Source organism: Myotis myotis, unplaced genomic scaffold (assembly GCF_014108235.1).
Source record: "Myotis myotis isolate mMyoMyo1 unplaced genomic scaffold, mMyoMyo1.p scaffold_m19_p_4, whole genome shotgun sequence".
Taxonomy (NCBI): Eukaryota; Metazoa; Chordata; class Mammalia; order Chiroptera; family Vespertilionidae; genus Myotis; species Myotis myotis.
Window position 1 is genome coordinate 101,222,213 of NW_023416346.1, and position 72,089 is coordinate 101,294,301.

Here is a 72,089-nt window from a genome sequence, read left to right on the forward strand (position 1 = left end):
ATGAAATTTTCATTTTGATTTTAATAATATTTAGATTTATAACCTTTATTATACAATTGCAGCACACTATGTTGTTCTATAGCCCATCAAGCCAGCCAACATTTGCTAGTATTTTCATAAAAATATTTACCTTAGCATTTACCAACATGTTAAGTGCTCTCGTAATTTTGAGGCAACCTGCATATCTCCAGTTTTTCAGCTATCAAAGGCTTTGGACAAATAACAATATAATATGTTACTGAGCATCATTCATAATATAATAATATGGAGAATGCTAGTAAACTTTTCCAGGTTTTTATAGGGAATTACCAGAGATAATAAATCACAAGAATTTATTGTTGCAACATTGTTTATGGTTATATTATTTTGGGCTTCCCTTTTGCTGAGTATCCTTGAAATTTTCATAATAAATCTCTGTCAGCACAAGAGTTTTAACTTAAGTACTTGTCAGTGTTTACTGACAATAATAGTGGTTCCAAAGATAATGATAACAATTTTTTTCCTGAAATATCTTCAAAATAAAAAGATTCGGTAATAGCCCTTTAGCTGCTGTTTTCCAAGAAAAATAGTTATAGTGTCAAAGATAAACAAATCAGGGCACCTGTTAAATGTGGTAAAGACAGTTTTTATTCAGTAATAATTATTGTGATAGGAGATAGACTTTAATATACCCTGAGCTCAACCCCACCAAAATAAAAGACAAGAGATTTTTTTTTTTTTTTAATGTTGAGTGTATGCTAAAGTAAAGGCACTGAAGGACATTAAATGGGCTTTGGTCCATGTGACTAGACCATCTAGATTTGCTAATTTCCACTTATCTCAAGTAGAAACAAACTTCTCATCTCTTTTATTTTTAACTTTTCATTATTCAACAATTATATATTGTGTGCTTATTGTGTGATGGGCAGTTTGCATTGTTTTTTAAGAAAAATAGCAAAAAAAATGCTTTTGCTTTCATGAACTTCACATTCTCACATTGCAATGAGACACTGAGTAACATCACACAGATAAACCTAAAATTGAATCAATATTAAGCCCTATGGAAGAAAAGACAAGGGTCTATGAATACATATAGTGCAACATCTAACCTAAATTTGAGGTCAGAGTAGGCTTTCTTGGGTTAGTGACTTTTTTTTTTTTGCCATTAGGAATCTTTTTTTTTTTTTTATTGCTTAAAGTATTACAAAGGGTATTACATATGTGTCCTTTTTCTTTTTCCCACCCTTGACAATCCCCTGGCCTCCCCTACCCCCCAGTGTCTTCTGTCCATTGGTTATGCTTATATGCATGCATGACTTTTGAAGGTGAAATAGAAATTGAGGGAGAGGAAGATGGAGGGGGCGGGGAAAGGAGATAAAGAGTCAGAGAGAAAGAGAGAGAGAACGTGCAGATGTGTAATAAATGAGAAAGTCTTAAATTTAAATTTCATACTGGGATTTTCATCTTGAGAAATTGGAGGATTCCTTAACATCAATATGAAAATCATGCTAAATAAAAGGTATTAATGAATGGAAATGAATTCAATTTTTAACAAATTGAGTTTGAAGAGATCATTTGATATCCAGACAGATGGAAATAAGATAAAAGATTCTGGGTGAAGGAACTGGATAAAAATTTTGAGAAGCACTTAGCTTGAAAATCAAAATGAGATTCTTGCTGAATCTACTCTTAACTTCCTTTACACTATATGTGTCCTTAATACTTATAACTTTCCTTTAAGGGTAATTCACAAACCTGATAACAATTTGAATCATCATGCACCTTTAAAGAAACATTGACATTCAGACTATTCTCCACAAATTTTAATTTAATTTTGGGTTTCAGTATTTTTTTTATTTTATTTTTTATTGAATTCATTGGAGTGAAATTGGTTAAAAAATTATGTAGATTTCAGTTATGCAATTCTATAAAACATAATCTGTATATTATATTGTACGTTCAAGTCAAGTCTCCTTCCATCACCATTTATCCCCTTTATACTCCTTTTTTTCTTTTCTTTTATTTTTTTGTTAATCCTCATCTGAGCATATTTTTCCATTGATTTTTAGAGAGAGTGTAAGAGAGAGGAAAACACAGAAACATCAATGTGAGAGAAACAAATCAATTGGTTGCCTCCTGCAGGAGGCCTGACCAAGGCCAGGGCCTGGGAGGAGCCTGCAACCAAGATACATGCCCTTGACTGGAATCAAACCGGGGCCATATCATCTGCAGGCTGATGCTCTATCCACTGAGACAAATGGGCTAGGGCCCCCTTATACCCTTTTGTACCTCTCCCCACCCCACTTTCCCTCTGGTAATCACTATACTGTCTTCTCTGCATATGAGTTGTTGAGTTTGTTGGTTTGTTTTATTGTTGTTTTCCTTAATCCCTTCACCTTTTTCACCCAGCCCCACAACCCCTCTTCCCTCTGACAGCTGTATTTTTTAAAAGCACTTAATTGATTCTAATATACAGCCAGGGTTGAGAGCCACAGACTTTAAACATTTCTTAGCTAACATTTGAATAATGTATCTGCTACAGAATTTTAATATAATTTAAATTTGGAATTTCTTAGAGCAGCTATTTAGAATATAATAAATTATTGCCCTGGAAATCATATAATTCAATTCCTACATTTTATAAATGAGTCTGAAAGCTCGTTTTGTCTAAATGACTTATCTATAGTGAAAGACTAGATTTGTTTCTTTTCAGTAAAACCTATTTTGAACATAGTCCACATATGAAATTCTGTATTGAGCAATTAAAACTCATTTTCAAACAATATGTCAGTGTCCACTCTGAGTCAGATAGTGCTAAGGCAATTTTTAATAACTAATCCTCCTATAAGGGAATTATTATCACTTCCATTTTACAGGTTCAAAGACATTAAGTAAATTCCCTAAATCATGGAGATAATAAGTGGTGGAATCAGGATTGAAACCCAATTCCACTGCATTTGAAAGCCATGATGACTGCTCCTATTAGTTTATCAAATATCTCCTCAAATGCTTATACTTACCTATTGGTTAAGTTAGCTGATTCCTTCAGTCTTTCCTGAAAGCCTTATTTTGTAATATTTTTATTTTAATTGCCTCAAACCCCAATATCTTTGTACAAAATTCTCATATCTTTATGACAGCAGGTAGTGATGCAAGTTGGACCAAGGCTCCCACTGAAGTTAGGCTCTTTCCCTAACAACAGGGCCTGGAAGTGAGAACTATCTCCTTGAATATTTGCATTTCAAGGAGTTGGCTCCAGGGCCTTTGAGATGAGAGTGTTAACTGGTAGAAGATTTACATTTCAAAGGACAGAGGAAGGATTTATAATTACAAATTTTTAAAAGTAACTGCTCTAACAGTGGGTTCAGGTTCAGGTTCAGGAGCCTAACAGCCTATCATTGGATTTTAGCTAGAACAAACCACAACTTTTCCTGGAAGTGTTGAGCTTTTTCTGGCAGGCATTTTAAAAGAGGTGGGATCATCCTAGGTAATAGATTTAAGCTGCTTGACATCATGATAGAAATTGTGTAAGTTCCAGTGCGGGGGGGGGGGGGGGGGGGGGGTTGGTAGATTAAGCTATTTTGTGCCCAGTTTTTTGCATTTCTATTTGTGCTACAATGTAGAGTTCTAATGATATAATTTTTCTATTTTTATTAAGTACCATTCACTTATGCAAAATAAGTGAATATGAAATCTACTATTAATAAATTAAAATTACTAGAATATTTTGTTTGACAACTTAAAAATACAGATTAATCTTCTTATAATAGAGATCCATAATCAACAGGATTTACATACATATTGTCCATTACTGATTAGTAGATTATGAAGGTGGAGAATAGCAACAAAGATTTAAGCTGTGTTTATGTGGCACTAAATACTATTTTGGCAGAGTTTGGGTCAAAATTGATAGGGTGGTCTGCTATTATTTAAGGCCAATAGCTCAATTATAATATTTCAGGAGATGAATTTCATGTAATTCACATGTTTGTGTGACCCTGATGTGGGAAAAATGTTATGTGATGGAAAAGTAAGAAAATTGATCAAGAGTTTTTGATATTCCAGCAGAAAACTGTATTTCAGATTTTTACTCTTGACCTTGTTGAGCCTGAGTGAACCTCTGAGCAACTTATTCATAAATTTTTCTGATTCCTTTTTAAATATTACAGTAATCTCCAAGGTTGATCAGTGTCCTAAATGGGAATACTCAGTTCTGAAATGTCAGATTAAATAAGTTGCATATGTATAGTTCAAATTTGGAATTTTTACAACTTTGATGAGAGAGTTATCGGGGGTATTTAAACTTCATTCTTTATTACAATTTAACCTCAGAATCTAATTAAATTACATAAATGGTCATTCATTCTGACAACGGATTTCTAAAAAGAGACCAAATTTGTGTTTTTCTTTGGGATCAAACATTGCTTTTTGCTATAGAAGAAAGATATATTAGAATATTATTGTGTTTTTTATTATTTTTATTATTTTTATATTTATTGATTTCAGAGAGGAAGGGAGAGAGATAGAGAGATAGAAACATCAATGATGAGAGAGAATCATTGATTGGCTGCCTCCTGTACGCCCACTACTGAGGGTGATCGAGCCCAGAACCTGGGCATGTGCCCTTGGCCGGAATTGAACCTGGGACCCTCTATTTGGCAGGCCAACACTCTATCCATTGAGCCAAACCTGCCAGGGCTCTTGTATTTTTGGATATATTCCCAGAAGTGGGATTGATGGGTCAAAAGGCAGTTCCATTTTTTTTTTAATTTTTTGAGGAAACTCCATAATTTTTTCCACAGTGGTCTGCATTCCTACAAACAGTACACAAGGGTTCCCTTTTCTCCACACCCTCCCCAGCACTTGTTGATTAATCACTGATAGCCATTCTTATAGGCATGAGGTGATATTTCATTGTGGTTTTGATTTGTATCTCTCTGATAATTAGTGACGTTGAACATTTTTCATATGTCTATTAGCCATCTGTATGTCCTCTTTGCAAAGTGTCTATTCTGATCATTTGCCATTTTTAAAAATTTGGGTTGTTTGTATTCTTGGTGTTGAGTAGTATAAGTTGTTTGTATATTTTGGAAATTCACCCCTTATCAGATATGACAGGAAATATGTTCACCCATTTAGTTGGTTTCCCTTTTATTTTGCTGATTTTTTGTTGTTGTTGTTGTTGTTGTTGTACAAAAGCTTTTTATTTTTTTGTAGTCCCACAATCTTACTCAACATAGTACTGCAAATACTAGCCATAGAAATAAAAAAAGGAGATGTGAAAGACATCCGAATTGGGAAGGAAGAAATAAAACTGTCATTATTCACAGATGACATGCTATTGTATATAGAAAACCCTAAAGACTCCACTAGATCTAATAAATGAATTTGGCAGAGCAGGAAACAAAATTAATATTCAGAAATCAGTGGCATTTTATACACCAATACTGAACTATCAAATAAAGAAATAAAGAAAACAAGCCTATTTACTATTGCAACAAAAGTAAGGTACCTAGGAATAAATTTAACCAAGGGGGTAAGAGACCTATACGCAGAAAATTATAAGATACTGAAGAAAGAAATCGAGGAAGATACAAATAAGTAGAAGCATATACTGTGTTCATGGATAGGAAAAATTAGCATAATTAAAATGTCCATACTACCCAAACATGTTCTTTAGTCACTCTAATTAATTTACATATTATAATGCAACTACACTGGAAATGAAATTTTCCTCCCTCCTTATGGTTCATTATTTTTGCTATTTGTTATTATTGCTTAGTGACTTTTCTATAACAATTCTTTAAATGTATATCTCTGTCATGTCTAATAAGTAAATTCCTTGCTCAGTTAGTTTAATAGTCAGCTTATGATTGCACAGAAACTTTGTTAAAGGCTTGGAAACACTTCATCTCCCAGTCTTTGCTGAGAGACTTTCTGTTTGTTAATAACTCTGCCTTAGCAGTGATTACATGCTTTTCCAGAGCCTCATTCTCAGCCAGAAGTGAAAGTTTGGAGCCTTGTTATTTTAAGTTTTAAATTAATTTATTTTTAAAATATTTTTATTTATTTCAGAGAGAGAGAGAGAGAGAGAGAGAGAGAGAGAGAGAGAGAGAGAGAGAGAGATGGAAGCATCAATAATGAGAACAAATCGTTGATTGGCTGCCTTCTGCATGCCCCACACTAGGGATCAACCCTGCAACCTGGGCATGTGCCCTTGACCAGAATCAAACCCAGAACCCTTCAGTCTGCAGGTCAACACTCTATCCACTGAGCCAAACCAGCTAGGGCACATTTTTTTTAAATTAAATTTATTGGAATGACATTGGTTAATAAGATCATACAGATTTCAACTACACAATTCTTTGATACACCATTTGTATATTGAATTGTGTGCCTATCACCCAACATAAAATCTGTTTCCATATTGTTGACCTTCTTTACCCTTTATCTATCCCCTCCTCACCACCTTCCTTCTCTCTAGTAACCATCATGCTGTTGTCTGTGTCTATGAGTTTTTATTTGCTTTTTTTATTTGTTCATTTGTTGCTTTCAGTTTTATATTCTAATCCTACATTAGAGGGCCAGTGCACAAAATTCATGCACTCAGTGGGGGGGGGGGGTTGTTCGTCAGCCTGGATTGCGAGAGGGCCCAGGCCAGGCTGAGGGACTGGTGCATGATCAGGGCCAGGGAGGGACGCAGTAGGTTAGCCAGCCAGGGTGGGATCGCAGGAGGGCTTCAGGGCATGTCCAGTCTGTCTCACTCAGTCCTGACTGGCTGGACCCCAGCAGCAAACTAATCTACCAGTCGGAGCATCTGCCCCCTCGTGGTCAGTGCATGTCATAGCAAGGAGTTGAACAGCCTTAGCATATTATTAGCATATTACTCTTTGATTGGTTGAATGGCCAACCAGATGACCAGACACTTAGCATATTAGGCTTTTATTACATAGGATATTATATAGGATGTGAGCTAAATCATATGGTTCTTAACTTTTTCTGTCTGACTTATTTTGCTTAGCATGATATTCTCAAGATTCATCCATGTTCTCACAAATGGCACTATTTTATCTTTTCTTACAACTAGTTTAGGATCTTCTAAGGTTCTTTTCAAACATATTGACAATCATTGGCATATGCATAACTCTATGTCTACCATGGCTTTTTAGGTTTCTCATAAATATGTTGTAACTTATTAAAGTTTCTAGGAACATTTCATTCCCAAGTGTTTTTTCTTAAAACATTTTGATTAGTTTATCATACCATCTCAGATAGATAATGCTAAATATGGCTTGTAATTGTTTTCAACAAATACTCCTGGGAAAAGGTTTCACTCACTTCACACAGAGTGTATTTTAATCCAGTAAGATAAAATAAAGATTGCCTTGCCAGTGGGGTCTTCCATGCAACCATTAGATAGGTCAAATAGTGAACGTTCTCTGCGAATGGGGCATTGAAGGAGCTCCATCCCTGTTCTGCCTCATCTGGAGACTACTATTATATTGGTTTCACCATGATTTCAGGCTGTTGGTTTACCACACACAGGGGAATGAGAATAGGACACATGAAAATGACAGAGACTTTGCTGTTCTTAGTCAGATTCCACCATTTTTCTTGAATAAATTTTTCCTACTTGCTGCAAATCTTTGGTTACTTTAAAGAATCCTGAAAACAATATTGATTCTGATCATTTTTTTCCAGTTTTCTAATTGCTTTTAAGGAAGCAATAATTTTTTAATATATTTTTTATTGATTAAGATATTACATATGTGTCCTTATCCCCGCATTATCCCCTACCCCCCGCTCATGCCCTCACCCCCCCCCCCCCCGTTGTCCGTGTCCATTGGTTAGGCCTATATGCTTGCATATAAGTCCTTTGGTTGATCTCTCCCCCTTACCCCCACCCTCCCCTACCTTCCCTCCAAGGCCCATCTCTTCTTGGCCAGTTTTGCTTATATTACTCCCATTCATACTCACTGAATGAGTACAGCATTCCAGCTCAAAGTTATCAACTGAGTAACTTAGAAAAAGTTCAGACACAAATCAACCTGTGAAGCCAAGTTTGATAAATTTTTTAAACAATGAATTGCCTATTTTGAGATTTGGAAATAACAGTAAACCCATCAAATCTAATATCATACCCATTTAAATTAAAAACTTTCTTTAAGTGTGTAGTTTTGGACAAAGTAGGGTACTGATATTTAAAGCTTTTTTAAAATGACATCAAATTTATTAGCATAAATATTGTCAACCAGATGCCTTCTTTTTATTATACATGAATGCTTTTGGTTATAGTTGTAAAGCTCTTAGAAATGTTAAATTTTAAAATGAGATTAAAATTATGGGAAAAGGAGTCAGTTTTTGTTTTTCTTTTCAGTATGATAGGCATCAGACCATTCCGTTAACAGGTTTGATGTGGGATTTAAATAACTTAGAAGGGAAGGAGATAGGCACATATGGCTCAAGGATTTTCATGTTTCATTACAAGATAGATCTATTAGCTTTTGACTTAATCTTTGGATAATGTAATAATCAAAGTAGACTTCCCCATTTGTATTCTTATCCAACATGGTCATTAAACAGAATATGGATGTTTACTCATTCATATTATTGTACAGTAAAATATATTGTTGAATCAGCAAATATTATGTCAGTATATCTTCATAAAGCATGGCCATGTTCTGAGAGTAAGGGCAACATAGTGGTTTGGATGGTTTGAAAAGGTAAGTAAAGGTTTGGAATGGCTTTTGAGGGAATGGGAATTAGGTTTTAAAAAGATGGATTGGTAGCACTGAAGATTCAATTGAAATTCAAAAGGGAAAGTCAGCAATTAAAAGTTGAATAAGGAGCTAGAAAGCTTGTGGGTATGTAGTGGAGCAGGAAAATAATGGTATTTAAATTTTTCTGTGACTAGGATTAGAGGGGATAGAACTTTATTGATTTGTTTTTGGGTGTTTTTTTTTTTACACTTTTCATTCAAGTTCATTTTATGCATTTAAATAACCTATATCTCTGTGTTTGGATCCCACTTAATTTGTATATTTTAGATTTAGGTAAATTGGGAAAATTTTAATGACTTACAAATTTTCAAAAGTACTTGAAACAAATAGTTCATTTTCATTGTGAAAATCGTGAAGTCACTGAAATACTTGATATGTCAAAAAAAATGGTATCAGTGTTAACAGAATAGTAATTTTACCTGGGTCTAGAATAGACCAATAAACACCTTGAAAAAAAACAAAAAACAAGTCAAATGGTTAATCTTTCTTCAGGGACTAAAATAAGGTTTATTGTTTGCCACCATACACTTGGGGATTGACCCACATTTCTAAAATCATTTTCCATAATTATGTGCCCCACCAAGGAAATACAATAAACTCATCATCCTTATTATACTACTTCCTTTTCCATCTATGTAACTTTTCAGGTTGTTTTCTCCTCTTAAAACCATTCTCAGCAATTTTAAATTCTTTAATTTCTGACCACTCTTTTAGCCCAGTTGTTAATATGCTTCATTTAGCCTTTGCTACTTATCCATGTCAAAAATAATGATTACTAATGTTTATTGGATAACTGTATTATTGCTATAATACCATGTAGGTGTTGATTAAAAAAAAAACTTTTTAAAAAACAAATTTTCTAAATAAATGCTAACAGAAATAGTAAAAAACATAGGCAACATAAGGTTGGGACAGACCATTCAAAACCTATAGAATTTTGTAGCCAGAATCTCAACAATAAGAAAAACAATCCTAATAAAAATATCAGTATATTTAAGTTCCATTAGCTTATACAATTTAAAATAATCTATCATTCACATCCTTATACCTTGGGACTCATACTATCTCTTTCAAGATATTGGGCCTTTCAGAAATTTGCTTTAAATAGGTATTGATTTTGTCTATGTTAAAAATATGATCCAAGGGGTACCTGTTACCCCCCCTCCCCTAAAAAAAGCAGTTAACTTCCAGATCCCTAGATACCTTAACATAGTGTAAAATATATTGGTTTTTGAAGACCCTATTGGCGGGAAAGGAAGGTATTTCTATGAGATATTTAGCTCTTTCTTAATGTCTTTATATAATACTAAAGCTTTATCTTTAATTCCAATAAAGCTTGTTCCTGTCAGCTTCAAAAAACTAAAATGCTGAATAAAATTGTGTAACACAATTTCAAATTTATTCTGACAGCATTACATTTTTACCAATTTTATGTGAGCTAATTTGCAGTAAATAAACATACCTTGTAGCAGAACAGGGTATATTCAACATAGGCCAAATTACTATCCCTATTTTATAGATGAGAAACTTGATACACAGATATTGATTAACTTGCTCAAGATTACACAGCAAAAAGTAGCTGACCGAGATTTGGACTTCTGTGTTATGGTTCTAGGTTCCTTATTCTTAATTGCTATACAATATCACTACTCTGAAAAAGAACTTGCTTTTGATTTGACTCCTGTAATGCTGATTTGTACCTTTCTGGTACTTACCACATTCTGTCTTATATTCATTTATCCTTTGTCAAACCACATAACATATTAAATTTGGTTCAGAAAATACAGTAACTAAAGTTTTGAACTCTTGCCCTGGCTGGGTAGCTCAGTTGTTTAGAACATCATCCCAATGCACCAAGATTGCAGGTTCAATCTCTGGTCAGGGCACATACAAGAAGCAACCAATGATTGCATAAATAAGTGGAACAACAAATTTATTTTCTCTCTCTCTCCTTTCCTTCCTCTCCCTTCCTCTTTCCCTCCCTTCTTTCCTCTCTCCCTCCCTTCTTTTCTCTCTAAAAAAATAAATAAAATATTTTAAAAATAAAGTTTTGATCTCTGTAATATCATTTGCTGTGTGACCTTTAGTGATTTGCTTACAATTTCTGTGTCTTAAATGCTCTTTCTGTAAAGAGACACATTTAGGTTGTCATTTCCTGGTTCTCTCAGCTCTTAAAATTTGTTTGGATTTCATACTCATATTCACATACATTAACATTTGGCACTTTTTGTGGGCTTATACGGCATTAGTGTCCTGTTCCAAATTCCACTGCAAGGTCATATATATATATATATATAATTGATTTTTTTACAGAGAGGAAGGGAGAGGGATAGAGAGTTAGAAACATCGATGAGAGAGAAACATCGATCAGCCACCTCCTGCACACCTCCTACTGGGGATGTGCCCGCAACCAAGGTACATGCCCTTGACCGGAATTGAACCTGGGACTTTTCAGTCCGCAGGCCGACACTCTATCCATTGAGCCAAACTGGTCAGGGCACAAGGTTATTTCTTGCTATGTTTACATGATTAAAAGCTCCTACAGTGTTTCCAAATCTTATGATGTATTTCTTTTTATATCAGTGTATTTTCAGTTCTTTGCCTTTATTACTGAGTTTAGTTCAACAAACATTTATTGAACCCCTACTATGTATTGGGAATACGGAGCAAAAATAAAAACCATATAGTTTCTCCCCATGAGATGCTGACAATTAAATTAGTGGTTGATTTGTAAAAACGTGGCTAGTGCTTAGTAACAAGAAATATATTTTTCTTTTAAAAATGTTCTCTGTGTCTCTTCACCTATTATAAATATTAGATACAAATTAATTTCCAAGTGTCTCTTTTAAGTATGTTTTTGGTTACTGATTATATTACATGTCTCTTAAGATTCAAAAACTAACCTTGTAACATTTTAAGAAAAAATCATTTTCCTCTTTTGTATTTTTAGTTAACATAATACATTTAAAGCAAACAGGAAACTAAGGGGGTGATTGGATAAAGAAGGTGAAGGGATTAGCTGAAAAACATGTATGCATATCCCATGGATGCAGACAATAGGTGGAGGCCAAAAGAGGGGGAAGAGGGTGTAGGTGGAGTTGGGCAAATGGAGGGAGGGATGGAGGAAGTCTGCAATAATGTCAACATTAAAACTTTTTAATAAAGAATAAAATAAAGCAAAAAGGAAAAAAGAGCTTTCTTTAAAATTCTTACCCATTTCTAAAAGGAAAACTTTGTTACTGAAATTTTTGTTATGAATGAAAATTATAACTTGTAGTCTTCAAATTGTATTGCTAATATGAGAAAAACGTATATGCCTATATTTGTGGTTAGAAATCTATTTTATATATGATAAAGTAATATTATAAATATATAATATTCAGCTATATTATAAAATATGTGATTAATGCATAATAAATATACAATAAATATATATATATATACTGGTTATATATATATATATATATATATATATATATATATATATATTCAGTATATATTTATATATGGTACACTAAATAGGATTCACAGCACTTTATTTTTAGCCTGAATATGATTTAACTTTTTATCAAATAAAATTAGACTTCAGAGTTTGTTTTCAAATGCTTTCTTGATTATGTTGGTTTGCCACTACACTTTTTAATTGCTAAAAAAGTGAAAGACCCTCTCCCAGGGGTAGTCACTGTTAACCATTTAATACATATCTTTTCTTACTTTTTCCAATTCATGCACAGACCTAACATTTAATTTCAAACCATGCCATTTGTTTCAACGTGGGGTAACCTAGAAAAATAATGAAAGAGTAAAAAGATTCCATTGTATCAAGCTGAAATAAAATAAAATATAGCCCACTCTAACATTAAAAAGTGTTATTTCTTTCTTGTATTCACCTGCATTGTTTTAAGTATTAAACCTTAGAGTAGTAAAGACCTTGTGTTGCTATTCTCAGTTCTGCCACTATCTTTTAGTGAGTGACTTCACTTTTTTCAAAAGTGTTAAAATAATTGTTTAAATAGCCCCTTCTGAGATTTATTTGTCAAAGCTATAACCTGTCAATTTTAATTTCAGCTGATTAAAGGGTATTTTTACCTATCAAATTATCTCTAATCAATTAACACTTGGATTTTTTTTTTTAGAAACCCTGCCAAGAACATAAAATATATTATTAAATCACTATAACTATCAAAGTCAACAAATATAATTAAATTCAACTGTCATTATGCTAAATAGGTGAGGATGATTTTAACAACTGAGTTGAAAGATAGTACAGTGCTAGCTAATGTCAATAGCAGGAAAGAATCAACAGACTTATGAATTATTTTTTATAATAGTTAAGTTTGTGTAAGTCTTAATTGAAATACTCTAATGAATAGCATGGGTACTCACTCATCAAAGCAAATGGACTTGAATTCCCAAAGGTATCTTTGAATTTTACCCCTCAGTTTTCATAGTAGGGACCCTACCAACATTTTTAAGGCATTTCCTAAAGAATGAATATCCTTCACAAATAATATGTAGAATCATTGTTTGTGATAATTTTCATATTCTGAAGATAGATACTGAAAAGCATTATTTTGTGGTTCCTATATATTAAACACTTTATTCACATTATTTCAGTCAATTTGCATAACGACCATGTGAGGAAGGCATTAATAGTACCCCTATTTTACAAATGAGGAAACAGACTTAAAAAGCTTAACTTGCCAAAGGTACACAGCTTATAAATGTCAGAGTCAGGATTCAAAACCACTGGGTCCAAATATTATGCTATTACTCTTGATACTTAACTGCTGCTCAGACAGTAGAATAGTTGATCACAAAATATAACACAGAGCAACTGTTGCTCTCTGATTGACTTTATTTGTAAGTGAAGTAGGTTCACCAACAAAAGTGTCTCTGCTAATCCTATTAAGTATGTATTTGTTTACATAATCAGAACACTCTTTTAATGTTAAACCCTTCTTTTAAAATGTTCTTAGAATCCATAACACTATGATACATGTATCAGATCATGTTTTGTGACATGAAAGAAATCACAGCTGTGGTAGAATTGGCATTATGGAAGACTAAGGGAAATAGGAAGTTAATATTGGAAAAAGTGAATAAAAAAAGGAATCAGAAAGTATATAAGACAAATATTATCTACTTCATAATATTGTCCTTTACTAGTTTGAGTGCTATTAATATTGATATGAACTGACCTACTTAGACAGTGTTAAGTTTAAAACCTTTCATATAATCTTAGATACTAATATCTTAAACTCAACTTAAATTGTAGTACAAATGATCTAATCTAACTCTGTGCCTTCTAGTTGAATTTTCATACACACAAATGTCCCATTTTTGGCAAATCTTCTTTCCATTTATATCTATTTTTTAAAGTGTACTAATATTTCATTTTTCCAGGAACTGAAGAGAATTTAAGATGATACAATATATTTATACACTAGAGGCCTGGTGCATGAAATTTATGCACTGGGAGGGGGTGGGACCCTCAGCCCGGCCTGTGTACTCTCACAGTCTGGGAACCCTTAGGGGATGTCCGACTGATGGCTTAGTCCTGCTCCCCATGGGGAGTGGGCCTAAGCTGGCAGTCAGACATCCTTAGCGCTGCTGTGGAGGCAGGAGAGGCTCCCTCCACTGCCACTGCGCTCACCAGCTGTGAGCCTGGCTCAGGGCTTCTGGCTGAGTGGCGCTCCCCCTATGGGAGTGCACTGACCACCAGGGGGCAGCTCCTGCATTAAGCGTCTGCTCCCTGGTGGTCAGTGCACATCATAGCGACCGGTAGTTCTGTCGTTTGGTCGATTTGCAATTAGCCTTTTATTACTAGTATATAGGATAGTGTATTTCTCCAATTTTCCACATTAAGTGATGCAATATTAATAGAGCACTGAGCCATAAAATATGTGAGTAAATATTTCTAAAGCACTAAAAACAGAGCCTGGCATATATAAGTGCTAATAAAGGATTATTAAATACATTCATATTATAATACAAATTTAGACTTCTATATTCATTCAGCTGATTTGGTGATTAACAGTGTGGGCTACAGCACCAGACTGTTTGAGTCCAAGTCCCAATTACATTACTAACTAGCTGTGTGACTTTAGTCAAGTCAATTTAATTCTCCAGCCCTTGATTTCTTCATCTGTTAAATGTACATAGGGATAGTACCTAACTCATAAGGTTGTTGTGAGAATTATGAGTTAACATAGAATAATGAGAGACATATAGGAAGCATTCAATAGACATCAACTATTCATAATCCCATTTTACATATGTACTGTTTATAATCTGATGTTTTTCCATGAAATATTAAGAGGGTAATTAAGATGTCTGACCCTTTTATAACCAACCATGCTTTCTTTTTATAGCACATTAGGCTCACTATTTAATGGGCTTTTCACTTTTGTTTTTAGCCAATTTCCACTGAATGTAAAGCAGTGCCTTTCACATTGGAACATGGACCTGCCTTTGTGCCTCCAACTCGATATATAACACTGGTGAGTGGATTGAATTCTCAATTGTGAACAGTGAGAAGTTAACTATTGAGGAAACAGATACAAAAACTTCACCACTTATATTCCACATATATCTTGAATACAAGGACCTAGATAGTATTTTTTGTTTCATTACCATATTAGTTGAACTCAAGTATATTTATGCTATCATGGATTCGAGGTAAGATTTCCTTTCAGTAATATTACAAGAATAAAGATTCATTCACCCATTCATTCATTCAATAATTTATTGAACAAACAGCCTAAATGGCAATGATGACTATTTTAGCTCTTTACTTCTATTCCAAGGAAACATTGGCTAATAATTTCACAGTTTACCCTGGCTGACTCTGCCTTCGGTAGAACTTTATGTAACAACTAGAGGCCCGGTGCATGAAATTTGTGCACGGGGGGTGGGAGGGGGCGGGTCCCTCAGCCCAGCCTGTGCCCTCTCACAATCTGGAACCCCTTGAGGGATGTCCAGCTGCCAGCCTAGGCCCGATCCCCCCAGGCCTAAGTTGGCAGTTGGACATCCCTCTAGCAATCCAGGATCCCTCACTCCTTACTGCCTTACCTGCTTGTTCCTTACCACTTGGCTCGCTACTCCTTAGCGGCAAGCTCCTTACCTCTTGGCTCACTGCTCCTTAGCACTGCCACATAGGTGGGAGAGGCTCCTACCACTGCCACTGTGCTAGCCAGTCATAAGCCTGGCTTCTTGCTGAGTGGCGCTCCCCTTGTGGGAGTTCACTGACCACCAGGGGGCAGCTCCTGCATTGAGCATCTGCCCCCTGGTGGTCAGTGTGCATCATAGAGACTGGTCGTTCTGGTTGTTCCTGCTAATAAAAGCCATAATGGTTGCTTAGGCTTTTATTATATAGATTGTACCCTTCTATTTTTTTTCATTTCTCTGATTTTCAATTGCCTTTTATCAGCTTTTGTTCCTTAGAATGGTATACAAAGCCCTCAAAAATATGATTCCAACCAAATTTCCAACCTCATCTCCTACAATGCCCTATCCTGGACTCTACTAGCCATACTAGATAATTACATCTGCAAATACTCCATATGCTCTCACTCTAGGCACCTTTTGTTTATACTTTTCCCAGTGCTCAGATTTCCTTCCCCTTCCTTCTCTTTCTGAATAATTCTTACTCATTCTTCTACATTCAGTTCAAACATTGTGTCTTTTGTGATATCTTGTATGGCACCCTCAGGTAGAATTATTCAATTTATTTTTTGTGGCCATGTGGTACTTTGCAAATAATACTGTCAAACAAGTCATCACATTCTCTTTTACTCATTCTGTGCCACGTTTTCTTACTGACTTTTGTTATTGCTAAAAATATCATAGTATCTTGAACATAGAATGAATTTAATGTTTGGTGAATGGATGAATGGATGATTAAATGTATTAAAGGATTTATAAATGGGTTGATGGATGGATGAATGGATGACCAAGATTCCAGAATAAAGGCATGTCAGAAACACATGAATAAGTGTGAGTAAACTAAAGGTACTATTTCATCCACTAAGTTCAGAGAATAGGAAAACAAAAGTCCAAGCAAATTCTGATAAACAAAATTGGTTATGGTGCTTTTATTCAGCTATATCCATTCCATTTGCCCAATGGAAAGGAAGCTCAGAATTTAGTCCTAATGTGATGGCATCATTTATTCTTCCAGGGCACAAATGCACAGGGACATTTTAGAATGTCCCTACCCCCTCTGACAAGATTGAACCAATGTCACCCCAATAAATTCAATAAAGAAAATTAAACAATAAAGTAATTAGATTATCGAACCTCTACTCTCTCATTGATAAAGTGGGTTTCTCACATTGGCATACTTTTTCACTTACAAGGAACCTTTTATTTAATCATTTTGGAAACATGTTTATCAAATAATATATAAGTACAGGAAAAATAAAACTGTTTGGCTGCTTTAATAGAAGCAACTACTCATGAGATATTAGAAATTACTCATTTTCACTCCCACAAAACATGAATTTAAATATAACATATTTAGCACTAATAAATCATTCTGTCTAACAAATTCAATCTTTAATTAAGAGTCACTTTTTGGGCAATTTTCTCATTATATAATTTATAATATTGCTTTATAATGAAAAATGCACAGTTAACTATAGTTACATAGGAACGACATATCATCACCATTTAAATAAAATGTTTAAAAGGTAGAAATAAATCTTAAGTTCTTCTTGGAAAAGGGGGTTTATACAGTACCAAGTAGACACCTTTAAGAGGAAAATGTGGATTAAAATAGTCCTCATTTTGTTTATTAATCTTTAAAAGTTAAGTGATGGAATTAAAAAGGTTGCTAATTAACATCTAATTCGGAATGTATCACCAGGGGTCATTTTGTTTATGCCAAGTCCTCCTCAGTGTTCCACACATTGTGTAAGTGCTTTTTGCATGGAAGCTAATACTATGTGTCTAAATGATTATGAAAGTAAAAGCCCATATACATGTGATAAAGATGACTGGCTTGTCTGTCTCTTTACAATCTCTTTATAAGAGATGTAAACCTAAAGGTATATGAAGTGAAATAATTTATCTAATCACTAAGCTTGTCACTAGAACAATGAAAGAAACTTTTACTCTTAAGAAACACCCCCCCAAACACACACACACACACACACACACACACACACACACACACACACACACTTAAAGTTCCTATTCTGCATGCTTTTTCAGTGTAGTTACATGGACGGTCATCTGTTGCCAAAAAAGCACTCAATGAAGTGTAGGTCTAAGTAATAATAATAGCTATAATTTATGGAGTGTTTACTGTGTACTGAACACTATGATAGCCACTTTATAAGAGACAATTTCTTTAATCTTTGGCAAACTAATGAATAGATATTACAATTTTCCCTATTTTACAGATGAACCACATAGTCTAAATAATGTGCCCAAAGTCAATTAGCTATTAAATGACAGGCAATCTGGCTCCAGAGCTCATGCCCTTTTTTATATGTTAATACTGGTTCTACATTGCCTATCATTTTCCTACAGAATTTCTACAATGAGCTCACTCCAAAACATAATTATATTTGGTTTTCCTATTCTCCTGCTAGAAATGCTTATAGGGATTGACCTATGTTAAATCAAGGCAGGACTGTACGATTATTAGTTATGTTAGAGTTAGCCCAGTTAATGAATGGCCATAGTGCAGTGGTAAAATAATAAATACCTGCTTTTAAGAGGGCATTTACTGAGAAAGACTGTATAGTATTTTCACTGAAAAAATAATGATCTTTAAAATTCTACTTACATTCTGTGCTTCTTCCTTATAAAAACAGAATTTTTTTTTTATTTGTCATTAAGCTATATTGTAATTGGCCCCTGTGGTACTAATTGAAAAGGCTGTTTTACCTGAATCTGCCTTTTAATATGCATAAAATTGCAATTAAATAGAAAAATGCCAACCAACAATATATTACTAGTGATGAGAAACAGCTTGGGAGATGGCAGGTGTCTTTTACACTCAGTCAGTGTTTTCTTATTTAAAACATCATCCACATTTTGATATATATTTCTTCTATCCATATGTTGGTTTTATGTCTATACTAGAGGCCCAGTGCGCAGGATTCATGCACTGGTGGAGGGTGTGACCTGTGGGGATTGGCCTGCTGTGGGAGCACCGCTCACCCTGGTCAGCCAAGCAGTGGTGGACCTGCCCTCTGAGCGGCTGCTCTCTGGTCCCACATCTTACATGGAGCCAGAGCACTTGCCTCTCCAGGGGACCCAGTCTGGGCCTGTGGACGTCTGGAGGAGGCAATACAGAGCGAGGAGGAGGAGCCTGGGGCAAGGAGGTGACAATTGCAGCTCAGGTTCCTGCCTGTCGGCCTGGGGTTTGCAGCGGGAGCAGCTGCTCATCCCAGTCAGCCGAGCGGTGCTCCCACTGTGGTAGTGCACTGACCACCAGGGGGCAGCTCCTGCATTGAGCGTCTGCCACCTGGTGGTAAGTGCGCATCATAGCAACTGGTTGATCGGTCATTCTGGTCATTCCATCATTTGGTTCCTGGGCTTTTATTATACAGGATAACCTAACTATATCATACTTTTCCTCTTAAGACAGGCTTACATAATCTATTTTGGCTTATTTGAGTCTTTAAAATATACTCCCCCTTCAGCATAAATCATCCTCTATTAGCAAATCAAGTTTTGTTGTTGTGTAATTCAAAACATTGAGTCCTAGACAGTTTAGCTCAGTGGATAGAGCATCAGCCCATTGACTGAAGTGTCCTGGGTTTGATATGTGTCCTTCTATTCAGAACCTTTCATATCTCTCCATTACCTGCAAACTAATTTTAAATGACTTTGCTTATAAATTAAAAAATGTCTACTAAAATGGCAACAATTGCCCTGGCTGGTGTTGTTCAGTAGGTTGGAGCATCATCCCATACACCAAAAGGTGATAGTTCAATTCCAGGTCAGGGCACATACCCAGGTTGTGGATTCTATCCCCAGTCAGGGTGCTTGCGGGAGGCAACCCATCAATGTCTCTCTCTCTCTCTCTCTCTCTCTCTCTCTCTCTCTCTCTCTCTCAAAATTTTTATAAAAATAAAAATAAAATGGCAACACTTTTCTCTCAGTATCATTTTAGAGTCTTTTGTTTGTTTTGTTTTCTACTCCTGCCATAATGGGTTTCTTACTCTTCTTGGAATTCACCATATGCATTCCTAGATGCTTGCCTTTACTTAAACAATCTTATCCCTCTGAAAATATACAAATCTATTTTCTTTGATTATTTGAATGCTCTCTCCCAAACAGATCTCTACCTTCTCCATGAAATTATTTCTGATCATTCTATCTCCTATAGAATGTCTTAAAATTGTCTTTATATACTACTGTGTATTACTCCTCTTTTATCTGCTTTGTTAACCAGATGTAGCCTCCTTCAGAGAAAGGACTTGCTTTATCCTTCACCAACCTAATAAAATGCTGCTATGAGCATTCATGTGCACATTTTTTCATGGAAATAGTTTTTTATTTTCTCGGGTGTATACCTAGGAGTGGAAATTCTGAATAATATGGTAGCTCCATCTTTGGCCATTTGAGAAACTACCAGCTTGTTTTCCAAAGTGGCTGCACCATTTAAAATGTGTTATTTCTGGATATCAGATTGTTCTCCTTCCCTAGGGTTTGCTGTATTTTTTATTTTATTTTGAAGACTGTAGTAACCTGTTTATTTAGACTTGTTCAAACGTTATGGAAAGACTAGTCTTTGTCATTTGTGATCCCTGAAGTCTCTTTTCCTTAACTTTGTTTATGCAATAATTTCACAGAGATTTCCTTGAATATCAGAAGCTTAGGCAAAAAATAAAAAAAGTACACACACAAAAAAAAAATAAGAAAGAAATGAAAGAGTAGCAAAATAAAACACATAACCCACCTCTCCAAATTTTTGTAAATTGTCTCTATGTTGGGGCAGTCCTTTAATACTTAGTAAAGCTTTCTCTGAGCATAGAGATCAACCAAAAGTGAAGGTTAAGGTCTTCTCAGATCTTTTCTGAGAATTCCATCTTGCCTGGATGAGTGGCTTTCTAAATTTCCCTGTTATATATAACTGCTTTTGAATGCCCCAATTTCCCAAAGATTCTCACTCCAACTTCTTATCTGGACCTCAATTATCCTATTGTATATCTCTACCGGTAATCTTTGCCCCAGCATTTGTGGGTCTATACTATACCTTGCTGTTTTCATGAGCTATGCCCACTGTTTTTCCCTCCTGAAATCCAAGTTAAACACAACAGAGATGAGCACCTTATATTAGTGCTCCACATAGATATCAGGCAGATGAGAATAGACACAATAATTTGCAAATAAGGTTTTCTTGTCTTTCACTAATTTGTTGCATGGAACTGGCAACTGGGTAGTTTTCATTATGTATGTTTTTAAGAAATTTATCCACTTCATCGTATTACCAAATATTTTGACTCAAATTTATTTATAATATTCATTATTATATTATTTCTTATTGATATTGATATTCCTTATTCTAATAATTTGTATGTTTTACCTTTTTAATCCTTCTTGCAAAGGGGCAATCAATTTTATTAATCTATTCAAAGAACCAATTTTTGCCTTACTTTTTTATGTTTAAGTCTTTTTTACTTCATTTATTTATTTGTACTTTACCTCTATCATTAATTTTTCTCCTTAATTTGAGTGTAGTTTGCTTTCCTTTTCCTAGATTATTAAGATGAAAACTTAATTTATTTTAAATGTTCTTATTTTCTAATATAGGGATTTACAGCTATAAATTTCCCTCTAAACATTGATTTATATATATTGCACGCATTTTGAAATGCTGTGTTTTGTTTTGTTTTGTTTTTTTAATTTATTAAAATGATTGAGGTGACATTGCTCAACATGAACATATAGGTTTCAGCTGTGGGTTTCCATGTTACAAGATCTATACAGTGGGGCCTTGACTTATGAGTGTCCCGACTAATGAGTTTTTCGAGATATGAGCCCTCTCTCAGCCGATTTTTTGCTTTAAGTTGTGAGCTAAAATTTGGGTTACGAGCCAGCTTCAGATACTCCACGGCTAGTTGGCGCAGCGAACGTCACAGTGAACTCCACAACATCAGCCCAGCATCACGTGTCTCACTCGTTCACTGTTCACTGTTGATTTGACATACGAGTAATTTGAGTTACAAGCTCCATCACGAAACGAATTAAACTCGTAAGTCAAGGCCCCACTATATATTGCACCATGTACCTACCACCCAGTCAAATTTTCTCCTGTTTCCTTATATTAGGACCCCCTTCTCCCCAACCACCCTTTCTCTCTTGCAACCACCACACTGCTGTTTGTGTTCATAATTTTCAGTTTTATATCCCACATATGAGTGGAATCATATGATTCTTAGCATTTTCTAATTGACTTATTTTACTTAGCTAATGTTCTCAAGTTCCATCCATTTTGTGGCAAAGGTCCTATTTCATCCTTTCTTATGGCTGAGTAGTATTCCATCGTGTATATGTACCACATCTTATTTATCCAATTCTCTACCACAGGACACTTTGGTTGTCTTGACCACTGGGAATAATGCTACAATGAACATAGGGTGTATATATCTTTGTGAACACATTATTTCAGGTTTTTGGGGTATATACCTAGCAGTGGGATTGGTAGGTAGTATGGCATTCTATCCTTAATCTTTTGAGGAAGCACCAGAGTGTTTTCCATAGTGGTTTTACCAGCCTACATTCCCACCACCAGTGAATGAGGGTTCCCTTTTTTCCCACAACTTCTCTAACACTTATTATTGCTTGTCTTGTTGATAATGGCCATGCTAACATGTGTGAGGTGGTATCTCATTCTAATTTTGATTTGCATTTCCCTAATGACTAGTGAGGTTGAATATCTTTTCATTTATCTTTTGGCTATTCATATGTCTTCTTGAGAGAGGTGTGTATTCTCAGGTCTTCTCCCCACTTTTTCATTGGGTTGGTTGTTTGGCATTGATTTTTATGAATTCATTTTATATTTTAGAAATTAAACCTTTGTCAGAGCTACTGTTTGCAACTACCATCTCTTATCTAGCTGGCTGGCTCTTTATTTTGTTGTCATTTTGATTTACAGAAGCTTTTTAGTTTGATATAATCCCATTCATTTACTTTTACCTTTACTTCTCTTGCTTTTGGGGTCAAATTCATAAAATGTTCTCTACTATGAAAGTCCATGAGTTTGGTACCTATATTTTCCCCTATGTAACTTATTGTTTTGGGTCTTATATTTAGGTCTTTGATCCATTTTGAATTAATTTTGGACATGGGGACAAACTGTAGTCCATGTGTTTGCAGGTGTCTTCCCAGTTTTCCCAACACCATTTACTGAAGAGACCATCTTTACTCTATTGTGTTTTCCTGGCTCCTTTGTCTAAAATTATCTGTCCATAAACATGTGGCTTTGTAGCTGGGCTCTCTATTCTGTTCCATTGATCTGGGTGTCTGTTTCTCTGCTAATACCATGCTGTTTTGATTATCATAGCTCTGTAGTATAATTTGAAGTTAGGTAACATGGTACCTCCAGCTTCATTCATTTTTCTCAGGATTGCTTTGGTTATTTGGGGTCTTTTGTGATTCCATACAACTGATTATTTCTCATTCCATGAAATATTGCTTTAATTACAATTCACTTTAAAATATTTTATGATTTTTCTGATGATTTGTTCTTTGAAGTATGGATTATTTACATGGGTTGCTTACTTTGAAAATACTTGGTGATTTTCTAGTCACCTTGTTAATTTCTTATTTAATTCCATTGTGACCAGACATTTCAATATTTTTGAATTTGTCAAAAGATAAATATATGATGTACCATGATTGAAGTTTAATGTGCAATTGAGAAGAGTATTTTCTCTGTGGTTATTGGGCATAGTACCCTGTAAAGTCTTTCATCTTTTTAACTCATTGAACATATTTCTTATAGCTACATTGAATCCTTGTACTTAATACAGGGCCTCAATTATTTGTTTGCTGATGGCCAAACACTTCTCTCAGTTCCTTGCCATGAGAACCTTTCTATAGGACTCACAACATGGTAGCTGAATTCCATCAGAATGATCAAACAAGAAAGCAAGAAAGAGCAAACAAAATGAAGTTCAGTCTTTTTTGGAACCTAATCTCAGAACTGACATTCCATGATTTTGTCATATTCCCATTTATTAGAAATAAATCTTGGTTTTATAATTGCACAAGGACATGGCTATCAAGAGAGAAGGATCATTGGTAGACATCTTAGGGGCTGCCTACTACAGTGATTACCCTATTTAGGAATATTCTAAAGAGAGAATTCCCTTTCCATAGAAAATTGTGGTTTTCATTCATTTATTATAATTAGATAGACAATTTCATAATTGTCTAAGGGCTAGCTGTTGCTTTTATACATACTATTTATAAAGGCTGTAGGTCTCTGGACCTTTTTCACTCCCTACAACACAGCTCATTCTTTGTCTGTCTTTTCCTATTTACACTTCTGTGACACATTTTTACAATTTGCTCAAGGCTTTTTAAAATAGTTTGTATTACTTCTCAGCCCATCTACCATCTCATTTATTTACAAGCCTGCAACTTAAATCCTTAAAGATGGACAAGAAGGGAAATATAGAAGAAGAGTGAGAATACTAATTATTTTTAATGCTTCTCCATTGTTCTTTAATAGTTTTTTGGTGGTCTTTCCCTTATATGACAAAAATCATCAACAGGTACTTATTAAGTGGCTGCTATGAGAAATGAATATATTCTCCAGAGTTCCTTCTATTCTAACAGTTTATAAATCTATGAGTAGTGCGCTGTGCTAAGTGCAGTATTGTGGAAAATGCAAAGAAATGAAATTAACAGGCAATTTTAATAATTTTCTTATTTTAGAGTCCCCTGCATTGTTTATTGTTTGTGTAGAAATACAGTACAGTTTACTATTTTAATTTAGATTATACAGGGTGAGGCAAAGGTAGGTTTACAGTTGTTTTCATTGAAAAAATAATGCAATAGTTAATAAATAATAATATAAGAATAAGCTCTGTGTTTTGCATACTCATAACGTAAACCTGCTTTTGCCCCACTCTGTAGAAAAGCCCACAGCATATTTTAAACTTAAAACAAATTATGCTGCCCTAACCGGTTTGGATCAGTGGATAGAGCGTCGGCCTGCCGACTCAAGGGTCCCAGGTTCAATTCCAGTCAAGGGCATGTACCTTGGTTGCGGCACATCCCCAGTGGGGGGTGTGCAGGAGGCAGCTGGTCGATGTTTCTCTCTCATCGATGTTTCTAACTCTCTTTGCCTCTCCCTTTCTCTCTGTAAAAAATCAATAAAATATATTTTAAAAAATTATGCTCACTTCTGTGACATCAAATAATATTTCTATAGTAATTCTTACATTTTTCTTTTTTTGAAATAATCTTTCTATTTTAGTATAGTTTAAGATTTACAGAAAAGTTATGGGAACAATTCAGAGTTCCCATATACATCACACCTAATTTCTCCTATTATATTTTTGTGTTGTTTTAAATCAATATTATTGTGGTTTACGTGTCAAAAGCTGTACATATTTAAAGTATACACTAGATGACTTCGAGATAAGTTTACGATTGTAAAATCATCACCACCATCAAGACTATAGATTACCCATCACCTCTATGAGTATCCTCCTGTCTACTTTATTATCATTTGTGTGTATTAAGAACACTTATAATGTAAGATCTACCGTTTTAGAAAATCTTAAGTATACAATCCACTATTATTACCTACAGGCACTATGTTGTATAGTAGATCTCCAGAAATTATTTTCTTGCATAATTTAAACTTTGTACTCTTTGACCATCACTTCTCCATTTCTCACTCCTACCAACCTCTGGCAATCACCATTCTACTCTCTACTTTTGTGAGTTTGAATATTTATTTTTTATAAACTTATTGGGGTGACATTATAGCATTGGTCAATTAAGTTACATAGGTTTCAGGTATACAATTCTATAATATATCATCTGTATTTTGTATTGTGTGTTCACCACCCAAGTGAAGTCTCCTTCCATCACCATTTATACCTCCTTTACCCTCTTCCACTGCCCCCACCTTCTTTTCTCTCTGGTAGTCACAACAGTGTTATCTGTGTCAATGAGTTTCAGGTTTTTTTGTTTGTTTGTTTTGTTTTTGCTTAATCCCTTTACCTCTTTCACCCAGCCCTCCGAACCCCCACCCCTCTGATAGCTGTCAGTTTGTTCTTTATGTATGAGTCTGTTTCTATTTTGTTAGTTTTGTTTGTTAGATTCCACATGTAAGCAAAATCATATGACATTTTTCTTTATCTGACGTATGGCTTATTTCACTTTGCTTTATAGGGTCCAGGTCCATCCATGCTGTCACAAACGGTAAGTTTTCCTTATATTTTTATGGTAAAGTAGTATTCCATTGTGTAAATGTACCACAATTCTTTTATCCACTCATCTACAGATAGGTACTTGGGGTGCTTCCAAATCTTGCCTATTGAAAAACAGTGTTGCGATAAAAATAGGGGTGCATATATTTTTTTGAATCAGTATTTCAAGTTTCTTTGGATCTATTCCCAGAAGTGTAATGACTGGGTCATAAGGCAGTTCCATTTTCAGGTTTTGTTTTTTTGTGTGTTTTGTTTTTTTGTTTTTTGTTTTTGTTTTTAGGAAATCCATACTCTTTTCCCACCATAGCTGCACCAATCTGCATTCCCACCAACAGTGGATGAACCTTCCCTTTTCTCCACATCCTCATCAACACTTGTATGTTGATTTAGTGATGATAGCCATTCTGACAGATGTGAGGTGATATCTCATTGTAATTTTAGTTTGCACTTCTCTGATCATTAGTGACATTGAGCATCTTTCATATGTCTATTGGCCATCTATATGTCCTCTTTGGAGAAGTGTTTATTCAGTTCCTTTGCCCATTTTTAATTGGATTATTTTTTTTTTTTGATATTGAGTTGTAAAAGTTCTTTATAAATTTTGGATATTAACCCCTTATCAGATGTATCATTGGTGAATATGCCACATATAAGTGAGATCATACAGTATTTGCCTTCCTCCATCTGACTTGTCACTTGGCATTGTGTACCCCAGGGGCGTCGTCATTACAAATGGCATAATTTTATTTTTTAAAGTATATTTTTGTTGATTTCAGAGAGGAAGGGTGAGGGAGAGAGAAATAGAAACATCAATGATGAGATAAAATCATTGATTGGCTGCCTCCCGCACATACATCCCACTAGGGTTGAGCCTGCAATCCAGGCATGTGCCCTGACCAGGAATCAAACCTTGACCTCCTGGTTCATAGTTGATGCTCAACCATTGAGAAACACTAGCCGGGCAGAATTTTCTTTTGTAAGTCTGAATAATATTCAAATCTAGGCATATAACACATCTTATTTATCCTTTTATCTATCAATGGAAATTTAGATTGTTTTCATTCCTTGCCTATTTTGAATAATGTTGCAATGTATATGAAAGTGCAGATATCTCTTCAAGGTTCTGATTTCAATTCCTTTGTATAAATATTCAGAAGTGGGATTGAAGGTGTTAGGTTAGGTGGCTCAGGAAGCGGCATAGAGAACAAAGAGAACCAAATGGTTAAAGAGGAGAAAAGGAAAAGGTTTTAATCTGCGTCCCGGGCGACCCACGAACCCCAAAGACAGGGCCTGGTGGATTCGCGCCCACAGGGAGGGGGCACTTTGTTTTATACTGAGGTTGGGTGAGGGGCGGGGGCATGAACTGAGGAAGTCCCCACCACAGGGAGTCAGCAGGGTATTCAGGAAGGAGCCAGTATCTGTGTGGGGGTCGTGTGGATTCCAGGGAGGGGCCAGTATCTGTGTCTGGCATGCTGATCTGTTTGAAATTCCAGGGAGGGTCCATTATCTCCTCACACATCTGCATGTATCCATCCTGTGCTCTCTCTGACCTAACATCCCGGCCTTTTGGTGATAGGGGACGCGGACTCCTTCTGACTGCTTCCGGCTGACTAGGGGCGATGGGGGAGGGGGATGGGTTTAAAAGGCCAGGGTCAGGCAAACAGAAGGGTCATATGGTAGTTCTATTTCTAGTTTAATGATGAACCTCCATACTGTTTTATATAATGGCTGGAACAATTTATATTTTCACCAAAATTATATAAAGGTTTGTTTTTTGTTTTTTCACATCCTCACCAACACTTGTAATCTGTTGAAAATTTGATAACAGCTATTCTAACAGGTGTGAGATGATAGCTAATTGTGGCTTTGATTTGCATTTCACTAATGATTACTGATATTGAGCAGCTTCTCAAATACCTATTGGTTGTTTGTATGTCTTCTTGGGGAAAATACCTATTCATCCTTTGCCCATTTTATTATGTTAAATTTATCATTATTGTTGAAAAATTTTACAGATGTTCCCCTTTATTTCCCCATTGACCAACTCCACCTTGAACCACCCCCAGGCCTTCACCACATTATTGCATATATGCATATAAGTTCTTTGGTTAAACTCTCCCCACCCACCCACCACCCCTGCCTTCCCTCTGAGATCCATCAGTCTGTTCTATGCTTCTATGTCTCTGGATCTATTTTGTTCATGAGTTTATTTTGTTCACTAGATTCCACATATGAGTGAGATCATACTTATCTTTCTCTGACTGACTCAGTTCACTTAGCATGATACTCTCCAGGTCCCTCCATACAATCTCAAAGAGTAAGAGATTTTTCTTTTTTACCACTCCATAGTATTCCATGGTGTAAATGTACCACAGCATTTTTATCCACTCATCCACTGAAGGATACTTGGGCTGTTTCCAGATCTTAGCTATTGTAAATTGTGCTGCTATGAACATACGGCGGGGGTTGGGGGGAGGGGTGGGGAGAGGATACATTCTTTCTGATTGGTGTTTTGGTTTTCTTAGGAGATATTCCTATAAGTGGGGTAACTGGGTCAAATGGTAATTCCATATTTGATATTTTGAGGAAACACCATACTGTTTTTACAGAATGGCTGCACCAGTCTACATTCTCATCAGCAGTGTACTAGGGTTCCCTTTTCTCCTCATCCTCACCAGCATTTGACATTTGTTGACTTGTTGATGATAGCCATTCTGACAGGAGTGAGGTGAAACCTCAGTCATTTTAATTTATATCTCTCTGATGATCAGTGACTTTGAGCATTTTTTCATGTTTCTTGGCCATCTGTATATCCCCTTGAGAGAAATATCTATTTAGGTCCTTTGCCAAATTTTTAATTCAATTGTTTGTCTCCCTTTTGTTAAATTGTATGAGTTCCTTAAGTATTTTAGATAGTAACCCTTAATCAGATGTATCATTGCCAAAAATGTTCCCTCATACAGTGGGCTACCTTTTCATTTCGGTGACGGTTTCTTTTTCTGTGCAGAAGCTTTTTATTTTGATGTAGTCCCATTTGTTTATTTTGACCCAGGAGATGTAGCCACAAACATATTGCTATGAAATATTTCTGAGATTCTGCAACTTATAGCTTCATCTAGGATTTTTATGATTTCTTGACTTATATTTAAGTACTTTGAGTTTATTCTTGTGTATCATGTAAGTTGTGGTCTAGTTTCTTTTTTTTTTTTTTTTTTGCAAATATCTGTCCAAAGATATCTATCCAGGTTCTCCTGCCATGTTCTGTCTAGGTTCTCTAGCCAAGTTGTGTAACCAGGTTCTGTCCAGGATCTTTTGCCATGTTCTCTCGCTTGGTTCTGTCTCTAGGTTCTGAGTCCTGTTGTCTTGTTACATCTGTATTTATACCAGTAGATTCCAATCCTATCAATCTCTATTCCAAAGGTTAGGGCGTTTCTTATCTCCATTCCAGGGAGTAAAGATTATGTAGCTTAAGTGTGATTGTTCGTAGTTAAAGTGATTAACTACCCTCCTGGCACATAGTTAAGGGGTTTTATTCCCTCCCTAACTTCAGGGGAAAATCCCTACCTGGGGAAACAACCTCTCTCTGAGAGGTGACCTTGGTTAAAACACATACCTGTAAGAAGGGGAGCAAACATATTAAGAACAGTATGCCATATACACCAGGTCCCTTGAAACATGCTGTGCAGATGTTTCTTCCCTGCAGTGACTGTGTCAAGCAGCAAGGATGGACCAGCTTCCAGCATTAATCTATTTACATATAAGGTTATAATTGATAGATACTTATTTATTTGCCATTTTAATTCTTTATACCTATGTGTGTGTGTTTTTTCTCTCTCTCTATTTCTTCTTCTCATTACAGCAGTGCCTTTTATAATTTCTTGCAGTGCTGGTTTGGTGGTGATACACTCCTTTATCTCTTTTTTTCTGGTCTTGGAAGCTTTTTATTACACCATCTATATTGAATGATAGCCTTGGTGGATATGGTAATAATGATTTCAGATCCTTATTTTTCATTACTTTAATACTTCATGCCATTCCCTTCTGGTCTGTAGAGTTAACAAATTGCTTTCCTCTCATAGCCTTTAAGATTCTCTCTTTGCCTTTAATTTTTGGCATTTTAATTATGATATGTCTTGGCTGTTTGTATTCTTCTTGCTTGAGACTCTCTGTGCCTTCTGACCTTGTGTGATTTTTTCCTTCCCTAGGTTAAGGAAATTTTCTGCCATTACTTCTTTAAACATGTTCTCTACCTCTTGTTCACTTTCTTACCCTCTGGCACTCCTATGATGTGAATATTGTTATTTTTCATGTTGTCTCATAGATCCTTTAAGCCAGTGGTTCTCAACCTTCCTAATGCCACGACCCTTTAATACAGTTCTTCATGTTGTGGTGACCCCCAATTTCATTGTTACAAATTGAACATAATTAAAGCATAGTGATTAATCACAAAATCAATATGTAATTATATATGTGTTTTCCGATGGTCTTAGACGACCCTTGTGAAAGGGTCGTTTGACCCCCAAAGGGGTCGCGACCCACAGGTTGAGAACCGCTGCTTTAAGCTGTCCTCTGTTTTCTAATTGTTTTTTGGGTTGTTGTTATTTTGTTTGTTTTGGTTCTCTGATTTTTCTACTCTGCCTTCTAATTCACTGATCTGATCCTCTGCTTCCCATAATCTGCTGTGAATTCCTTCCACTGTGTTCTTTATTAGTGCTATGTCATTCTTCATAGTTACTATATCTTTTCTCATGTTGTTGAGCATCCTTGCCATCATTATTCTGAACTCTATGTCTGATATGTGTCTTATCTCCATTTCATTTAGCTCTTCCTCTGGAGAATTATCTTGCTCTTTCATTTGGAGCTTGTCTTTTTGTCTCCTGATTTTGGCAACCTGTGTGTGATTCTGTCTATGTATTAGGTAGGTCTGCTATGACTCCCAATCTCTAGTGCAGGAAAATGTCAGACACTGTTTCTTACCGGCCCTGGGTACCCTGTTTGAAGCTATCAGCAATCCACAGCTTATGGTACTCTCTGCTGGGGCTGGGTGCATTTGTAAAGGACCAAGATATGCACCAGGGTCTGCTTTTCCTAGCCCCTGGCCTTAATTAAATCAGGTAAAGACTTAATGCCTCCAGAGACCAGTTTCTGCCTGCCATCTGATTGTTATGCAGTCTTGAACAGCCTCTGACTATGGACCTCAGTGTGGGGCAAGAGGTTTTCCAATAAGGTGGGGCAATTGTTTCTGCCTGCAGGCTGATTATTATTCTCAGTCTCTTAATGGGTCTCAGAAACTCCACAGGGTAGGGCAAGGGTTTTCTAATTGGGTGGGGCAAAAACTTCCTGGATGATAAAGGTTCACCTGAGAAAGATGTCCTCTACAGTATCAGAGCATGACTCAGCACAGGGAACCGGGGTGCCTGCCTTCTAAGGTTAACCGCAGGACTGCCAACCGTGGCTTCTGCTCACAATGTTCCAGTCCACTCTACCCTCCCTCTTCGAAAGCCATGTTGAATGGCTGCACACAAGATTTTGTGCATTGGCTCTTTAAGAGGGTGCCTGCATTTCCAGCACTCTCTCCCTGGCAGACAACAACCCTGATGCTTTTCACAGCCAAATGTTATGTGGGTACCTTTCTCAGTTAGGGTGCTCTGGGCTGGGGAGCCAAGATTTGGGATTAGTCCCCAGAGTTCTCAGTGGGAACCCCCCCACACACACACACAGCTGAGATATCCCTCCAGAACTTCAGCTGTTGTTTGTGGGAACCCAGCTAGCCCTTTGGGACCTTCACAATTTCTACCAATTTCTATGCAGTCTCCACTTTTCGTCCTTGATTATCACAATTCTCTCTAGGTAGTCTTTAATTGATTATTCATGATGGTTTTTCTGTATTTAGTTGTAATTCCAGTTTGGTCCTGGGAGTTTATCAGTGTAGCTTCCACTTACTACACTGTCATTTTGGAATTCTCCAACAAAATATTTATTGAGCACCTATTAATTCCAAGAATTAGGCTACATATTTAGATTAACTCAGTGAAAAAAAACCCCTATCCCCATAGAATACTCTTTATCATGGGGTGACATACAATCAACAATTGTAATATAAGCAAGAATTCTGAAAGAAAAGTACAGGCTCATATTAAAGAGTATAAATAGTGAATTTTATATAATTTGAGGGGGTCACAGACAAAGACCTTGAGGAAGTGATCTTTAAGAAGAGATCTGAAGGATAAGTGTGAGTTATCCTGACAACAATTGATTTAAGGTGGGACTGAGGGGTAAAGGATATTGGTGGAAAGAAGTGACATTAAAGAGTAAGCAGGAAGGAATTAGATTATCAAAAGCTTCATATTTCATGTTGTAAGAAGTGTGGTCTTGATTTTAAAGGGCTAGGATGTCACTGAAGAATTTTAATCAGCAAAATGTCTGATTTTAGCTCTAGAAATGTCATTTGGGTTATGATGTGGAAAACAAATGATAGGGCAATGATGGAGTCAGAGAAGCAGGTATAACTCCTAGATTCTTACTCCCCTTGTGATATAGCCCTTCTTGTGTCAAATTAAAAATTACCTAGCCTCAGTTGAGTTTCTCTCCTACCACGCTTTAGTCATTCAGATTTTTAGAATAAGGTTGAATATATTGACACATTTCCCCCTTGAGAATTTTGTTAAATTATTTATAGAGATTTCCTGTGAAAAGCCATGAATATTTAATAGTTGGCTGTCAATATTTTGGTGTGCTATGCAGAGACCTGAGGGGCATATTGGACATCTTTAAATATGCATGTATAACACAGGATCTTATGAATAGTGGGGGGAATAAGTATATGAAAATATTCAATAAAGGTAACAAAGTGTGTAATATTGAGCTGTATTTGCTCATATTTTAAACTTGATATAAATATTTTAAATATATTTTTATTGATTTCAGAGAGGAAGGAAGAGGGAGAGATAGAAACATCAATGATGAGAGAGAATCATTGATTGGCTGCCTCCTGCACGATTGGGTGTTCAAACCCGAAACCTGGGCATATGCCCTGACCGGGAATCAAACTGTGACCTCCTGGTTCATAGGTCTAAGTTAAACCACTGAGCCGCTATGGCCAGGCAAAATGATATAAGTTTTGTGTTATAATATAATGAAGGCTAAAAAGTTAATTTTCATATAGTAGTTGTTTAGAATATCTCAAATCTACTTGACTTCATATTTCTGTACTCCAGATCCCTGAAAATGTTGGGGGCGGGGGGGGGGGGAACAACTCATTTAATTTTATTCATGCCTTGGCCAGTGTGGCTCAGTTGGTTGGAGGGCGTCCACTATCTCAAATTTCTTTACATCTAAATACACTTTACATTTTAATTAATTATAACTGTTTCTTTGAACATAAGAATTCTAGCACAGTTTATTCCTTGTGAGAGTTGTATTTTTCTCTAGAAAAGATCCGGTGGTCACTTTTCTGTATCCAATCAATAAGGCAGCTCTATCTTCCAATATTCTTTCATCTTAGAGTTAAATTTACACATGTGTCCTAGTTGAGAAATATATATTGTGTTTTTTCAGAATCAAAGAGTAATTTGTGTCTCACATAAAGATAAAAATATTTACATTTCTTTGTATGCAAAAATTCACCTTCTGTTTGTCAAACCCTTAAGCTAATCTATGATATGTGAGAATTGAAAGCAAATGGAACAACATTGCTCCATAGCCTCTACAAGTCCAGAACTAACCTGATTTTCTCTCAAGGAATCTTTGGGTCTTCCTGATGATTTGATATGGCCGGATTCATTATAATTAAGGTACAACCCAGAGTAATAATTTCCAAAACATATAGCAAGGTCAGAAATAGTTAATAAGATTGGATTTCAAAGATTGAGTCAGAAAAACAAATCAGTAAAAACTGTTGTAACACTAAATACTTTTCCATCAAAAGCTATGATGCTGAATTACGAAACAAATCAATTCCTCAAGATACTAAGAGGAGAGGGTTACTGCATTACTGTGACTTCATTTAAGGCTTTGGCTCTAGTGCTAAATTTGTGGGTAAGGTCAAAATTAAGGCTTTCCAAATATTTTGGTATAAATTCTAGCTGAACTCTGCCTAAAATGCCGCATAATGGGACTCGAAAGGCTATCTTATGGTGTCAGGTAAGACAAAGTATTCTCATCTCCAAACCCTCTATAAAGAATAATGCTACTCCTTAGATATGCAAAATGTAGCTACTATGTTTCATTCATTTTTCCAGGCAGCATACAGTTTTGTGCCATTTCTTCTAATCAGTAGCATTTATTTAAGTATGGCATATAGAAGTACACTGAGAAATAAGTTCCAAATTTAAAATAAATATGCACTGCCAGTGTAGGGCCTGAAAATTTTGGGGTGCCTCAGAAAACACCCAGATATAACACTCACTCTCTTTTTATATACACACATGCAAACATGTTAGTTACTCTTGTTTGTGTTTTAATAACACCTAATAACATATAAAATAAGCTAAAAGTCTTCTTTTTTTGAAAGTAGAATTAAAATAGACATACCCTGGATATTATAAGATTACACGTAAGAAGACTGCAGAGTGGAGAAAAGAAAGCAGAGTGGCTAGAGATTTCAGGACCCAAGAAATGACAAGTTGGTAAGTTCTCTAGGTTTCTTTTAACCTCATATATCCTATTCTTAGAGCAGTATATGCTGAAAAACCAGAAATGTCACTGGGAGCAAATAAAAGAAAATAGCCCAACAAAATTATCTTTTTTTCTAGACAAAGGACCAAGAAAGAGGCAACCCATTAAAAAAACACAAACATTTAGTAATGTAATTGCTCTTCTCCAACCAAAAATCACAGAAAACATAGTACCTCTAATCCCCTATGCATGCCAGCAAATGCCAAGTGGAAAATCTAGAATTAAACCCTTACCAGGCTGTAGAAAGGCTCCCCAGCCACCATACTTTAGGGTGATGTCAGAGATGGCCAAGTGGAGGATTCTTGGATTTTCATCCTTGCTTAGCTGTAAAAAGTCTTCCCCCTCCATAGTGTCAGCAGAGACCACATGGCGAGCCTGGACTTCTAACCTCATTCAGCATTAACCAGGCACCTCTTTCCTCCAAACTGGGATGATATCAGAGTTAGCGTAGTCAGAACTTCACTACTTTCCAAGAAATATGAAGCCACCCTGGTTACTCCCAATGTCAATGGGAGCTACCTATGGAGCAGTAATGAGGCACTCTGCTCACAACTGGAGAGTTATTAGCAGATGCATGGTAGAAAGACAGAACTCCTATCTCTGTGGGAAGTAATAAGGATTTACCCCCACCTCATATACAAATAGATGTCTAGAGGGGAACCTAGATTTCTATTAACAAATGAGTCAACATTTCATTTCAGTAGTAATGAGTCAGCATTATTTCTTCCTCTGAGGGAATGGTATCAGCAAAAAGCAGCTAAAATAAAGGTTTTTAATAAGATATGGGTCTCATAATATAATACACAAAATTTCAGGGTGTAAATTTAAAAGAAAATCACTCATATCAAGAACCAGGAAACTCTCACTTGAGTGAGAAAAGACAAAGACACCAACACCATGTTATTAGGTGACAGAGATGATAAATTATCTGAAAAAGATTTTAAAAGAGCCATCATACAAGTGCTTTCACAAATCATTACCAACATGCTAGAAACAAATGAAAGAACAGAAAATTTCACCAAACAAATATAAGATATGCAAAGAACAAAATGGAATTTTTAAAATTTGAAAACTACAATACCTTAAAAAGAAAGCTAAATGGATCTGTTCAATAATGGATTGAAAGGGATGAAGGGAAGTTACCAGTAAACTTGAAAGCGGAACAATAGGGAATTAACTAATCTGAATAACGGAGAGGAAAACAACTGAGAAACACAATAAACATGAGAGCAGAGACTTTAGAAATTATAAGAAAATATATAATATTCACATTAGTAGAGTTTTGAAAGGAGAGGAGAAACAGGAGAGGACTAAAAAAACCTCCAAATTTAGCAAAAGACTCAAATGTAAAGATTCAAAAGGCTGAATAAACCACACACAGATAAACCTAAAGAAATTCAAATCAAGAGTCATCATAATCAAACTTTTGAAAACTAAACACAAAGACAATAATCTTTTTAAATGTATTTTGAATCCCTTATGTTGAAAGTATTACATATGTCCATTTTTTTACCCCATTGACCAATTCGAGCCCACTCTGGCACCAGCACAGGCCTTCACCATACTAGTTTCTGTGTTCATATGTACACAAGTTCTTTGGTTGATCTCTTTCCACTCACCCACCCACCCACACCTTCCATCTGAGATTCATCAGTCTGTTTCATGCTTCTATGTCTCTAGATCTATTTTGTTCATCAATTTATTATGTTCATTAGATTCCACATATGGGTGAGATCATGTGATACTTGGTCTTTCTCTGAATGGGTTACTTTGCTTAGCATAATACTCTCCAGGACCCTACATGCTGTCTCAAAGGGTACGGAATCTTTCTTTTTTACACTGTATAGAATTCATAGCATAAATGAACCACAGCTTTTTAAAAAACATTATCTTTATTGTTGAAAGTATTACAGATATCCCCATTTTTTCCCCACTGATCTTTCCTCCTTTGTCACGTATAAATTGAGCATAATGGCTTGGGTCAATTTCTGAGGTCTCTGTTCTGTTCCATTCTTCTATATGCCTGTTCTTGTGCCAGTACCAGGCTGTTTTGATTATGGTGACTTTGTATTATAACTTGATATCTGGTATTGTGATCCCTCCAGCTTTGTTCTTCTTTATCAAGATTGCTGTGACTATTTGGGGTCTTTTTTTATTCCATGTAAACTTTTGGAGTTATTTTTTTCTAGATCTGTGAAATATACTGTTGGTATTTTAATAGGAATTGCACTAAAACTATAGATTACTTTGGAAGTATGGACATTTTAATGAGGTTAATTCTACCAATCCATGAACATGGTATATTCTTCCACTTGTTTCTATCTGACTTTATCTGTAGTTTTATGAGTACAAGACATTTACCCCTTGGTTGAGTTCATTACTAAGTATCTTCATTTTTTGTTGCAATAGTAAATGAGATTTTTTTTTTTTTAGTTTCTCTGAGAGTTCATTATTAGTGTATAAAAATGCCATAGATTTTTGGTGTTAATTTTGTATTTTACTACATTGCCAAATTCATTTATTAAATCTAATAGTTTTTTTGGTGGAATCTTTAGGGTTTTCTATGTACAGTATCACATCATCTGCAAATAATGAGAGTTTTACTTCCTCCTTTCTAATTTGGATGCCTTTTATTTCTTCTTCTTGTCTAATCACTATGGCTAGCACTTCCAGTATTGTGTTGAATAAGAGTGGTAAAAGTGGACATCCCTGTCTTGTTCCTTTTCTTACGGGAAGTGGTTTTAGTTCTTTACCCTTGAGTCTGATGTTCGCTGTAGGCCTTTGTTATGTTCAGATAAGATCCTTTTATACCCACTTTGCAGAGAGTTTTTATAAAAATGGGTATTGGATTTTGTTGAATGCTTTCTCTGTATCTATTGATATGATCATGTGATTTTTGTCTTTCAATTTGTTTATGTGAAATGTATTTATGCCAGCCTTGCATCCCTGGAGTAAATCCCATTTGGGCATGGTATATGATCTTTTTAATATATTGCTGGATTTGGTTTGCTACTATTTTGTTGAGGATTTTAGCATCTATTTTCTTCAGAGATATTGGCCTATAATTCTCTTTCCTTGTAGTGTCTTTATCTGGTTTTGGAATTAGGATTATGTTGGACTCATAGAAAGAGCTTGAAATTGTTCCTTCTTCTTGGATTTCCTGAAATCATTTGAGGAGTATAGGTATTAGTTCTTCTTTTAATGTTTGATACAAATGTGCTGTGAAGTCATCCAAACCAGGGCTTTTGTTTGCTGGGAGGATTTTTGTGTTTTTTTTGTTTCAATTTCATCAGTTGTTATTAGCCTATTCAGTTTTACTGATTCTTACTGATTCAGTTTTGGAAGATTGTATTTTTATAAGAATTTGTACATTTCATCCACATTCTCTAGCATGTTGGCATGTAGTTGTTCATAGTATTTTCTTACAATCTGTTGTATTTCTGTAGTGTCAGTTGTTACTTCTCCACTTTAATTTCTTATTTTATCTATGTGCTTCCTCTCTTTTTGTTTCTTGAGGAGTCTGGCTAAATGTTCATCAATATTGTTTATCTTTTCAAAGAACTAACTCTCAGTTTCATTGATTTTTTTGTAATATTTTTAGTTTCTATGTCATTTACTTCTGCTCTAATCTTTATTATTTCCTTCCTTCTACTGACTCTGGGCTTTTGTTTTTGTTCTCTTTCTAATTCTTTAAGTTATTGAGTTAAATTGTTTATTATTAATTTTTTTTTTCTTTTAAAGATAGGCCTGTAGTTCTATGAACTTCCGTCTCAGGACTGCATTCCCTGTGTCCCAGAGATTCTCAGTGATTATTTTTTAATTTTCATTTGTTTTCAAAACGTTTTTTTTATTTCTTTCATGATCTCATTGGTAACATATTCAATGTTTAATAACATGCTTTTTATCCTCCATGTGTTTGAAAGTTTTTGACTGTTTTTCCTGTAGTTGATTTCTAATTTTATTCCATTGTTATATGAGAAGATGCTTGATATAATTTCAATCTACTTGAACTTGTAGATACTTGTTTTTTTTGTCCTAACATATGGTCTATCTCTGAGAATGACCCACATGTACTTGAGAAGAATGTATACTCTGCTGTGGCTGTATTACTGTTGATCTCTCCCTTAAAGTCCTCTAGAAGTGTTTATATATTTACTTGCTCCTATAGTGGGTGCATATATGTTTACCAGGGTTATATCATCTTGTTGGATTGATCCTTTTAGTATTATTTAGTGACCTTTATGGTTTATGGTATGGCCTTCATTTTGAATTCTATTTTGTCAGATATGAATATTGCTGCCCAGCTTTCTTTTCATTTCCATCCCTTCACTCTCCTCCTGTGTGAGTCTTTTGTTCTACGATGGATCTCTTATAGACAGAATATTTATGTGGGTCATGTTTTTGTAATCATTCAGCTAACATGTGTGATTGGAACTTTTAATCCATTTACATTTAAGGTTATTATTGATAGGTACTTTTTTATTGCCATTTTAATTCTTTATGGCTATGTTTCCCTTGCTATTCTTATTATTACAGAAGTCCTTTTGAATTTCTTGCAATACTGACTTGGTGGTGATAAACTCCTTTAGACTTTTTTTTTTGGTCTGGTAAGCTCTTTATTTCACCATCTATTTTAAATGATAACCTTGCTAGATATAGTAGTCTTGGTTTCAGATAGTTGCTTTTCATTACCTTGATTACTTCATGCCATTTTCTTCTGTCCTGTAGAGTTTCTGATAAGAATTCAGCTGTCAACTTTATGGGAGTTCCTTTGTGGATAACAAATTGCTTTACTCTTGCTGCCTTAAAGATTCTCCCTTTCTTAGAAGGGAAGATTTACATGTCTTCTGTTTTACAATCCTTGGTAGGGGAAATGGTTTCCAATCAGGTGAAAGAAACAAAATCATTTCAATAAAAAGCCCAATTTCTATTGATTCCTATATTTCTTTCTACAAATTCCACTAAAATTTTTTCAACAGAATTTTATTCTGCCATACTGGGGAGAGAGAAATGTTTCCAAAATAAACGTAATGTCCATTCATATTAGAACATTCAAGTAGAGACAACTAATTTACCTTTTTAAACATTACATCTTTCATAATTCTATAAATATTACTTTATTTAATTTATTTATTAAAGTTGTTTATCTTATTTTCTCCCTGCCAACACTTTCTTAAACATTTCCCCTCAACCAGATATGGTTTTGTTTGTTTGTTTTTTGTTTTATTGAATTCAGAGGCAGGAAGGGAGAGGGAGAGATAGAAACATCAGTGATAAGAGAGAATCATCAACAGGATGCCTCCTACATACCCCCTACTGGACATTGAGCTGGCAAAATGGGCATGTGCCCTGACCAGGAATTGAACCATAACCTCCTGGTTCATGGGCCAATGCTCAACTACTAGACAACACTAGTTTTTTTGTTAAAATTTGTAGAACCAAAGAGAAGCTGAGATAGTAAATTATAAAAGCATAGTACAGGTTGTTATATTTCTTCCTATTTTTTAAACAATTTATTGTTGTTATCTATATCTATATCTATATCTATATCTATATCTATATCTATATCTATATCTATATCTATATCTATCTATATCTATATAAAGGCTAATATGCTGTGTCCCTCCACCCATCTGACCGGTCGCTATGATGCACACTGACCACCAGGGGACAGACACTCAATGCAGGAGCTGCTGTGACACGCACTGGCCATTTACAGAGAAACAGCAGTGCAGATCTGGTGCTGACAAAGCAACGCTTGGCTTCCCCCAAGTGGGACACAGGCCCCACCACCACTCCAGAGCAACAGCCTACCAAATCACAGCCAATGCTGCCATGAAGTAAAATGCGGCTCACAGCGCAGCCCAGCCCGGATATGGTGACTGTGTTTGTCGGGTAATGACATCACGTAGCAGCGCCTGGCTTCCTCACCCTAGTGACTAGCCCCCTTAATGTGATACTTGTCCTTCTCTGACTGACACATTTCACTTAGCATGATACTCTCTAGGTCCCTTCATGCTGTCTCAAAGGGTAAGAGATTCGTTTTTACTTCTGCATAGTATTCTATGATATAAATGTACCACAGCTTTTCTATCCACTCATCTACTGATGGGCACTTGGGCTGTTTCCAGATCTTAGCGATTGTAAATTGTGCTGCTGTGAACATAGGGGTGCCTACATTCTTTCTGTTTGGTGCTTCGGGTTTCTAAGGATAAATTCCTAGAAGTGGGATCACCGGGTCAAATGGCAGATCCATTTTTAAATTTTTGAGGAAACGCCATAGTGTTTTGCATAATGGCTGCACCAGTCTACATTCCCACCAGTACTGTACCCGGGCTCCCTTTATACCATATTTTTGCCAGCACTTATCATTTATTGATTAGTTGATGATAGCTACTCTGACAGGTGTGAGACGATACCTCATTGTCATTTTGATTGCATCTCTAGGATGATTAGTGACTTTGAGCATATTTTCATATGTCTCTTGGTCATCTGTATATCCTTTTTGGAGAAGTGTCTATTTAGGTCCTTTGCTCATATTTTTAATTGGGTTGTTTGTCTTCCTTTTGTTAAGTTGTATGAGTTCCTTGAATATTTTGGATATTAACCCTTTATTCGATGTATCATTGGGAAATATGTTCTCCCATAAAATGGGCTCTCTTTTCATTTTGTTGATGGTTTCTTTTGCTGTGCAGGGGCATTTTATTTTCATGTAGTCCCATTTGTTTATTTTCTCTTTTGTTTCCTTTGCCTTAAGAGATGTATCTGTAAACATATTGCTATGTGAGATGTCTGAGATTTTTGTTGCCTATGGTTTCTTCTAGGATTTTTATGGTTTCACAACTTACATTTAAGACTTTATCAATTTTGAGTTTATTCTTGTGTATGGTGTAAATTGTTGGTCCAGTTTCAGTTTTTGCACGTATATGTTCAATTATCCTCCCACCATTAATTGAAGAGGCTCTCTTGACTCCATTGCATGTTCTTGCCTCCTTTGTCAAATATTAATTGAGCATAATCACTTAAGTTGATTTCTGGGGTCTCTGTTCTGTTCCCTTGATATCTATACCTGTTCTTGTGCCAGTGCCAGGCTGTTTTGATCATAGTAGCTTTGTACTATAACTTGAAATGTGGTATTTTGATTCCCCCAACTTAGTTTTTCTTCCTCAAGGTTGCTGCAGCTATTCAGTGTCTTTTTTGATTCCATATAAATTTTTAGCGTAGTAGTTCTAGCTCTGTGAAATATGCTGCTGGTATTTTAATAGGGATTTCATTGAATCTGTAGATTACCTTGGGTAGTATGGTAATTTTAATGATGTGGATTCTACCAATCCATGAACACACTATATTCCTCCACTTGTTAATATCTTCTTCTATCTCTTTTTACAACGTCCTGTAGTTTTCCAAGTGCAAGATTTACCACTTGGATGAGTTTATTCCTAAGTATCTTATTTTGTTATTATTGTTGTTGTTGTTGTTGTTGTTGTTGCAATGGCAAATAGCATTGTTTGTTTAGTTTCTCTTTCTGAGAATTCATTATTGGTGTATAAAAAAGTCATCAATTTTTATGTGTTGATTTTATATCCTGCTACATTGCCAAATTCATTTATTAAATCTAGCAGTTTTTTGGGGTTTTTTTTGGTGGATTCTTTAGGGTTTTCTGTATACAACAAGCATGTCAAACTCAAAGGCTAATACGGGCCAAATAAACAAGGTATAACTTTATGTGGGCCATAAAAAAAAGCTTCAATTTTCATAGAAATATAAGCTTATTTCGATAGAGACATATTGAGTACAAAGGGCTGAAATAAGTGAGTAATTGTTAACATAATAGAACATTTTAATAAAAATTAACACTTTTTCTTAAGCATTAACTTCCCAGATACTGAATAACTGCACAAATTAATAAACATAATGCAAATAAACCTATTTTTCTTGCTCTCCAAAAGTAAAATATTTCCTATTTTGCACACCAAATAAGTCAGTCCAAAACTAATGATGTGACAATTGGCTACTAAGATATTCACTGATAATATTAATGGAAAGAAATGGTGCACCTGCGTGTAAGGCACTTAAGGGAAATGAATAAAATATGATTATAGTAATCAATCATTAGTGAACATTATAGTTCATTATTAAGAACTAGAGGCCCAATGCATGAAAATTTGTGCACGGGGGGGGGAAGTCTTTCAGCCAGGCCTGCCCCCTCTCACAGTCCAGGAGTCCTCAGGGGATATCTAACTGATGGCTTGTATCCTATGCCACAGTCTGACCTCCCTCTGTGGGAGGCAACCAGCCGATCATGGGAAGGCACCACCCCCATCACCTCCTCGCTGTTGCTACCTCTAGCCTCCCCCTGTGGGAGGTGACTGGGATGATCAGGGGAAGGCAGCGCCCCCATCACACCTCTGCTGTTGCCACTGCCAACTGCCACGGCTGCCTGAGCTTGGGCCCGGCCCTCGTAGCAGCAGCTGTTGCGGCTTTGTCAAGAAGGACATCTGGAAGATGTATGGTCTAATTAGCATATTATCCTTTTATTAGTATAGATTATGTATAACAGGATATTATAAAAATTAAGTTACAAAATTTTTATTAAGATGTTTCTTACATACCATTATATTGGCTGGGCTGCAAAAATATTCATTGTGGGCTGCATGCGGCCCACAGGCCACGAGTTTGACATGCTTGATGTACAATATCATGTCATCTGCTAAGAATGAGAGCTTTCCTTCCTCCTTTTCAATTTAGATGCCTTTTATTTCTTCTTCTTGTCATATCGCTATGGCTAGGAGTTCCAGTACTATGTTGAATAAGAGTGGTTAGAAAGTAGACATCCTTGTATTGTTCCTGTTCTTAGTTTTGTTCCTGCTTTTAGTTTTTGCCCATTGAGTATGATGTTGGCTGTAGGTTTGTCATATATGACTTTTAATATGTTGAGAAATGGTCCTTCTATACCCACTTTGCTGAGAGTTTATCTCCAAAATGGGTGTTGGATTTTGTCAAATGCTTTCTCTGAGTCTATTGATATGATTATGTGATTTTTGTCTTTTAATTTGTTTATGTGAATTATTATGTTTATTGATTTGGGAATATTGTACCAGCCTTGCATCTCTGGAATGAATCCGACTTGGTCATGTGTATGATCTTTTTAATATATTGTTGGATCTGATTTGCTAATTTTTTTGAGGATTTTTGCATCTATATTCATCAAGGATATTAGCCCATAATTATTTTTCTTTGTGGTTTCCTTATCTGGTTTTGGAATTAGGATAAAATACTGGCCTCATAAAAAGAGTTTGGATGTGTACCTTCCTCTTGCATTTTCTGAAATAGTTGGAGGAGTATAGGTGTTAGTTCTTCTTGAATGTTGGTAAATCTCCCCTGTGAAGCCACCTAAAACTGGGCTTTTGTTTGCTGGGAGTTTTTTGTTTGTTTGTTTAAATATATTTTTTTCATTGATTTCAGAGAGGAAGGGAATGGAAGAAAAAGATAGAAGCATCAATGATGAGAGAGAATAATTGATCAGCTGCCTTCTGCACAACCTAGGCATGTGCCCTAGACCAGAATTGAACCAGTGACCCTTCAGTCTGTAGGCCGGCCCTCTATCTACTGAGCCATACTGACAAGGGCTGCTGAGAGGTTTTTGATTTATGCTTCTATTTCATCAGTTTTTATTGTCCTATTCAGGTTTTCTGATTCCTCCTGATTCAGTTTTGGGATATATTTTTACTAGTGGCCCGGTGCATGAAATTCATTCATGGGGGGGTGTCCCTCAGCCTCGTCTGCACCCTCTCCAATCTGGGACCCCTTGGTGGACATCCCTCTCACAATCCAGTACTGCTGGCTCCTAACTGCTCTCCTTGCCTGCCTACCTGATTGTCCCTAATTACTTCTGCCTGCCAGCCTGATCGCCCCCTAACCACTCCCCTGCAGGCCTGATTGACGCCTAACTGCTTCCCTGCCAGCCTGATTGCCCCCAACTGCTCTCCCCTACAGGCACAATCATCCCCAAATGCCTCCCCTGCCAGCCCCCATTATTAACTGCCCCCACTTCTCCGGAGCAGGTGGTAGGCTTTGCACTCACTGCATAGGCATAGGCTGCTGTAGGGCAGGGCAGGCACGGGCTTGCTTTTGGGCCAAGACTGGAGCAAGATTCACTGCCTCTGAAGTGAAAAGGCCACCCGGGTGAGGCCTAGTTAGCACCTGGAGCTTCTCTGAATCGTGTCAGTCATTTGGGTACCCTGAACTACGGCACCCCTCTACTGAGCTGGTGCTGCCCCTCAACCCCTGCCTCAGGGCTGTAGGTCTGCGCCCCTCTGCCCGGGCGTCCTTCCATGCCCCTTGTTCCCCACTGGGCCAACTGGCATCTTGGGGCCACTGCAGAACCTTGCTCTCTGCAGGCGAGGCAGATCCCCACCCACTGCCCCCCTATCCTGGCCAAGCCCCCTCCGATGCACCCTGCCTCACCAGATTTTTGCCTTTGATCTATGGCGTTGGTGACAGCACACTCCTAGCAAGCCTGGTACCCAGAGGGACACAGGGTCAGTTCTTTGCCCAGGATGTTAGAGGTTGTAGTCGCATTTGCAGGTGTCACCCAGAGCCTGTTGGTGAACGCAGCGCCTGCGTGGGGTGTCCTCATAGAGGGACGGTGAGGCACTACTCTGTGCCCATTGGACCATCTGCGTCCTGGCCGGCCACTTCGCCAAAGCTGCAGCGCTTGCCCGGGAGCCTCCCCTCAGGTGGCCCAGCAGTTGGGCCTCGCGCTGCTGCTAGGTCTCCACCCTCACCTGGGTCACCTCCTTTCTTCCACATTCAGCCTTCATCTATCCCACTCTCCTGCAGTGCTTGCGCTCCAGGCCCAAAAGAAAAGGACCAAAACCAAAGACAAAGCCCAAAGGAAGTGACTCTTGAACCCGCACATCCCATTTTCTGGATTTCCTCCCACACCTCCTCTCTGTCACATCTTGAACGGGCACCCATAGGCCCAGCCACATGGCCTCCAGGTGGCCTGGTAGAGTCGGTCTCTACAAGCTGTAGATATGTGGCCAGAGGCCTGGCCTGGGTCTCAGTAACCCCATGCCTGCTGGAAAGGGCTGTTGGAGGAGGACCGGAGCCCATCGGTCATTAGCTCCCCAGCTCCAGAGGAGGCACCACAGGATCAGGACCTGGCCACAGGCCCAGCTCCCCACCACCCCGGACCACTCCCTGCCAAGCAATCCTGACATCCTCATTTGCATATTTCTCTCTCATTATATAAGATAGGGATTTGTTTCTTTCATTCACATTGTCCAGCTTGTTGGCATATAGTTGTTCATAGTATTTTTTTACAATCCTTTGTATTTCTGTGGTGTCAGTAGTTACTTCTCCACTTTTTTTTCTGTTTTTATTTATTTGCATCCTTTGTCTTTGTTTCTTGATGAGCCTGGCTAATGGTTTATCAATTTTGTTTTGCCTTTGAAAGAACCAGCTCTTGGTTACATTGATTTTTTGTATTTTTTTTAGTCTCTATGTTTTTTATTTGAGCTCTAATCATTATTATTTCCTTCCTTCTACTTACTCTGGGCTTTTCTTGTTGTTATCATTCTAGTTCTTTAAGTTGTAGGGTTAAATAATATATTGCTGATTTTTCTTGTTTTTTGAGGCATGCCTGTAGTGCTATGAACTTCCCTCTCAGGACTGCTTTTGCTGTGTCCCAGAGATTTGGGGTTGTTGTGTGTTCATTTTCATTTGTTTCCAGGAAGTTTTTGATTTCTTTCTTGATCTCGTCAGTACCCCATTCATTGTTTATTACCATGCTATTTAGCTTCCATGTATTTTAATGTTTGGGGATGTTTTTACTGTAGTTGATTTCTAATTTCATTCCACTGTGATCTGAGAAGATGCTTGATATGATTGTAATCTTGAACTTGTAGAGACTTGTATTGTATCCTAACATGTGGTCTATCTGTGTGAATGACCCATGTGCACTTGAGAAGAAAGTTTGTTGTGCAACTTTGGGGTGAAATGTTCTATAAATGCCAATTAAATCCATCTGATCCAGTGTGTCCTTTAGAGTCACTGTTTCCTTGTTAAGTTTTTGTCTGGAAGATCTATCCAGTGAAGATAGCAGGGTATTAAAGTCCCCTATTATGACTGTATTGTTGTTGATCTCTCTGTTAAAGTACTCTAGAAATTTTTTTTATACATTTAGGTGTACCTTTCTTGGGTGCATATATGTTTACCAGGATTATATCCTCTTGTTGGATCAATCCCGTTAGTATTATGTAGTGACCTTTGTTGTTTCTTTTAGTGGCCTTAATTTTAAAGTCTATTTTGTCAGATATGAGTGTTGCTACTCCAGCTTTTTTTTTCTTTTCCATTTGCATGGACATTTTTTCCATCCCTTCACTCTCATCCTGTGTGTGGCTTTTATTCTGATACACAGCATATAGTTGGTCTCTTATACACAGCATATAGTTGGATCATGTATTGGTATCCATTCAGCTACCATATGCCTTTTGATTGGAGCATGTAATCCATTTACATTTACGGTTATTATTGATAGGTACTTATTTATTGCCATTTTAATTCTGTATGCTCAAGTATCTCTCTGTTTCTTCTTCTAATCACAGCAGTCCCTTTAGCATTTCTTGTAATGCTGGTTTGATGATGATGTGCTTTTTTAATATTTTTTTTTGGGGGGGGGTTGGGAAGCTCTTTATTTGAGCATCTATTGTGAATGATAGCTTTGCTGGATATTGTAATCTTGGTTTCAGATTCTTACTTTCCATTACATTGAGTACTTAATGCTATTCCCTTCTGGCCTGTAGAGTTTCTAATGAGAAATCAGGTGTCAGCCTTATGGGAACTTCTTTGTAGGTAATAGTTTGCTTTTCTCTTGCTGCCTTTAAGATTCTATCTTTGTCATTAATTTTGGCATTTTAATTATGATGTGTCTGGGTGTGGGCCTGTTTGGGTTCTTCTTGCTTGGGGTTCTCAGTGCCTCCTGAACTTGTGTGACTTTTTCCTTTACCAGATTAATGATTTTTTCTGCAATTATTTCTTCGAACACGTTCTCGCTCCCTTTATGCTTCTTCTGGAACACCTGCTATTCTAATGTTGTTGTTTTCACATTGGACCACAGCTCCCTTAATCTGTCCTCCTGTTTTTTATTTGTCTTTATCTTTTTGGTTCTCTAGTTGAGTGACTTTTTCAATCCTGTCTTCTAATTCACAGATTCGATCCTCAGCTTCCCCTAATCTGCTGTGGATTCCTTCCAATGTGTTCTTCATTTGTGTTATATAATTCTTTATTTCCAGCTGTTCTTTTTTCTTTTTTTTATTAAATCTTTATTGTTCAGATTATTACATTTGTTCCTCTTTTTTCCCCCCATAACTCCCCTCCTCCCAGTTCCCACCCCACCCTCCGCCCTCACTCCCCACCCACTGTCCTCATCCATAGGTGCAGGATATTTGTCCAGTCTCTTCCCGCATCTCCCACACCCCTTTCCCCCCCAAGAATAGTCAGTCCATTCCCTATCTATGTCCCTGATTCTATTATGATCACCAGATTATTTATTCACTTGATTCTTAGATTCACTTGTTGATAGATGCATATTTGCTGTTCATAATTTGTATCTTTACCTTTTTCTTCTTCTTCCTCTTCTTAAAGGATACCTTTCAGCATTTCATATAATACTGGTTTGGTGGTGATGAACTCCTTTAGCTTTTCCTTATCTGTGAAGCTCTTTATCTGACCTTCAGTTCTGAATGATAGCTTTGCTGGATAAAGTAATCTAGGTTGTAGGTTCTTGGTATTCATCACTTTGAATATTTCTTGCCATTCCCTTCTGGCCTGCAAAGTTTCTGTTGAGAAATCAGCTGACAGTCGTATGGGTATTCCCTTGTAGGTAACTGAGTTTCTTTCTCTTGCTGCTTTTAAGATTCTCTCTTTGTCTTTTGCTCTTGGCATTTTAATTATGATGTGTCTTGGTGTGGTCCTCTTTGGATTCCTTTTGTTTGGGGTTCTCTGTGCTTCCTGGACCTGTAAGTCTATTTCTTTCACCAGGTGGGGGAAGTTTTCTGTCATTATTTCTTCAAATAGGTTTTCAATATCTTGCTCTCTCTCATCTTCTGGCACCCCTATAATTCTGATGTTGGTATGCTTGAAGCTGTCCCAGAGGCTCCTTACACTATCTTCGTATTTTCGGATTCTTTTTTCATTTTGCTTTTCTGGTTGGGTGTTTTTTGCTTCTTCGCATTTCAAATCTTTGACTTGATTCTTGCGCTCCTCTGGTCTGCTGTTGGATCTCTGTATAATATTCGTTATTTCAGTCAGTGTATGCTTAATTTCTAGTTGGTTCTTTATCACAACATCGAGGGTCTCATTAGATTTCTTGAGGATCTCACTACATTTATCGGCGGCTTCTAGACAGTTCTTGAGAGACCTTAAAAGTGTGGTTTTGAGCTCTATATCTTCCATTTCTGACATTTGCATCCTGTTTCTTTGTCTCCGCATTTTTTATCTTTTCTTGGTGCACCCCCTAGTGGTCTTTGTGCGCAGTCTTGTTGTAGTTAAGCCTTGATTGTTGTCGGCAATACCGGGGGTGATTTGACCTCCAGGCTAACTGGCTATGAGAGTCCGCTGTGTCTGCAGTGGGAGAGCTTCCAGGTGTTCTTTTTTCATAGTTACTATATCTTTCGTCATGCTGTTGAACATCTTTACCATTATTCTGAACTCTGTTTCAGATAAATTTCTTATCTCTGCTTCATTTGTCTCTTCTTCTGGAGAATTCTCTTGTTCTTTCATTTGGGGGTTGTTTGTTTCCTCATTTGGTTGTTTGGGTTTGTTACTATGTATTGGGTAGATCCTCTACAACTCTTGATCTCTAGTGTAGGATGGTGTCAAATGGTGTTTCTGACTAATTAGATCAGGCAAAGACTCAAAGCTTCCAGAGACCACCTGTGCCTACAGACATATAGATTTCCAACTTGAATTGACCCCAGGCAATTGTCATCAGGTGTGGAGAGAGTTTTTTTTGTTTGTTTATTTGTTTTGTTTTTGTTTTGTTTTTTTTTTTGTTTTTTTAAATTAAATCTTTATTGTTCAGATTATTACATTTGTTCCTCTTTTTTCCCCCCATAACTCCCCTCCTCCCAGTTCCTGCCCCCCCCGTCCGCCCTCACTCCCCACCCACTGTCCTCATCCATAGGTGCAGGATATTTGTCCAGTCTCTTCCCACATCTCCCACACCCCTTTCCCCCCCAAGAATAGTCAGTCCATTCCCTATCTATGTCCCTGATTCTATTATGATCACCAGATTATTTATTGACTTGATTCTTAGATTCACTTGTTGATAGATTCATGTTTGTTGTTCATAATTTGTATCTTTACCTTTTTCTTCTTCTTCCTCTTTTTAAAGGATACCTTTCAGCATTTCATATAATACTGGTTTGGTGGTGATGAACTCCTTTAGCTTTTTCTTATCTGTGAAGCTCTTTATCTGACCTTCAGTTCTGAATGATAGCTTTGCTGGATAAAGTAATCTTGGTTGTAGGTTCTTGGTATTCATCACTTTGAATATTTCTTGCCATTCCCTTCTGGCCTGCAAAGTTTCTGTTGAGAAATCAGCTGAGTTTTGTTTTTGTTTAACAGGCTGGGGCAGTTGCTTCTGCCTAGAGAAGCCGTGGGCAAACTACGGCCCGCGGGCTGGAACCAGCCCATTTGAAATGAATAAAACTAAAAAAAAAAAAAAAAGACCATACCCTTTTATGTAATGATGTTTACTTTGAATTTATATTAGTTCACACAAACACTCCATCCATGCTTTTGTTCCGGCCCTCCAGTCCAGTTTAAGAACCCATTGTGGCCCTTGAGTCAAAAAGTTTGCCCACCCCTGGCCTAGAGCCTAATTGTTAGTTTTAGTCTCTTAAGTGGTCTCAGGGCAAGGTGTTTTCCAATTGGGGGGAGGGTGGGCAACTGTCCTCCTCCCAGGCAAGGCAAATGCCTGTGTGGGAAAGATGTCCTGTGACATGTGAGGAAATTACTCAGCATAGGAAACTTGGGTGTCTGCCTTCTGAGCTCTAACCCCCGAGTCCACATTACTGCCTTCTGCTCACATGGCTGCAATCCACTCCACCCTCCCTCTGCCAGAGCACAAGGTGGGTGGCTCCACAGTGAATTTTATGCTTTGGCCCTTTAAGAAGGTGCCTGAATTTTCAGCCATCATTCCCTGGCAGACAGCAATCCCGCTGCTTTTGACTGCCAGATGTTATGTGGGTACCCTTCTCAGCTGTGGTGCTCTCTGCTGGGGGGCAAAGCTTGGGGATTAGATCCAAGAGTTCTCAGTGGCAACTCCCCACAGCTGAGATATCTCTCCAGAACTTCAGTGGCTGTCCGTGGGCGCTCACCTCTCCTACCATTCTCTATGTGATCTCCACTTTCAGTTCTCAGGTACCAGGGTTCTCTCCTCTGAGCCTTCCATTGATTATTCAGGAAGTTTTTCGGTATTTTAGTTGTAATTCCACTTTGTTCCTGGGACCATGTCTGTGTAGCATCCACTTTCTCTGCCACTGTTTTTAATCTCTTTCTATTTTTAAAAATGTTCTTTCTATATGTAGAAATAAAGCAGCTGTTTTCATGAGAGCTCTCTAAAATTGTTTTGGATGAAATATGTCTTAATTTGACAACTTTTTACCAACTACTCTTTTGTTGATAATCAGTTTCTGTTAGATTCAGGGATACATGATAATGGTTAAACATTTATATAATTTATGAAATTATCCTCCCTGTCCCCATAAATCTAGTACCCACTTGACACTATTCATAGTTATGACATTATTGACTATATTATATATGCTGTACTTTATATCCCCAAGAATATTTTTAACTACCCATTTGTACTTCTTAATCCTTTCATCTTTTTCACCCAGCCCTGCAACCCAACTCCCATCTGATAGTTTCTTCTCTGTATCTATTAGTCTGTTTCTATTTTTTTGTTAATTTATTTTGTTCTTTAAATTTCATGTATATGTGAAATCATATGATAATTGTCTTTCTCTGTCTGACTTATTTTACTTAACATAATACCATTTAGGTCCATTTATGTTATAACAAATGGTAAGATTTCATCTTTTATGGCCAAGTGAGATTTCATTTGTATATATAAGGTGCCCCTAATAAATGTGTACACATTTTGAATAATTATAAAAGCATTTATTAAAATACATTTCATTTTCAAAATGTAAAATAATCTAAAGACATAGTGTGTATACAACTTTTAGGACACCCTGTATATGTACCAAATTTTCTTTATCCAGTTATCTTTGCATGGGAACTTAGGTTGCTTTCATTTTTTTTTAGCTATTGTAAATAATGTTGCAATGACCATAGGGGTGCATATAACTTTTTGACTTAGTGTTTTGGATTTCTTCAAATATATATCAAGAAGTTAAATTGCTTATTCATTAAGTAATTGTGTTTTTTTAAATTTTTTGAGAAACCTCTATAGCAGTTTTCCATAGTGGCAGCACAAATTTGCAATTCCCCCCAAAAGGCATGAGGGTCTACTTTTCTTCATATCATCACCAACACTTATCATTTTCTGACTTACTCATAATAGCCATTCTGAAAGGTATGAGGTGATATATCATTGTGGGTTTAATTTGCATTTGTCTGATGATTAGTTATGTTGAGCATTTTTTCTTACATCTATTGAATAGACTATCTTTACCTCATTGTATGTTCTTGCCTTCTTGGTGAAATATTTAATTGATTATATAGGTATGAGTTAATTTCTAGGCTCTCTATTCTGTTCCATCAAGGTATGTGTTTTTTATGCCAATACAATGCCATTTTGATTACTGTAGCCTTGTAGTATAGTTTGATGTCTGGTAATATGATGCCTCAAACTTTGTTCATCTCTGTTAAGTTTATTGTGGCTATTCAGGTTTTTGTGTGGTTCCATGTACATTTTAGAATTATTTGTTCTAGTTCCGTGAAGAAAGGCAATGGAATGGTACTTTGATAGGGATTGTATTAAATCTATAGATTGCTTTGGGTACCATGGGCATGTTAATGTTATTAATTCTTCCTATTCATAAGCATGGTATATTCTTCCATTTATTTATATCTTCTTCCTTTCTTCAATGTCTTATAATTTTTCAAGTACAGGTTTTTTTATTTCCTTGGTTAAATTTGTTTCTATGTATATTTTTGTATAATCATAAAAGGGATTGGTCCTTAATTTATCTTTCTGATAGTCCTTTAAGGGTGTATAAAAATGTAACTGATTTACAAATATTAATTCTGTATCCTGCTACTTTACTGAATTTATCAGTTCTAATAGTTTATTGGAATCTCTAGGGTTCTTTCTATATGGTATGCCATTGACAAGTACATAATGACACTTTTACTTGTTTTTCTTTTCCAATTTGGATGTCTTTTATTTATTTATTTTGCCTTTTCTGATTGCTGTGGCTAAGACTTATAATACAATGTGGAATAAAAGTGGTGAAAATGGACACCCTTGTCTTTTCCCTGATCACAACAAAAAATACTTTTAGCTTTCCCCCCTTTGAGTATGATGTTCGCTGTGGATTTGTCATATATTACCTTTATTATTACCTTTAAGGTATTTTTTCTCTATCCCCACTCTGCTAAGAGTTTTATCATAAATGGATGCTGGATTATGTCATATGCTTTCTCTGAATCCATTGGTATGATTATATGATTTTTTCCTTCATTTTTATATGTGGTATATCACATTAATTGACTTACATATATCGTGAAGTAACCTTGCATTTGTGGAATGAATCCCACTTGTTCATTGTATATGATCTTTTTAATGGATTGCTATATTCAGATTGATAAATTTTTGGTGGGAATTTTTGAATCAATGTTCACCGGAGATATAATTTTCATTCTTTGTAGTGTCTTTATCTGGTTTTGGAATCAGGGTAATATTGGCTTTGTAAAATAAGCTTGGGAGCTTTCCCTCCTCCTTTACTTCTGGGACTATTTTGAGAAGGATAGGTGTTAATTCTTCTTTGAATGTTTGATAAAATTGTTCCAAGAAGTCATTTGATCAAAAACTTTTGTTGGAAGGTTTTTTTTAAAAAAATTACTGATTCAATTTAATTAGTAGTAATTGGTCTGTTCATATTTTCCGTTTCTTCTTGATTCAATCTTGGGGGATTATGTTTTTTCTGGAATATATTCATTTCTTTCAGATTGTCCAATATGTTAGCATATAATTTTCTGTAGTATTTTAAATAATCCTTTGGATTTCTGTGGTGTCAATTGTTACTTCTCCTCTTTCCATTCTGATTTTATTTATTTTTGTGCTCTCTTTTTCTTCATAAGTCTTGTTAAAGGTTTATCAATCTAGTTTATCTTTTCAGAGAACCAGCTTTTGGGTTCATTGAATTTTTGTATTGTTTTTTATACTATTTTATTTATTTCCACTCTGATATTTATTATTTTCTTCCTTCTGCTCACTTTGTCTTTTTTATTGTTCTTTTTCTAGTTTCTTTAGGTGTAAGTTTCTTGAGGTAGGCCCATATTGCAGCCATGTGTCCTGTAGGTTTTATGACATTATATTTTTATTTTCTACGTTTGGTAGGTTTTGTGATGTTGTGTTTTCATTTTAATTTGTCACAAGGTATCTTTTGACTTATTCCTTTATCTCATTGTTAACTTGTTAATTTTTAGTATCATGTTATTTAACCTCCATGTGTTTATATATTTTTCAGTTTCTTCTTGTATTGATTTCCAGTTTCATACTATTATGGTCAGAGAAGATGCTTGATATGGTTTCAAGCTTCTTAAATTTATTGAGGCTTGTTTTGTGTCCTGACATGTGGTCTATCCTGGAAAATGTTCTATGTGCAGTTAAAAATAATGTATATTTTGTTGCTTTAGGAGACATGCTTTAGAAATATAAATTAAATTCATCTGGTATAATGTGTCATTTAAGGCCACTGTTTTCTTTTTAATTTTCTGTCAGAAAAATATACCCATTGATATAAACGGGGTATCAAAGTCTCCTACTATGACTGTATTAGTGTCGATATCTCCCTCTATGTTCATCAATACTTGCTTTACATATTTAGGTGCTCCTACCTTGGGTGCTTAAATGTTTATAAGGATTATATCCTCTTCTTGGATTGATCCCTTTGTCATTATAAAATGTTCTTTTTTTGTTGTTTGTCTTTGTTTTATTTTTTAATTTAAATTATTTTTATTTAAATCAGCAACATACAATAAAAGTGTAAAATAGCATTAATTTTATCTGTTTCATGTCAATGCCATTTGGATTAAAAACACTTATTAAAACAATCCACTATGTCTTTGTTTTAAAAGCTATTTCTTCTGATGTACGTATTTTTATCCCAGTTTTCTTTTTTATTTCCATTTGCATGAAATATCTATTTCAATCTCTTCACTTTCAGTCTTTGTGTATCTCTTGTTCTGATGTGAGTCTCATAGGCAGTATGTGTATGGGTCTTCTTTTCTTATCCATTCAGCTATGTTATGTCTTTTGATTGGAGTATTTAATCCATTTACATTTAAAGTGATTATTGATATGTCATAATTATTGCCATTTTATTATTCATATTTATGTTTTCCCCCCTTGTTTTTAATGAATTTCCTTTAACATTTCTTGTAATATTGATTTGGTGGTGATGAACTATTTAGCTTTTCCTTGTCTTGGAAGCTCCCTATCTTTCCTTAAATTTTAAATGATAGCCTTGCTGGGTAGAGTAGTCTTGGTTCTGGTCCTTGGTTTTGAATATTTTGTGCTAATACCTCTGGCTTATAAAGTTTCTGTTGAGAAATAAACTGACAAATTTATGAGAGCTCCCTTGTAGGTAACTAACTGCCTTCATCTTTCTGTTTTTAAGATTCTCTTTTTGTCTTTAACCTTTTGTATTTTTATTATGTTCTGTCTTGATGTGAGCCTCTGTGGGTTCAACTTGTTTGGGACTCTCTGTTCTTTCTGAATTTCCTTTGCAAGGTTAGGAAATTTGTTAGTCATTATTTCTTCAAATAAGTTCCCAATTCCTTGCTCTCTCTTTCTTCTTCTCATACTCCTATGATGTGAATGTTATTATACTTGATGTCCCAAAAGCCACTTAAAATATCCTCATTTTATTATTTTTTTCTTTTTCTAGTTTTAATTTGGTGCTTCATTAATCTGCTATTGATTTTTTATAGTGCATTTTTCATTTCAGTTATTATATTTGTATGACTGGTTCTTTTTATGGTTTCTATGTTCTTTTTATGCTATCACTTTTTTGAAGTTTTCACGGAATTCCTTTCTTCTTCCCCTAAGTTCCTCGAGTATCCTTATAACCAGTGTTGTGAACTATATATTTGGTAGATTGCTTGCTTTCATTTCATATAGTTTTTCTGATTTTTTCCTATTCTTTCATTTGGGGCATCTTTTTTTGTCTCTTCATTTTGACTGCCTCTATGTGTTTGCTTCTATGTATTAGGTATGATCTATTATGTGTCCCTTTCTTGGCAGTGTGGCCTTATGTAGTAGGTGACCAGTGTTTTGCTTTCCTTATCAATTGAGCCAGATATTCCAGGAGTATCCCTTATCTGGGTTGTGTGTGCCTTCCTGTTGTAGTGAGCCTTAATTACTATTGGCACTTATGTGGGTGGGATTGACCTCCAGGCTGCCTGCTGTGAGGATTAGCCATGACCACAAGTTTAGGTTCCTGTGTGAGACCTGACTCCATGGAGCAGAATTCACCCTACCAGGCTCTGGTGCCTGCTGAGACCACTCTTTGGGTATGCCACTTGTGAAGCTGATTTGGTTTTTCTCTGTTGTAAGTCTGAAGCCAACTCTGTGTTGGTTCTGGAACCTCTTGGGATGGTTTTTCATGCAGGCCAAGTTCAGACACTGTTTGTGACGAGCCCAGGGCTACCTGGTTTGAGCTATAAAGTCATCTGCAGGTAATAGCTGCCTGTGCTGACTCTGCAGGCCCATGGGAGAGGCCATTACATGAACCATGCCACCAGTTCCAGGTTTGTAGCTACTCAACAAAAGGCACAGGGCACTGTAAGTCCTGCCACCACCTATCGGATGCTCCTAAGGCTCAGCTTCTGAAAGAGCCTCAGACATTATGCAATTTGGGTAAAGCAGAGTCTCAGGGAGTCACTGGGTGGCATGAGTTGTGTTCACCATATTAATGCAATTCAGATTTGGCACCAGTGCCAAGTCTGTGGCCACTCAGCAAAAGGAACAGTACACACTGTGGCTAACTGCCACCTGCCTGGGGCCTGCAGACCTTTAAGTGTGCTCATGAAAGACTACAGCATGGACCAAGGCTATTCACCCACTGTTGAAAGAACCTCTGGCAGTGTGTTAATTAGTTGGAGCTGAGTCTCAGCAAGCCCTGAGGTTGGTGCGAATTGTGTTCACCAGTCTAATGCAGATTCATATTTGGCCATGTGAATGGAGATCTCAACAAAGTAAAGATGGCACCTGTGTGCCAGCTGTGTGGGAGGAGGACTCAACACAGAAGCAAGGCTGCTGTCACTCCAACCCTGATTCCAACCCTCTCCTTTAATCCATATAACTGTTTCTCTCTGTCTCAGGTTTCCAGCAAACCACTCACAGTAAGTGAGTGAGTCTATGCATGGGCACTTTAAGAGGACATCTGGGTTTCCAGAAGCCTTCTGTCTCAGCAAAACAGACAGAATCCCCATGATTTTTGTTGCCAGATATTGTGGGTCCTCCTCTGCCTGTCAGTGGTGCTCTGGGCTGGGAAACCCAGTGTGGGGCTAGGACCCCTCACTCCTTGTATGGGACCTCTGTAGCTAAGATATCTCTCTCTATTCTCAGCCTCCACATGTGGGTGTATGACCAATCTGTTTCTAATCTCCACCTGTCATATCAGTTTACACATGGCTTCTTCTTTATTTTCTTAGTTATTTGACTCCTGTTCAGCTAATCTTCAAATGTTTCTCCAGGTTTATTGTTCTATAATGTAGTTGTAATTTTTCTGAGCTCATGGGAGGTGAGTACAGCATTTACCTAATCTACCATCTTGCCCAGAACTCTCAAAATTTTTTTTTTTTAATTTAGAAGTTTTTCCAATTCAAAGGATCCATTGTCTGGCCAGTGACAGTGGGATTTTAATAGGCATTCAAACCAGTAAATGAATGGTAGAGATAAAATGTCAACTCTCAATATGAGAAAAAAAATCTCTGGTGTTTTATGTTTGTTTGTTTATATTATTGTTGTTGTTTTACATGCCTTTTAGCTAAATCTTGGTTCTCAGTTTCTAAGATTCCTTTAGCAGTAGCTTTTACCTCATGTTCATGTAACTCACAGTGAAGTTGTTTCAATAGCCATAAGAGATCTTCAACTTCTTATGCATGGGCCAGCCCAGACAATAGGTTTATATAGGATTTATGCCTATGTTCTCCTATGAAATCTTATTCTTAAGATAATAATACAACAGACACACACAAAAAAGAAAACATAAGGACACTCAAAAAATTAGTATTTCTAACCAGGGAAAAATTTCCTGCAAACTGTTCACTCCCCCATCCTTGTTGTGAAACTCCCCTCCTTTAGAGAAAGAGAAATTCTTTCTCATTCAGTAAAATCCCCAAGCCACGTACCTCCCAGGAAATCTTCAGAAACCTTCCACAGGTGAAGATTTCCTCCTGAGGGCAAAATCTCTCATACTATAGCAAATGCCTGTGGCATCCTGCTGCATGCTAACACCTGAACACTGCCAGTCCACTACAAATCAATTACTTCAACCAAAAGGAGTGAGGTTAGGCCCTGAGAGGAATTCACAGTTGAGGCGATCTAAAATTCTTATGGACAACTGCCAAATTATGCCCAAATTTGGCCAGAGAGCATCCTATCAATAATTCAACAGTCAGATGAATACTTTACTTCTTTGGCCATGTCATGAGCACTTCCTATGGACAGACAAATAAAGGAAACCCCTCCATAAGATACTGAAACTTGATGGACAGCCCATCTCATGGCAAAATGCCACACATATTGGACAAGCCGCCTATGGATGCTTTGTTGAGGGATTTGCCCTCCCTATTCCAGTAAAGTCATGTGCATCTGCACAAAATGTGGTACATGATCAAAGGCTTCATGGGGACCAAAAAGGAGGTGAACCTGGTATCCAACAAAACTCAGAGGATATCTGTGGTTGTCACATGAGGACCTCAGGGAGAAGCATCTCCTTCTGTTTCTTTGAAAATTACGTCCTTTCATAATATATATATATATATATATATATATATATATATATATATATATATATATATATATCTCAATGGCTGAAAATATTTTATTGGTTCATAAAGTATCATGCCCTGAGACATGAAGTCTAATCCACCAGCAGCAGTGCTATGTGGAAAATGCCACATACCCACTGTCCTGGAGTTGCTGGGATTTTTTTTTAATACATAAAGTAGGGGTAACAAAGATGTAAGTTGTTTTTTAAAAAATTACATTGGGTACAGGTAAGGGGAAGTGGGAGAAGCAGGGCTAGTTCTGGGATAGGGGCAAAGTCAGTAAGGAAAAATAGTGCCTGGCTATTCTCTATTGGATAATCATATAATAGCCACCTGGAAGTTTATTCAAAATTCCAACATACACTCCGGAATGTAGGCAGTCTTTTGTTGTTTTTGCCCTTCAGTTGTTAACTGATTAACCCTTCCTTGCCTCTTTCTTTGATCCTCTGGCCTGCTGTAATTTAATTTAGAATATCTCAGAATTTTCTTTTTGTCAATTGTCAAATGAAGAAGTGATTAATTTTTATTATGTCCACTCTTCTCATTCACAGGGTGGAGGCTTCACTGAAGGACTTGTAAGCTTAAATTTAAAACAGAAAGTTTACAAGGATACATAGAAATAAATAAATTAAAATCTCATTGGTAAAAAAATAAAAAAAAATAGAAAGCTTACATTTGGCAGGAAAGAGGAATGATTTTCATTATCCCGTCTTCGTAGCTGCCTCCTATCATATATGAAATCCCCATTTCTACTCTTGAAGAAACAGAGAATCTATTATTAAGAATTAATATAAGAATAATATTAAAACTTTGTGGCCCATGCGCAGAAATCAGTATTTTATGGAAGAGCCACACTCAAGGGGCCAAAGAGCCGCATGTGGATTGCGAGCCACAGTTTGCCAACCACTGGTGTAGGGGAAAAATACTAGATGGTTCAGCACTAGGTAATTATACAAAATCTTTTAATGTATAAAAGGTTTCCATGTGTAGTTTTTGTGAGTTAACTGGATCATTTTTTCTTCAGTCCAAATGAGAAGATCCTCAAAGAATCTCTTAGACAACTCAAAAATTTCCTTTTCAGATTTATAAATTCCAAATTTTATCTAGGGGCAAGCTACTTTATAACTTTAACACCATTAAAATTCAAAAAGAGGACTCTAACCTTTGATAAATTTAAGCATATTGATCATTTCTCTATAGGAAAAAACATTACAGAGTACTAAGAGACTTTCTATCTTGCTTAAAAGCATAAACTCATGGACACTGAGTCAAAAAAAAGTCTTTATGTAAGGGACTAGATCTTAAATATTTTAAGTTTAGCAGACCAAGAAAAAATATCCTCAACTGTTGAAGCAATGGTTCTCACTAATGGATTAATAAACATTTTTGCATCTTACTTTTTTGCAGTTTTTGAATGTGCAAATCTTTTGCTCTTGAATCATACAATAACAGATAGGGGGCATCTGGATTTGGCCCATAATTTGCTAGCCCAACATCTGTCTCATTGTTTCTGAAACTGGGCTTGTTGAAAATACTTAGATATTCTGCCTTCTTTCCTTGACATTAAATTATAATTGGACATTCTTGGAAGTAAGGCTTTCCCAAAGCAAACATAAAGAAATGTTTAATGTATAGAGGTGGGTATGATTGACATAGAGGAAGACTATTGGAGAGTCAAGTTCCATGAGCAGTGTGCCTTAATTCCTTTAGAAAATAAAGAGGCTCCTTATCATGATCTCTCTCTCTTCTCCTCTGAAATTCCCCGTTTAAGCCCTAAAAGCCTTAAAACTTTGCAAATAACATGCTTTTATTTTCTTTTCATGCAAATTCATTAAAGACTAACATCATATATTGTAAGTGATATGACACTTTTTACTAAAAGACAGATATGGAGTAAAAAAATTACTGTGAAGTATAATACAGGTAATTAATGGAACATTTTTATTATCTTCATATTCCCTGTGAATCTGGGAGTTCACGTGATGTCATCTGTCAGACACTGAGGCTTATATACTCCATAAGTCCATTTCTTACAGAACAATGGCTAGTTAGGATACAATTGTATATTATAGGTGTGTTGCCATACTAACAACATCACCAAATTAAGAAATGATCTAAGGAATTTCTTAGTTTTAATGGCTGAACTAATCTGTTAAGATTATGAAATGACTGTTCAGCATAGTACTGGAAGTACTAGCCATTGCGATCAGACAAGAAGAAGAAATAAAAGGCATCCAAATTGGAAAAGAAGTAAAACCGTCCTTATTTGCAGATGACATGATACTGTACATAAAAAACCCTAAAGACTCCATCAAAAATTTATTATACTTAATAAATGAATTCGGCAATGTAGCAGGATACAAAATTAATGCCAAGAAATCTATGGCATTTCTATACACCAATAATGAACCTACAGAAAGAGATATTAAAAAAGCAATCCCATTTACCATCGCACCAAAAAAATTAAGATACCTGGGAATAAACTTGACTAAGGAGGTAAAAGACCTATAAGTGGAAAACTACAGGACACTGAAAAAGGAGATAGAGGAAGACATAAAGAGATGGAAGAACATACCGTGTTCATAGATTGGTAGAATCAACATCATCAAGATGTCCATACTACCCAAAGTAATCCATAGATTCAATGCACTCCTCATTAAAATACCAACAGCATATTTCACAGACCTAGAACAAACTTTCCAAAAATTCATCTGGAATAAAAAAAGACCCTGAATAGCTGCAGCAGTCATGAGAAAGAAGAACAAAGTAGGTGGGATCTCAATACCAGATATCAAGGTGCATTACAAAGCCACTGTTCTCAAAACAGCCTGGAACTGGCACAAGAACAGACATATAGATCAATGAAATAGAATAGAGAACCTAGAAATCGACCCAAACCACTATGCTCAATTAATATTCGACAAAGGAGGCATGAACATGCAACAGAGTCAAGACAGCTTCTTCAATAAATGGTGTTGGGAAAATTGGACAGATACATGCAAAACAATGAAACTAGATCACAAAGTTACACCATCTACAAAAATAAACTCAAAATGGATAAAGGACTTAAACATAAGACAGGAAACCATAAAAAATACTAGAAGAATCCACAGGCAGCAAAATCTCAGACATATGCCAAAGCAGTTTCTTCACTGATACTGCTCCTAGGGCATTGGAAACTAAAGAGAAAATAAACAAATGGGACTACATCAAAATAAAAAGCTTTTGCACTGCAAAGGAAACTATCAACAAAACAACAAGAAGGCCCACTGCATGGGAGAACATATTTGCAAATGTTATCACCAATAAGGGTTTAATCTCCAACATTTACAGGGAACTCATACAACTTAACAAAAGGAAGATAAACAACCCAATCAAATCAAAAAATGGGCAACAGACCTAAATAGATACTTTTTGAAAGAAGACAGAAGAAAGGCCAAAAGACATATGAAAGCATGTTCAAAGTCACTAATCATCTGAGAGATGCAAATCAAAACGATAATGAGGTACGATCTCACACCTGTCAGACTGGCTATCATCAACAAATCAACAAATGACAAGTGCTGGTGAGGATGTGGAGAAAAAGGAACCCTCGTGCATTGCTGGTGGGAATGCAGACTGGTGCAGCCACTGTGCAGAACAGTATGGAGTTTCCTCAGAAAACTAAAAATGGAACTCCCATTTGACCCAGTGATCCCACTTCTAGGGATATATCCTAAGAAACTATAAACACCAATTAGAAAGGATATATGCACCCCTATGTTCATAGCAACACAATTCATCATAGCTAAGATTTGGAAATAGCCTAAGTGCCTATTAGTAGATGAGTGGATTAAAAATTATGGTACATCTACACCGTGGAATACTACACTGTGGTGAAAAAGGAGTTCTTACCATTTGGAACAACATGGATAGAACTGGAGAGCATTATGCTAAGTGAAAAAAGCCAGTCAGAGAAAGATAAATGCCACATGATCTAACTCATTTATGGAATATAATGAGCAACATAAACTGATGAACAAAAACAGATCCAGAGACAGAGACTCATCGATCAGACTGTCAAACCTCAGAGGGAAGATAAGGGAGGGTGGGGTTAAGGGAGAGAGATCAACCAAAGAATTTATATGCAAACATATAGGCCTAACCCAGAGGTTCTCAACCTGTGGGTCGTGACCCCTTTGGCAGCCAAACGACCCTTTCACAGGGGTTGCCTAAGACCATCCTACATATCAGATATTTACATTACAATTCATAACAGTTGCAACATTACAGTTATGAAGTAGCAACCAAAATAATTTTATGGTTGGATCACAACATGAGGAACTGTATTTAAAGGGCCAGAAGGTTGAGAACCACTAGGCCCTAACAAATGGACACAGACAACAGGGGGAATGAGGGCATGAGTAGGGGGTAAGGGGTAACGTGGGGATAAGGACACATATGTAATAACTTAATCAATAAAAAAATTAAAAAAGATTATGAAATGACAATTTGTCCTTCTTAATCCCTTACCTTTTTCACCCAACACAAGTAAAGCATAAGGAATATAGCCAATAATCCTATATAATAAGAGAGGATATGCTAATTAGCCCAGATATGCTAGTCAGGAACAGTCAGGTGCTTAATGGTCAGGACTAGTCAGGCGTGGTCCAGGAGCACCCCCAGCGGCAGTGGCCACTTGTGGGGGAACGCGTGCGCCCAGGGTGCTGCCCAGCCCAGACGCCGTCCCAGCTGGGGGTCGTGAACAGGCAAGCTGAGCCACCTGGCCTAGGAGTGGCCCCTGGCGAAAGTGGCCACCTGTGAGGCTGCCATGATCCTTCGCTCCGGGTTTCTGGCTGGAATTTCAGCAGAGAGGTCACCGAGGTCCTAAATGAGTACAATGGGGCCTTGACTTACGACTGTCCCGACTAATGAGTTTTTCGAGATAAGAGCCATATCTCAGCCGATTTTTTGATTTGAGTTGCGAGCTAAAATTTGGGTTACGAGCCAGCTTCAGATACCCCACTGCTAGTTGGCGCAGCGAACTTCACAGTGAACGCCACAACATCAGCCCAGCATCAGGTGTCTCACTCGTTCACTTTTTGATTTGACATACGAGTAATTTGAGTTATGAGCTCCATGACAGAACGAATTAAACCTTAAGTCAAGGCCCCACTGTATTTGTATTCCCACCTGAGTAACGCATATCTCAGTGAGGAGGCTAAGGAGGAGCTCGCCAAGAAGTGTGGCATCACCATCTCTCAGATATCCAACTGGTTTTGCAACAGGCGGATTCACTATATGAAAAATATTGGAAAGTTTCAAGAGGAGGCAAACATCTATGCTGTCAAGACCACCATGTCTGTCGCCCAGGGGAACACAACCGCACCAGCTCCCCCACACCCCCCCCCCCTTCCTCCACAGGCTCTGGCGGCTCTTTCAATCTTTCAGGGTTTGGAGACATGTTTCTGGGGATGCCCGGTCTCAAGGGAGATTCCTACCCTGCTTCCCAGGTGGAATCACTTCGACACTCCATGGACCCAGGGGCCACGGAGATAACCTCAGGGGAGGCCAGATGTACAGCCCTCGGGACATGAGGGCAAATGGCAGCTGGCAGGAGGCTGTGACCCCGAACTCAGTGACGTCCCCAACAGAAGGACCAAGGAGCGTTCATTCTGACACTTCCCACTGATCTCACCCCTCAGGGCCACAGGGTGGGGGGATCATGAAGTGACTCTTGATGAGAGGATATAGGCATCCAAGACACAGGAGAAGCACAAGATGGAGATGGGCAAATGGGGTCGCCCTACCCTAGCCGACTCAGTGCTGGGGTTGCTGACTACATAGCAAGGAGAAGGGGGTCCCCTAAGGGGAAGGTGGGGTCTGTTTCCCCTTTTTCCCCTTATTTTCAATCTTTTTCTCTACCCATTTTTTACGCAGAAACACACCCAGAACCCTATCTTTCAGATCCTCTCTCTATCGCTCATAGATACATACACAACTATTGTTTCTCTATAGACACATATACATTCTCTCTCAGACACATATTCTCTCTCTCTCTCTCTCTCTCTCTCTCTCTCTCTCTCTCTCTCTCTCTTTCTCTCTCTCCACCCATTCTCTCTATTCTCTCTCCCCCACTCCTTAACTGCTTTGGGATCTGTGAAGATGCCAGTCTTGCCCTACCTACCAGAGATGACAAAAATGGGAATACAACTTCTGGACTCCCAGATTGGAGAGGGTGAAGGTTGGGCTGAGGGACGCCCCCCCCCCCGCCCACCCCCCCCCCCCCCGCCGCCCCGGCATGAATTTCATGCACTAAAAATTTGTGCACTCGGGGGGGAGGGGGGGTTTCTCAGCCCGCCCTGTGCTCTCTCGCAGTCTGGGACCCCTTGGGAGATAACGCCCTGCTGGCTTAGGCCTGGTCCCGGGTGGCAGAGGGCAGGCCCAATTCCTAGGTGCAGCCCCTGGTCGGGCTCAGAGCAGGGCCGATTGGGGAGTTGGAGCACCGCCCCCTGTCATGCACAGAGCAGGGCGGATTGGGAGATTGCGATGCCACCCTCAGTCACATTCAGGGTAGAGCCGATAGGGGGGTTGGGGCACCGCCCCCTGTCACACTCAAGGCAGGGTCGATGGGGAGGTTGCGGTGCCACCCCCTGTCACACACAGAGCAGGGCCAATCGGGGTTGGGGCGCTGCCCCCTGTCACGCACACAGCAGGGCCCATCAGGGGGATTGGGGCTCCGTACCCTGTCATGCACAGAGCAGGGTCGATCAGGGGGTTGGGGAGCTCCCCCCTGTCACACACAGAGCAGGGCCCATCAGGGGGTTGGGGAGCTCCCCCCTGTCATGCACAGAGCAGGGCCCATCAGGGGGTTGAGGAGCTCCCCCCTGTCACTCACAGAGTAGGGCCGATAGGGGAGTTGGGGCACCGTCCCCTGTCACAAACAGAGCAGGGCGGATCAGCGGGTTGGGGCGCCGCCCTCTATCACCCACAGAGCAGGGCCAATCAGGGGGTTGGGATGCCGCCACTGTCACACACAGGGCAGGGTTGATGGGGAGGTTATGGCTCTACCCCGTCACACACAGAGCAGGGCCCGTGGGGGAGGGGGCACCGCCCTCTATCATCCACAGAGCAGGGTTGATCAGGGGGTTGGGGCGCCGCCACTCTCACACTCAGGGGAGGGCCGATGGGGATGTTATGGCTCTACCCCGTCAAACACAGAGCAGGGCCCGTGGGGGGGGGGGGTTTGGGGTGCCACACCCTGTCACACACAGAGCAGGGCCGATCACGGGGTTTGGGTGCTGCCCCCGTCACACTGATCCCAGTGCCGGGAGGCCTCGTGGCTCCGCTGATCTCGGTGCTGGGAGGCACATTACCCTTTTACTATATAGCATAGAGGCCTGGTGCATGGGTGGGGGCCAGCTGGTTTGCTCTGAAGGGTGTCCTGGATCAGGGTGGTGTTCTCCACTGGGGTGCCTGGCCAGCCTGGGTGAGGGGATGATGGCTGTTTGCAGCTGGTCACACACCCTGAAGGGTGCGGGTCCCCACTGGGGTGCCTGGCCAGTCTGGGTGAGGGGCCGAGGGCTGTTTTCAGGCTGGGGGTGACTGAAGCTCCCAACTACTCCTTTTTTCCTTTTTTTTTTTTTTTTTTTTTTTTTTTTTTTTTTTTTTATTCTGGGCCAGCTTTAGCTTGAGGCTTGGCTCCAGCTGTTAGTCCTCCACTGTTGAAAGTAGGTTTCTGGCCTTTGCTTACAATGTTGCGATCCTGCTGGCTGAAGTCCAACGGTATTTGTTACATAGTTTCTTAAACTGCAGGCTCAGAGGCCTGCAGCCACAGGCGGGGAACGTTGGTTTCCTCCATCACTGAAGCAAGCAAGCCTCATGTTAGTTTCAAGCTGCCTGGCTGCCGGCCGCCATGTTGGCTGTCAGTTAATTTGCATATCTCGCTGATTAGCTAATGGGAAGGGTAGCGGTCGTACACCAATTACCATGTTTCTCTTTTATTAGTGTAGATATATATATAATGCAAATTACCTTGGATGCTGTAAAGCGACAACCGAACAGCAGGGACCTGAGCAGCCGTACGCTCCCAGCTCCACCAGCCCCCCAAGCACCAGCACACCCTTGGGCCTAGAATAATGACTCATTCATAATGAGCCCAGAGTCACTGTACAGGGGGCTACAGATCGGGGGGCTGCAGACCAGGGAGCTGTGGCACTGGAGACCCCACTCCGAGCCCAGAGCCTGGCCTCAGGGCTGCAGCTGTGGCTGCGCTGCCCAGTGGGGGGGCCCACAATCTGTCCTCACAGGCTCAGGAGGACCAACGGGTCCATGGGGATGGCGAGGAAGAGGCCTTGCCTGGTGCCCTTTACTCTGTGAGGAGGGCCCTGTGGATGGGAGTTGGGGGCCAGATATTGACCAGCCGTCAGTGTTTGAAGAGGGAGCCTTCGGCCTGTGAACTTTCTCTCCCAATGAAGCTCCGGCTGCTCCCTGCCCTAGGGCCCTACCAGAGGGCCATGCCAGGCCCAGGTGTCTGCTAACCACACACTGGTGTATGAGTCCCACGTGGGACTGTGAACCCGTGTCTGAGCCACTCTGAGGTGGAGCCCACATCACCTCTTTAAAGTTTTCATTTTTGCTGATCAGACCTTTGCCTTCTGAGGCGTAAAAGCCAGGACAGTGGGTGCAGTGGAGCTCCTCGACTCCTACGGCTTCATTCAGAGAAGGCGTTCCCCCCCCCCACCCCCGCAAGGCTCATCTCAGCCTGCGGGGAGCAGCACAGCCACTAAGACAGGCACAGCCCCGAAGCTGCTCCTGAACCTTGCTCTTCCTCCCTCGGCTCCCAAAGCCCAACGCAGCCTGTGGCCAGCCCTGCAGAGGGTTGGCTGGTGCCCCCAGCACCCTTCCCAGGGCCTTCCCTAGTACCAGACAGGACCAGGCAGCAGGGGGGTGAGGTTGGCCTGGGACAGACTTAGCCCCTGCAAGCTGTGTCACAGCGGATCCTGAGCAGCGAGAACTTACCAATAGGGATGTTTGTGCAGACATTTTAAACAACTTCTACTTTTAAAACTGAATTGAAAGACATAGATTGTTGCTCTAGAGAGCAATGTGTCAGCGGGACCCTGAGGTCCCCTTGGAGGCTAGAACCAAAAGTTACATGATAGCAAGTGTTGGCTCGGTTGTGGACAAATCCGAGCCCTCACACACTGCTGTTGGAATGGAAATGGTGCGGCGGCTCCTCAAATGATTAATATCAGTCATATAGGACCATGCAACTCACCACTCCAAGGTATACACCCAAGTGAGGCAGCCGGTCACAAAATGCCCATTGTGTATGGTCCTGTTCCCATGAAATGCCTGAAACAGCAGTGTGCTGGTGGCTGGGTGGGGCAGGCAGGCAGCTAGATGGGAAAGGTGGCATGGGGTTTCTTTGAGAAGCAATACAACGTTCTGAAAGTGACTGGTGGTGCCTTGGCTGGTTTGGCTCAGTGGATAGAGCATCAGCCTGCAGACTGCAGGGTCCCAAGTTCAATTCTGGTCAAGGGCACATGTCGATGTCACGGGCTCGATTCGCAGTAGGGGATGTGCAGGAGGCAGCCGATCCATGATTCTCTATCATTGATGTTTCTCTCTCCCCCTCTCCCTTCCTCTCTGAAATCAATATATATCCTATATAATAAAAGGGTAATATGCAAATTGACCCTAACAGCAGAACAACTGGGAATGACTGGTCACTATGACACACACTGACCACCAGGGGGCAGACGCTTAATGCAGGAGTTGCCCCCTGGTGATCAGTGTGCTCCCACAGGGGGAGCTCTGTTCACCCACAAGCCAGGCTGATGGCTGTCAGCACAGAGGTGGTGGCGGGAGCCTCCCCCCCCCACCTCAGCAACGCTAAGGATGTCTGACTACAGCTTAGGCCTGATCCCCGCTGGAAAGTGGACATCCCCCAAGGGCTCCTAGGCTGCCAGAGGGATGTCTGACTGCCAGCTTAGGCCCGATCCCCTGGGGAGCAGGCCTAAGCCAGCAGGTGGACATCCCCTGAGGGGTCCCAGACTGAGAGAGGGCACAGGCCGAGCTGAGGGACCCCCCCGAGTGTACAAATTTTTGTGCACTGGGCCTCTAGTATACTAATAATAGGGTATTATGCTAATTATAAATATCTATACTAATAAAAGTAATATACTAATTAGACCGGGAGATCTTCCGGAGACCTTCCGACGTCCTTCCAGGACAAAGCCGGGGACTTGGCCAGCCTGCAAACCACCTCCAAATGGCCCTCAGCCCCTCACCCAAGCTGGCCCCACCCCCAGCAGAAACCCTCCCCACCCCCATGGGGCCATGGCAAGCCTGAAAACTGCCCCAGGCCCCTCACCCAGGCCGGCACCACCCCCCAAGGGGACTCCCACCCTGATTTGGGATCCCCTTCAGGGAAAACCAGCCAGCTCCCATCCGTGAACCAGGCCTCTATCTTCTATACTAATAAAAGAGTAATATGCTAATTAGACCATTGTCCTTCCGGACAAAGCCATGGTGGTGGGGCCAAGGCAGAGGCAGTTAGGGTTGATTAGGCGGGCAGGGGAGAGCAGTTAGGAGGATCAGGCCTGCAGGCAGACAAGCGGTTAGGAGCCAGCAGTCCCAGCTTGCAAGAGGGATGACCAACTGCCAGGATCCCTGCGGGATCGGGCCTAAACCAGCAGTCAGACATCCCTCAAGGGGTTCCTTATTAGAGAGGGTGCAGGCTGGGCTGAGGGACAACCCCTCTCCTGTGCACGAATTTCATGCACCGGGCCTCTAATATTGTAATAACTATGTATGGTTTTAGGGGGATACTAGACTTATCAGGGTATCACTTCATAAGTTATATAAATGTCTAATCACCATGCTGTATACCTGAAACTAATATAATATTGAACATCAACTGTAATTGAAATAAAAAAATATTTTAAAAGTTTATGAAATGAAATGACAGCTTAGTTCTCTATATGATGTAATTAAAAATAGCAGATATAAATAAAGGAGCTACAAAGATATAAACCTTTGGACAGAGTTTTGCAGGCTTAATTGCAAATTAGTGTACAGTATAAAATTGTAAATTAATTCTTTAGAGGAAAGGAGAAACTTTTTGCAGATTCATTAATTGGAGGTATATTTAATAATCTATTTGAATTTGGTTTTCACAGCAATTTTTTCTCAATAAGAACTTCACGCTACTGTTACAGAATTATAAATCTTAGGAGCACATAGTCTTAGAGATAAAGAGAAGGTAGTTTTTACAGAGTTCTAATTATTGAATTTAGAAATGTAATTTCCCTTATTTTGATGTTAATCAAAGTTTCATAATTATAAAAAAACACACTTATTTTAAGTGTCACCTCTGGAAAATGGTGTTATTAGGAAGAACACTTAAACTTTCTGGTATTCTATATCACCTTTGGAAGTATTCCTTCTAAGGAAGATTTTTGGTTTAATGTCCCAAAAGGCAGACAGAAAGCTTTGATACAGTCAAAGCCCCCAAAACTTTAAACCAGTGGTTCTCAACCTTCCTAATGCTGCGACCCTTTAATACAGTTCCTCATGTTGTGGTGACCCCCAACCATAAAATTATTTTTGTTGCTACTTCATAACTGTAATTTTGCTACTGTTATGAATTGTAATGTAAATATCTGATATGCGGGATGTATTTAGGCGACCCCTGTGAAAAGGTCGTTCGACCCCCAAAGGGTTCGCGACCCACAGGTTGAGAACCGCTGCTTTAGACAGTATACCAATCCTAAATACCCAATATGAATTCTATATGTACTATATTTTCTTTTAGATTTTTTTATTACTGTAGTGGAATGTGTAGCTTCTGTAGGTTATTTTACAAAAAGTAGAAATATTATCTGTATAGTTCCTCAGGAGGATGGGTATCCTGATAAATCAAATACATGAAAGAACATTTTATTACCAATTTATGAAGGCAGGTATTATCCGATTAAGTGTAGAATATGACTAGTCAAATAAACTTGTATTTTTTTCTCATCTTTTACTTTTTGTCTTGACTTTAAAAATAATGAAAACTAGTGACAGAGCATTGTGATAAAAAAGCTGTTACTGCCGAAACCGGTTTGGCTCAGTGGATAGAGCGTCGGCCTGCAGACTGAAGGGTCCCAGGTTCGATTCCGGTCAAGGGCATGTACCTGGGTTGCGCGCATATCCCCAGTGGGAGATGTGCAGGAGGCAGCTGATCGATGTTTCTCTCTCATCGATGTTTCTAACTATCTATCTCTCTCCCTTCCTCTCTGTAAAAAATCAATAAAATATATTAAAAAAAAAAGCTGTTACTGTGATTTTAGAATAGCATCAAAGGTGTGAGTATTGTACTTTTTAGATCAATGTTTATAAGCACATGAAAATTATTTGCTATCTAGCTTCCCCAGGAGATGTGTCAGAATATCTCATATTGGTTTGCCACATAAAACAATGTTACCATTCTCTTTATTATCTGTCAATTATTTACAATTTTTGTCTTTACTAGTTTTCAGAGTGAGTATTTTGCCTTGGACAGTATCTCTTTTCAGCCTCACAGTTATCTGATGAAACAGGAGATTACAAAACTAGTATTAAAATCAATCCTACACCCCTAGCCAGTTTGGCTCAGTGGCTAAAGTGTCAGCCCTCAGATTGATGGGTCGTGAGTTCATTTCTGGTCAAGGACATGTACCTCAATTGCAGGCTTGATCTCCAGCCCTGGTCAGGGCACCTGTGGGAGGCAACCAATCAATGTCTCTCTCATATCAGTATTTTTGTCTATCTTTCTTATTCCCTTCCATTCTCTCTAAAAATCAATGGGAAAACATATTTAAGTAAGGATTAATGAAAATAAATAAATAAATAAATAAATAAATAAATAAATAAATCTTACACTATATTACAACTCAAGTATTTTTTTTATATTGTACCTAGATGACATGTTACAGTATAAGGCTATTAATTTTGTTTAGGTTTCATTGAA